General features: G+C 39.8%; 1 protein-coding gene across 1 annotated transcript; it reads right to left on the bottom strand.

Moving 5' to 3' along the window:
- Positions 1 to 35,645: 35,645 nt before the first annotated feature.
- Positions 35,646 to 67,236, bottom strand: LOC118887350 (phosphatidylcholine transfer protein-like). The gene is given in 7 exon segments (XM_036838158.1): positions 35,646 to 35,711; positions 36,929 to 36,963; positions 37,842 to 37,970; positions 37,973 to 38,012; positions 40,499 to 40,578; positions 43,054 to 43,165; positions 67,096 to 67,236. Coding segments are annotated over 7 exon segments (603 nt in total).
- Between the last annotated feature and the right edge of the window lie 4,853 nt (positions 67,237 to 72,089).

The following is a 72,089-nucleotide window of genomic DNA, read 5'->3' as shown; positions in this document are numbered from 1 at the left end:
TATTTTCTCCCAGTCCGTAGGTTGTCTTTTTGTTTTGTTTGTTATTTCCTTTGCTGTGCAAAAGCTTATAAATTTAATTAGATCCTATTTCTTTATTTTTGCTTTTATTTCTATTGCTTTGGGAGACTGACTTAAGAAAATGACTTATGTCAAAGAATGTTTTGCCTATATTCTCTTCTAGGAGTTTTATGGTGCCTTGTCTTATATTTTAGTCTTTAAGCCATTTTGAGTATATTCTTGTGTATGGTGTGAGGGTGTGTTATAAATTCATTGATTTACATGTGGCTGTCCAACTTTCCCAACACCACTTGCTGAAGAGACTGTCTTTTCCCCATTGTATATTCTTGCCTCTTTTGTCAGAAATTAATTGTCCATACATGTGTAGGTTTATTTCTGGGCTCTCTATTCTGTTCCATTGGTCTGTGTGTCTGTTTTTGTGCAAATATCATGCTGTTTTGATTACTGTAACTTTGTAGTATTATCTGAAGTTTGGGAGGGTTATGCCTCCTGCTTTCTTCTTTTTCCTCAGGATTGCTTTGGCAATCCTGGGTCTTTTATGGTTCCATATAAATTTTAGGATTATTTTTTCTAGTTCTGTGAAAAATGTCATGGGTAATTTGATAGAGATAACATTAAATCTGTAGATTGCTTTGGGTAGTATGACCATTTTAACAATATTAATTCTTCCAATCCAAGAGCATGGGATATCTTTCCATTTCTTTGAATCTTCTTCAGTTTCCTTTATTAATGTTTTGTAGCTCTTAGAATATGTCTTTAACCTCCTTAGTGAGGTTTATTCCTAAGTACTTTTTTGAAATGATTTTAAATGTATTGTTTGTTTACATTCCCTTTCTGATACTTCATTATTAGTGTAAAGAAATGCAACCAACTTCTGTATGTTAATCTTGTGTCCTGCTACCTTGCTGAATTCATTTATCATTTCTAGTAGTTTTTCTGTGAAGTCATTACAGTTTTCTGTATATAGTACCATGTCATCTGCATATAATGACATTTTTATCTCTTCCCTACCAACTTAAATACCTTTTATTTCTTTGTTTTGTCTGATTGCTGTGGGGAAGACTTCCAATACTATGTTGAGTAGAAGTGGTGTTAGTGGGCATCCTTGTCTTCTTCCAGATTTTAGCAGGAAGACTTTCAGATTTTCACCATTGAGTATTATATTAACTGTGGATTTGTTCATAGCATCTTAATTTGTAAAAGCCCCAAACTGGAAACAACCTAATATTCTTCAATGTGTGAAATGATAAAACAAATTGTGATATATACATCAATGAATTACTAAGCAATAAGCTTTTAAATGATTCAAATATGTGTATATGAGTGTGTGCATATGTCATATATAAATACATATATTACATATATATGTAATGCATGCAATATAGCATATAGCATTCAATTAGGAATGAAATAGCATGATACCTGCAATTTAAACTCAAATCATTGTTAAAAATTGTGTAAATTATAAACAGAGAAGCAAAAGTGGCAAAATATAAACAAGTGATAAATTTAGGTAGGGGTAGCAATATTTCTGTTCTATTCCTTAAATTTTCAGAACCACAGCAGAGAACCAGCTTGCTAAGGGAACCCAGCCACAGTCAGGAAGCCAGGCATTCAGGAAGTTACCATCAGAACCATATACAATGCCAGTTAAGTGGATGCCTCTCTGCCCTGTTACCTCAGTTCCCGATGCACAAATTCATCTTACTGGGAGTCACATTCAATGTGCTTCCTAAGACACAAAAAGCTCCCAGGATTATGAGACCAGATGTGTTGGGTTCAGACTCCACCTCTGTCACTGCATTTACCTGTGTGACCTCTGGCCATTTGCCTAACCTTTGTGAACCTCAGTTTCCTCATCTTAAACACTGAAATGATCCCACCTTATGGGGTTTAAATGAGGGCCATCATGACAGTAAAGCACCTAGTACAAGGTAGGCAAGCAATTATAGTATGTTCTTCTCCCCTCCTCACCCCCACCCCAGGTACCATGTGAGTGAACAAGGAGAGGAGGGATGTGCCTGGAATTAGACAGAGGTTTAGTGGTGCTCCTTTGAAGAGACAAGTCTGTGGACAGACAGAGGAAGGGGTGATATAGAACTTGGTTTCTGGCAACATGTGACCATGTGTTAGAGAATATGGATATTTAAAAAGAAGCCCATTTTTTCTGTTCCAATGAAGTTTTAAAAACAAAAGCAGAAATATTATAGACAGAGAGGTTTAAGATTTAATATGAGGCCATGCATTGTGCTCACAGTTGTAAAGAATAGACTTTTTCACCAGGTATTTAGAAGCTTGCCCAGATGTCACGTCCATTCCAGAGCCTGCAAAGTGATGATAGGCTATAAGTGATGCCACTGTCTTTGTAGCAAAAAGATGACTCTTCACCTTCCCCTGGAAACTAGGTATTAAATCATCACTAGATGACAGCAACATCCAAAAGTTACTTCTCTATGAACTTGTCAAACCACTTCATCTTTTTTTCCCTTTGCTTCTCTATGTCAAGCAAACATTTATTCAACACAAAATAGAAGCAGCCCTAGGTCTGTCCCATCTTTATTTTGCACTTGACTTGGAGGATCATAGAATTTTTAAAAGAGGGCAATGGCCACTATTCAAGCTATGGGCAAAAGGCTTCTCACTGGGCTCTCAGAGCTCAAATTAAGAGACTTTCAATCCTGTTTGGACATGAATGAAAAGATAAGTATCTAGTGCCATCTGTACTTAACGAGTCATATACTTGGCCCAACTCTTGGTTCTTTTTCTTAAATACAAAAAAAAAAAAAAAGACGCAAAAAAATTTACACATTTGCTGTGAATATAGCCAACTTTCCTAAGGTAAAAGTCATCTGGTTATCTACAGAAGCTTCTTCTTAACTTCACTTTCACTTTCTCTCCCAAATTCCTCTTTCCCATTTGCAAATTCATTTGTATGTCCAAAGTCAGGTTTTTTCAATGAACTGTTAGAGCCGAGGTGAAAAAAAAAATGTGGAAACATTAAAAAGAACTGGTGATGATTGAAATCCATACCATGCTCTAGGAACACCAAAGAATCTGGAGCTGTGGATCCCAGGATGTTCCATGAGAGAGTTTCATGGGGTCTTGAATTAGTCCTAGAGAACATCCTGGACACTCAGCTTCCAAAGTCTTGACTTCCTTCAGGGAACCGGGATAAATATGATAAATCTGTCTATTTCTATGATCAGGAACCAAGTGACCTACAGAATGTGTAACAGCTAAAAAATGTTGGCACCAAAAACTTCCCTCCTTACCATGAGGTAGCTCCAATTATAAATTACCACTGCTTGATATTTGGGCCTTAGAAACTTTATACTGATGTCTACAATACTGTCAGGTGGGCTGGGAATGGGGCAGGAGTTAGCCTGAGACAAGCACACTGAGGTGAGACAAGGGATAGATCCAAAGGTGCAAGAAGCCAAGTCATGTTCAGTGCTGCTCTGGCTGTACCTGTCTCCATATTCACTTTGGAAATGTCTGTACCAACAACTTGCATCCAGTCAATGGAGTCAGAATTAGACTGGTGGACACTGAGAGTCTAACAGGCCAGGTGGACATACTCTACAAAGTCTTGTTCAAAGCAAAAATATCCAGGTCAGGAACTGGGTCACTACAGCTAGAATCTGGACTAGTGAACTAGACAAGTAAACTGATTGGACAAAGAAGAGAGTACCAAGGCTGCAGCTCTAGTCTGTGAACTGGGTGAATGTAGGGGAAGAAGGTAGAAGAAGTGAGTGGCAACCAAGTCTTACTCATCCCTCCTGGTAACCAATCCTGCTAGTAGATCTCAGATCTAATTAGTGGCAAGCAGTGTGGGAGCCCCTCAGTCATCCGGGGTCAAGAATCTTGGGTCTGCGATAATATAATCCCAACCTGGAATGGGAGTCATGCTGCATTAGTCATCTCCATCTGCAGTAGGTGAGGGGGCTGAGGCTCTAGCTGGGGAGCATCCGCAGAACCATCTGTGAGCAGCTGGGGACTCAGAAGCAGTGAAAGCAAGGCTGGGGTTAATGCAGCATTGAAAAAGTTGGACCTATTAACATGTCCACAGTGATTATCATACAAGAGCTCTTTTGATAACTGCCTGGACTAGAATCCACTAAAAACAACATTTCCTACCACAAAGAATTCGTGTATGACATTGATATGCTGAAGTGGAAGGAGGGAGAGACTGGGAACCATTCTTTTGCCTTGAAGCAAAAATACAAGACTGCGGTCACTTCTCTCATAAGATTCTATTTTATATCTTTACTTTCAAATCTTACTTTCTCAGTGAATATAAAATTTCTGATGACGAGAAGACAAGGAGAAGGAAGGAGATAGCCATAGAGGAAGCTTTAGCTCCGTATTGATGTAAGCACTTCCCAATCTCTATTTTTTAGTTATTTGGGGGGAAAACATTTTAAAGGATGCATCTAGTTGCTTCTCCTTCTTTGAAAATTTAACTTTGGGCATAAGACATTATGTTAATGGTAAAGACAATGTATTCCATCCAGGGTAACAGTGGAAGTCAATGTTAAAATTTATCAGCGAAATAGAATAAAGGTTTTTAGTACGTGGTAAAACGTCTGACAAAGGATTAGAGCTTCTTAAAGGAGAAATAGTTAAGTTTTAACTTTCATTGACCAACTCAGCAACTGGCTTTTAAAAACTTTAGTAAGTTAATATTGTATCTCCCAAATGCCAATAGTTTTATATCCATTTGAATGCAAACTCCAGGACGACAGGGGATTTTGCCTGTTTTATTTACTGCTGTCTTTCTAATGCATAGATCATAGTGAACACTCAGTAAACACTGTGAATAAATGAGAGAAACCAATTTCAAACTATTATATCTGCCTATGGACAGCCTTACACACGTTTCAGTGTTTCAGTAAGGGCTCAGCTGTTCCCATGACATCATCCTTGCCCTCCCCTTCCTTCCACTTAACCTATCATGGAGAGTTTGGGTTTACTGACAACTAGAGGACAGCTCTCTGATCCTGAGCATCCCATTTTTTCCTGCTCCGATTCTAAAGAATCCAATGGAAAAAATCAAAGGATGAGATGAAGCCACAAAAATTCCTGGGAACACTCTAGAATCCACAGAGTAAGAGATTGGGGACAGTCATGGAAAGACAATTCCCCTTCCAGCCTCTGCTTTTGATCACAAAGAGCAGAGTAAAAGGATACATTGCTTCCCTTTAGGACTTAAATTCTGTTACTTCAGTTGATTTTCACTCTCTTTCTCAAAAACTCTGTTATCATAACTATGTTCATAGTTAATACCCCCACTGCAATTTCCATTGACAGAGGGTGCCATTGTGCCACCTCCCACAGAAGTGTGATCATGCTTGTTGCTTCTTTTGGACTTGGATCATTGCAAGTTTTTCGGTCACCTTTGTCTAAGAAAGAAGGGAGACAGTCAATGTACTGATTTTGTCAAGCTCAGTCAAACATCCTGAAATGTTTTCCAACATTGGGAATTTGACAAGATCCCAAGCACATTTGGCTCGGGTCCCCCTCTTCCCCTTCATTGCTGAGCCCAAACAAAAGATATAATCCATCTTCTTCAGAGTCATTTCCCCAAAACTCACCCAAATTTTCCTTGGTGAGAGCTATTTGAAGCCTTTGTCTTCATGAGCCTAACACCTTCCTTGTCATGTTTTATTTCTTGGAACTAGGAAGCAGACAGATCCAAAAGGAACAGAACTCAAACACAAGACATAATCTGTAAAATCAGGTGTTATGCATGGAGGGTCGAGAGTCTCACTTCCAGAATTACAGCTGTGACACATCTGAGGGGGAGTCAAGGGAGTCTCTACAACAAATGTGTCCTTAGAAGGCCAGAGAACACAGTTAACTGAGCACAGAGTCCTCTCCACCCTGTATCCAGCAGCAACTGGGACCCAACACTTCACCACAGTTCCCTGGTGGGAAAGTTAGGAAGCAGAGGTTTCACTAACTCCTGCTCTTTGGTGGTTGGTCATATTGTAAACACTGGACTTGCAGCACAAGAAGGCTCACAAGATCCACCTAAGACCTTTTAGTAAGCCCCTGACACTCAAAGTGAGACAAAAATGGGTCAGAGTCCTAACTCCTAACTATTATGGTACTTACTAGTTTTGTGACCTTGGGCAAGTTCATTAATGTCTCTGAACTTATGTTTTTTCTTTGTAAATAAATATAATAAAACTCTCCTGACATATTTATAGCGAGACTTAGGTAAGATTATAGAGCTTAGCACAGTGCCTGGCATTTGGATGGCACTCAGTTAACGACCACTATGCGTATCATTACTGTTATTTTTTATAACAACGTTATTGAGATAATTCACATACTATACAATTTATGCGCTTAACGTGTACACTTCAGTGGCTTTTGGTATATTCGCAGAGTTGTGCAACCATTACCACAATCAATTTTCGGGCATTTTATCACTCCAAAAGAAACTCCGTAGCCAATAGTAGTCACTCCCCATTACCTATTAATCCTAGGCGATCACTAATCTAATTTTTGTCTCTGTGGATTTGTCTATTCTGGACATTTCATATAAATGGATTGATGTAATATGTGGTCTTTTGTGACTGACTTCTTTCACTTGACATAATATTTTCAAGGTTCATCCATGTTGTAACATATATTAGTACTTCATCTAATTATATATATATATTATATATATATATATAATTTGAAAAACTTTTCTCCCATTCTATGGGTTGTTTTCACTTTCTTGATGATATCCTTTGAAGCAGAAAATTTACTAATTTTGATGAAGTACTATTTACCATTTTTTTTGTTGCCTGTGCTTTTGTTGTCATATTTAAGAAATCATTGTGAAAACCAGTGTTATGAAGATGTCCCGCCCCCCCATTTTCTTCTAAGTATCTTATGGCTTTAGCACTTATGTTTAGGTCTTTGATCCGTTTTGAGTTAATTTTTGTATGTGATGTGAGGTAGGAGTCCAACTTCCTTCTTTTGTACGTGGATATACAATTGTCTCAACACTGTTTGTTGAAAAGATTATAATTTCCTCACTGAAATTTTTGGCACTCTCTGTGGAAAGTCAATTGATCTTAACTGTGAAGGTTTATTTCTGACTCTCAGTTCTGATCAATTGATCTATGATTATACTCATGCCAATACTGCACTGTCCTGATTAATGTATATTTGTAGTAAGTTTTGAAATCAGAATCTCTGAATCTTCTTTTTTTTTCCTTTTTCAAGAATGTTTTTCTATATACAAGGTCCTGTAATCTGCAAATAGAGATAGTTTTACTTCTTTCTTTCCAATCTGGATGTCTTTTATTTCTTTTTCTTACCTAATTGCCCTGGTCAGAACCTCCAGTGCAATTTTTGATTAAAAATGGTAAGAGCAGACCACCTTGTCTTGTTCTAGATCTTAGGGGGAAAAAACGTTTCATCATTAAGAATGAGGTTAGCTGTTGGCTGTTCATGGATGGTCTTTAACAGGCTGAGGAAGTGCATTTCCATTCCTAGTGTGTTGTGTATTTATCATGAAAGAATTTGATTGTTATTATATAAAAATGCAGGTATTCTATTTTTTCCTTTTTTTCCTCTTCTTTCCCTTATTCCTCTCTTTCCACCCCCCCCCCTTTTTGATTTCTTTCCAGAGTCTAGGCAGGACATCAGGACTACATCAGGAAAGAGGAAGCCATGGCCTGCTGTGCATCCATCCCCTGAAGTGCCCTATGAGCAAGTATCTGCCACCCCCTCCCTCCTGTCTGCACTCCTGACAAGTGGTGACCTTGTTGTTCTGGCACAAGCTGCATCCCTCCACTTTGACTTTTCTGGCCTACTGTCTCCTGGTCCTGGGTCCTTGGCTTCCTGTCACTTTTCTTCAGGGTTCAGATCCTGTGTCTACCTCTTTCCAGGTGTCCTAGGCTGTTTTGACAGCTACTGTGTTTGGAAAGCTAAAGGCTGTTTTCCAGGTGGTAGAGTTTCCTTTTTACTCATATGCCCAGTTTGATTCCACAAATATTTTATGAAAACATTTTAATGCCAGGCATGGTGCTTTTTTGATCCTAATAATACTCACAATAACCCCACAATGTTGTTTCCAGTTTGGTCCTATTTTTCAGAAGAGAAAACAGAGGCTTCATGTGGCTAATTTGTCTGAGGTTACATACATAGTAAGTGGCAGATTTGGTTACAGATCTGTCTGTTTAGGGAAAAAGAGAGGGATATGCATAAAGTTGAAATTAGAATCTAATATAGAACTCAAGACATCGGTTGCCATGATGCAACAGCCATGAAGAGCTAGGAAATTCCTATGTCTCATTTCAAATACAAGGTTTCTATTTCTCTGACCTTTGCCAACTTATCCAGCCCCTCTTCCAAAAAACACATACCCACCAACCCAAGTCACACTGAACCATGCTAGGCTATCTCTATTGTTATGCTTTTTCATAGGCTTGTACCTCTGCCTGTCTTCTACTCAACTGCCAACTTCTAGATGCCTGGTTAAATCCTACTCTTATTTCAGACCCAACAAAGGAATCACTTCTCCTGGGAAATCTTTCTGACCCACTCCATACTGTGTTCCATCATAACCCATACCCACCTATGTCATAATGCTCACCACGTTTATGTTCTCCTCCTTCTCCCCGACAACCAATCACCAATAAATCATAAGCACCTTGAAGGCAGTTGTCATGGTTAGTTCTCCCCTGTCTCCTAGGACTCAGGATAATTCCTAACCCAATACTTCTTGAATTACTAATTTAATCTTCAGAATGAGTTCCTACTGACAGATGCTGTCTCTGGTAGGAGACATAAACTACGTCTCTACCCAAGTAGATGAAGGGCTAGAACAGTTTCGTGTTTCCTTCCACTGTGCAGAAACTGAATCCTAAAATAAAGGGCTCAAGCTTGTGAAAATATAAGCTTAGAAGAGTAAAACCTCCTTTCCACTCTGCAAAATACAACTCAGAGTCACCAGGTCAAGATGAGGCAGATCTCAGGAAAGATGACGATCCAAAGGAAGAAACCAAGGGTCTCACTTTAAATGGAGTGCAAGAGCACTCAGCCTACTTCTCAACACCCAGGGATCCAGAGTCGGTGCCAGAGACCACGTTTGGATTGAAAAGTGCAAGCTGTTCATGTCTTCAGCTATTAAACAAAAATGATCATTTTACTTCTGACTCAATGCCAGCTCAGTGAAAAGAAGTCAGCTGCAAGAGAGGAGCTTTCTGGACTCTTCATCACAACTCTGAGAACAAAGCTTTAATGCAGTCACCTTTTGTTTTTTCCTCAAAGAGAATGCTAGAGGTCAGACCCAGGAAGACAATGCTTAATAGCCCCAAAAGGCTCTTGGTATTAGTCCTCACCAATTTCCCTCCAAGCTCTGGCACATCTTGGGCTGAAGGCACAAATGTTACCTTCATTTAAGCATGAATGCCGAACCACCGGGTATTTTTTTTCTGGGCTTTCTGATAACTCTGTCTACAAAAATGTGGTTTTAAGAAAGATTACTCCTGGTCATTTATCTAACAGACCATACTGTGCTGTGTTACCTCCTTCCTTCTTGAAATTTTCACATTCTATAAGATGGGAAATTTACTCAAGCAGGGGAGTTCATCTGAGGTTGAAAATGTAAAGTGGCCAATTATCTCTCAGCCATTAGTTGCATATGATCTTTACCCCAAGTTTTGGAAATAAAGACAACATTTAGCAAACGTTCTGCTTCGAAGCTAATGTTTGGGAAAGAATAACAGCATGTTGGGAAAAAATTATATGGTCTTTAGTGCTATTGCCTTTTAACAGGTAGAGTGGTGTGCCAGCTCATGAGAGAAAGCCAGTCTTCTAAGGAATCGATTCCTGGACTTATGGCATCCCTGTTAAAGGTGAACATGTGGAGAGCACAAGGGGCCATGTCTGTGGGAGCTGACCTAGGGGAGCTATGAACCATAGGTTGTCCTTCCATTCTGGTAATATCCAGACCATTAGCACACTCTGAGTACTGGCAGTTGAGGCTTTTCATCTAAGACTATCTAGTTTCCTACACCATTAATTATATTAATCCTAACACTAGGTAATCTAATATACCCAACACAAGTAACTAATTGAACCTTACTCAAATACCTACCAGGTTCAATGTATTTTGCCAGACTCTGTGGAAGAATAGTGGGATGCCTTAACAGATCAATGATTCCATTTCCATTAAATGTCCATAGATAGAAAAATTTAGCTTAGTGGTTTCCTAGAGCAGGGAGAATGGGGGGGGGGGGGCTTGGGGAGCGCTGGCTTAAAGACTGTTGGGTTTCTCTGGGGAGTAACAAAATATTCTAAAATTAATTGTGGTGAGGGTTGCACAACTCTGTGGAAACACTAAAAGCCCTTGAACTGTACAATTTAAGTGGGCAAATTGTATGGTATATGAATTATACCTCAGTAAAGCGTCTTTGAAAACCACAAAACCTTGCCCTCACAAAGAGAGGAAACATGTTAATACTTTCAGATGGAAACAGGAAGAACTAAAGTCAGGTACCACACAGCACAGCTTCCTTCTGGCTTTGGGCTTTCCTTTCATCTGGAGCTGTCACCCTCTCTCTTGGCACATGTTTAGGCCTGGGAGGGTGGGATAGATAGACTTACAGGAGCAGGGAGAGAGCTTCTAATAACTGACTAGAAATGAAACCCACGGGAAGATGGAGAAAGGTGTCCAGGGAGCAGAAACACCAGACTTGAACCCCTGGTGGGGTCCCAAGATAAGTGCTACCTCCTGGACAGCTGGTTGAAAGTACAGTGTCTTGTTTAAAGGGAGAAAGAGGGGAGGGTGACCTTCCTTCAGCTGAGCGGCGTCTCCTCTTACTGTGGCTTCTCTATTTCAAAGAAAATTTCTCCAGAAGACCACCATCCCCACTCCTACTCAGCCTCCCAATCTCTTGGGTCAAAGGGCTCTGGAATCAGGTCTGCCCAAAAAACTAATCAACAAGAACTATACTTATCACAATTTATAAGTCTAAATAGTACCTTGTACACAAACAATACAAACCTATATTTCAGGCCCTGCAGGCTGCCATAAAAACTCTTCAGGCAAAAGAAGAAATTTTATTGCATGATTAAGAGATTATTTTTTTATGGGAGTGGATTTATTTTGTTTAAGAAAATCCATCACCATCTTCATCTTCTCCATACCCCCTCTCTGTCATCATTTTTTGTTTTTTCCCTGAATTTCCAACATTTAGTCAAAAGCAAAATTATCAGGTATACTTAATAGAAATAATTCCAAATAACTTCAAATGTGATACTACTTTAAAATTTTTAAACTGATTGAAATATGATAAATGATAAATTGTTTTCATAAGTAATATTAAACTGTCAAGCAGTGCTGTGCGTAAGCATTTTAAAGAAAAAGTTCATCAAGAGATTATTCTTCACGAGTGTGACCCTGAGTTCCAGGTTTGATGTCATCTGTACATGAGGACCTCTGCTTCTTCACTCTGGCAATGAGGACCTGCCACCGTTTTGTGCTATCCTTGTCTCTACAGTCTTTTGGTTGGAAGAAAGGCTGAGCTGAGTGCTGAGTTAAGGAGATGGTGGGTCAGGGAACCCAATATTTCCTCTCCTCTTGGAAGAGCCTGCAACTGGGTTATAGTTGTGCCAGTCTCATACTGGAGTTCTTTGGAATTTGTGGGTCAAACTAATGTGATTTGTTGTCACTCTTGCTCCTCTGATTCCCGGTTCCCTGGAAGAACCAAGGAGAAAGAGCTCCCTTTTCCAGTGTGTGCCTCCATCCACCTTCCATGACAAGGCAAGCATTGCCTTCGGGAAGCTGCCAAGATTCTGGGGTGGGACTTGAACCCTTGGCCTCCCAGACAAAGGTAATGATGCTACCAGCTGAGTGACACAGACATACTTTCTGAGTCAGTGACTAAACACAACCAAAGGAATGTGAGGCATTTCTTTCCCTCCCCTTGGCCAGCCTTGGCATGGCTGCTGGTGCAGCCAGAGATGCCCTCCCCTGGGAGTAGCTGCTGGGCCACTTCCAAGGCTGCAGAGTGCAGAGCTGCTCCTCAGCTTGTTGGTGAGTTTCTTCACCTTTGGTTTTCCTAACTTGAAAATAACTAAAATGAAAGTTCATCTTAAAAACCTGTTTTGACCCTTTTTTCCCTTCTCTTTTCTCCTTTCTAACAGCTGTCTTATTTTTAATGGGAACCATGAATACATGACATAATAGCCAAATTTACATTTCCCTGGATTTTCAGGCCTTCTGCACACTCTGGAATGGATATGAATAAGCTTACACTCTAGAATGCAGATACAGATATCAAAGACATTAATGAAAAGAAGACAGGAAAAAGTAATAGGTCTGGGTAATCCACACATTGAGTTATCTTCCGATAAGAAATGTTTTTAAGATATGGGACAACATGGAAAAACACTGACTGTAGTCTATAATCACAGTCATGTAAAAGTGGACAATATATGAGCAAAGACTATCAAGGATCATAAAGAACCAAAGCAGAATGTGAATATTTTCTTTAATTTTTTCTAATGTTGCTATGGTATTGTTTAAATTATGTCTTTTTTTAATGAAGAGGGAAAGGGAAGTGTGTAACAAATAATGCACTGACTCAAAACAGCCCTGCTCCTTTTAGGTTTGCTATATTAATAACTAGATATAAGATTAATCTTCAAGCTGACTTTCCTTTTCTTTTTCCCTTTCTCCCTTGCCAGGAATGACTCTGTTCTCAATCACTCTGCAAAGAATTTCCACTGCCTTCACCAGGGGGAGTGACAACCCCCATGGCTGCAGAGAAATGTGAGTGATTCTCTTCCAGAAGTGGTGTCATAATGCTACTAACTTAAGGGTCCTTCTCATATCTCAGTGACAGGGTTGTGGATTTTCAAATGCTTGGCAAGGCACCCACATTTCCACTCCAGTTGACTGACAATCAGATGGGATAATATGGTCTTTCTGACACAGGTAACTGGCCTGGGCATCCTGACCTCTAGGCTAGGTGAATCAGCATCTCAGTAGATCCATCATCTGCCCTGGAGTCTGTTGGCAGTTTTCCTAAGTCAGTGTTAGAACATGGAGGTAAAGGTTGAGAATTGTGACTTTGGTTGGCTGAGTTCTGTTGGCAATGTTGGCAGTCGGACCTATTTTTCAAAGGCCTGTCTCCCCCTTCCACTTGGTTCTCATCTTGAAGATCCAGGGCAGAGTTCTGAATCAAATCCAGAACTGACACATTGTATGTTTATGTATAGCTGTTATAACAAGCTATACTGACAAAATGCCTGGCTCATGTCTTGGTGCTATCATTTGTTATCTTGGACTAATGACTTAATGTCTCTGAGCATCTTTTCCCTTCTTTGTAACATGAAGGAATTACTGGTGCCTACTTCACATGGATGTTGTGAGGATGAAATGAAATGATGCTTGTAACGTGTTCCCATGGTGCCCAGCACATAGTGAGAACTCAAAAATGTTAGTAGTGATGTTTGTTATGATGAACATCATCTTTATTATATTTCCCCTCCATTCCTCACTTTAATCATCACGAAGTGAGCTAGAAGCATGTTGATATGACAGCAAGAGCAGGGAACCTGGAATCATATCCCTTCTGTTTTAGTAGCTGAACGACTTTGACAAGTACTTAGCACATCTGAATCTACTATCCCATCTGTAAAACATAGATAGTAATGCTTATCCCATTGGGTCCCTGGGAAGATCCACTGTACCAAGATGCAGAGGAATGCTTGATATATACCAAGTGCTCAGTAAATAATGGTTAAATCAGGACATAGGTTTGGGCCACCCACCCAGCTTGTCTTTTTTTAGCTTAGATTTGCAACTAAAGGAGAAGGCATCCCACCCTCCCCTGTGCTGCTTCCAGCAAAGAGCAGCCGGAGAGGGAGCCAAAGCAGGAGCCAGCTTTTTGCAGATGAGGAACAAGGACTGTGTTCACATGGCCACCATGCAGAACTTCCCAAAGAATGTGCAAATTATGCTATTCAAGCTGGAGTATCACCCAAGTGTATTTTAGAACTGCAGTGGGCACATCCCAGCTTGATTGGGGCAGTGAAGTTGTCCAGACAAGGATCTTTATTATTTTATTTAGAAGTGCGAATCATCAGACAAGCAACACTTTCCATCCAGGCACTGTATTCAGATTGCACTTAACATCTACTACTTCCTTGACACCTAAGCAAGGCAAAAGAATTTAGGAGAAATTGTTCTGGGCCTGGGGAGATATCAGGGGTTAACATCTCAGTGTTTTAATCAAGGAGACCCTGGGAGTATCACTTAAACTCTCTAGGACTCAGTTTCCTCATGCATAAAATAGGAAGATAATAGGAAATACTACATAGGTTGTTGTTATCATGACCAAATGAGATGTGTGAAAAGTGCTTGAGGAGAGCATGGCACATGTAAGACCCAAATGTGTGTTTGCTATAATGAAAATGATTATTGTACTAAGGCCTTTGGGGCTTTCAAAAGGCATCACATTCTCACCTCTACTTTAATAATTTTATATTCTTTTTGGAGAAAAGACTTTGTATATAACAAATGAAATGAAGATACAGAGCTGTTTAAAATACATGACAACTGAGCAAGTTTCCTGTAGTCTGCGTGGCTGGGAATAATTCTCTTCAGAAGAAAATAATTAGAACCAAACCTTGCAGGAAATTTAGGAACTGTAGTAAAGCATAGGAGGGAAAGAAAGGTGAATAACTTCATAAAAATGTCCAGGCTGCCCTGATGAATTCTGGCCAATTTTTTGCAACTACACACACACACACACACACACACACACACAAATCCAAGATTTTCAGTGTTTGTTTAAACCACCTGGTTTCCCCTGCTTCATGAATCCAAACTTGTTTTCATTCTCCTGACCTCTTGGCCACCAGTTCTCCTGGCATAGCTATCATTTTGTCCTAGTTGCCCCATGAGATCAACACATAGTTCTGTCTTCAAGTTTTTGATCCCAGTTTCCCTCCAGAGTATGGTTTCCTTTAGTTGACTCTTGGGGAAGCATCCTAGAAGTTTGATCCAGGTCACTAGAACCCTTTTTCAATATCACATCCACAGAGAGCCCCTACAAGTCTCATGAGCAAGATGGAGGTAAGCTGTCCTAAGCCCTCTCATGTTTTAAGGACAATGAATAGGTCTAGTTCACTCCTATGATCAAGGCAGTAGCAGGTAATAAAAGCTCATTAAAGGGGGCTCCAATAAAGATGGCAGAAAAAGAGGATGTGAAGCTCACCTCCTCCCACAAATATGTCACAAATACATCTACATGCGGAACAATTCTCACAGAATAATTACTGAACGTTAGCAGAATATCTCAGACACCAAAATTTGCAGGAAAGATCTTCACATAACTGGGTAGGACAAAAGAAAAAAAGGCAGGGGGAATTGGGATGGAACCTGTGACTCTGGGAGGGGCTGTGAAAGAGAAAATATTCCTGCACCCTGGGAAGCCCCCTCACCAGATGGGAGATCAGCCAAGATGGAAAGAGAGCTTCAAAGGCTTGGAGAAGAGTTCAGCAGATGGTTTGCGACAGGCAGAACAGAGAGGGGCCTGCACAGACTGTCCGTGCCACAGCCCAGCACTCCTCAGCCTGAGATGCATGTCTGCTGGTGCACATGGAGGCTGAGTGCTGAAACTCAGGCTTTGGAGGACAGATCTGGGGGTTGGCCGTGAGGAGACAGCTTGAAGGGGCTGGAGTGTGGTGCGACTGCAGCTGGGTGGGGGGTAGGGATGGGGGATGGTAAGCAGAAGTAGCCTGGGCCTGCCAGAGAAGTAAAGTGCCATCATTAAGGAGGGTGTGAACGGAGGGGCAGGGCCTGCCACAGTAGCCTCTTTCTCAGTGTGCTCTCAGCTGGCCCAGCATGACTTCACAATATCTGGGAGTGCCCAAGAACCAGCATGCTGCCCACATGCTGAGGTGGGGCTGAAAAATAGAGCTGATCCCCAGGGGCCATGCCACTTTGGAAGCAGGAATGAAATCTGAGCCCTCTCCCCATGGCTGTGCAATCTGGCGCTGGCTTTGTAAACTCAGTGCTTGTGGGACATCATAGTGTACTACAAGTGCTCCCATGGCTGGGATGGGTCCAGCCTTAACAGCTGTGAGCTGTGTGGGCATGCACATATAGAGGATGGGACAGAGTCTGGGCTCTTTCCATATTTCCCACAGCAGGAGAAGGTCCATGACTATTGTGGTCCTGGTACCTGACTTCAGTGGATCTGCACTGGCTGATCTGTGCTGGTAGCTTTGTGAACACAGCACCTGAGGGACACCAGAGCTGTTTGCCTGCATTACCACAATTAAGGCAGGGCCGACTGTGATGCCAACAAAAGTGTACTTTGTGAGCCCCCACAATGAGTGACAGGTCACACCACAGAGCTCACTGTCCTGTAGACAACTCTGGTGGAGGAATATTCAGTGGCTCCTCTCCCAGTGGGAGTGCTCCAATACAACCTAACTCACAACGCAGCTCAGAAACAGATCTGGGGGTTTCTACTCTAACAACTGAGGAGCAGATCCTGCCCCAGACAGGGCTGTGACAACCACAGAGCAAAGAGGAGGCCCTGCTCAATATCCAGTGCAGTCTTTGGTCACCACAACGCCAGTCACATCCCCATCAAAGGAATAATGACCAGAATAATGAGGAAAGATGTGGCAGGCATCCATACTAAAATCAGTCCTCGCACCAAAAATATTATACTCACACAGGCTAGACAGGGATGTTCCCACATAAAAATAGCCCTCCAAGTCCACAGTAGACAACTGTTTCTCCTAAACTCATGAAGTAAGAGAAATATAAGTAAAATGAAGAAGCGGAGTAACCACTTCCAATTAAAAGATCAAGAGAATTCCCCTGAAAGAACAAACAATGTAACAGACCTCTTCAGTCTAATAGACACTGAGTTCAAAAAGGAAGTAATATAAATACTGAAGGAATTAAGAAAGGCTATCGATAGAAACGCAAATGACTATAAAAAGTAACTAGAAACTATAAAGTGGAGCCAATTAAAATTAGAATACTCACTTGCCAATATGAAAACTGAGGTAAAGCCAATAAATAGCAAATTGAATAATGCAGAAGAATGAATAAGTGATCTAGAAGTTAGAATAATGGACATCACCCAATCAGAACAGCAGACAGAAGGCCAAATGGAAAGAAAATGAAAGCAATGTAAGAAACCTATGGGATAATATTAAGTGTGCCAATCTATACATAATAGAGATCCCAGAAGGAGAAGAAAGAGAAAAGGGGATAGAAAGTGTAATTGAAAAAATTATGGCTGAAAATTTACCAAACCTAAAAAAGGAAAAGACATCCAGGTACAGGATTCACAGAGAGTCCCAAACAAGAACCCAAACAGACCTACACCAAGACATATTATAATTAAAATGGCAAAAGTTAAGATAAAGAAAGGATTATAAAGGCAGCAAGAGAAAAAAAAAAGGGTTAATTACAAGGAAACCCCCATAAGGCTCTCAGCTAATTTATCTACAGAAACTTTGCAGGCCAGAAGGGAGTGGCAAGATATATTCAAATGCTTGAAAGGGAAAAACCTGCAAGCTAGGATACTTTACCTAGCAAGATTATCATTTAGATTAAAAAGAGAGATAAAGAATTTCTCAGATGAGCAAAAACTAAAAGAATAAAGCAATACTAAATCTATCCTAAAAGAAAGATTAAAGGGTCTTCTCTAAGTAGAAAAGGAACAAGAATCTATAGGAAAGAGAAAATCAAAATTGGAAAGTAAATCATGTAGATATGCCAGTACACAGATTTTTAAAACATAAAAAAAATTCCATGAAAGCAGTGATAACCACATGAATAGCAAAGTGTTAAACATGAAGATGTAAAAGAGGACATCAAAATCATAAAATATGGGGTAGGAGAGTAAGACAATGTAGGTTTTTTTTGTTTTTTTTTTTAGAATGTGTTTGAACCTATATGACCACCAGTCAAAAACAAGTAGATATAGTAAGGAGTTAATATACTTGGAAAAAGGGTAACTACAAATCAAAAACATACAATAGATTCACAAAAAACAAAAAGAAGAGAACACAGCATAATACAAAAGAGAACCATCAAACCACAAAAGGAAAAACAAAAAGAAAAAGAAAGTAACAAAGAAGAAATACAAAATCAACTGGAAAGCAAGCTTTAAAATGGCAATAAATACATATCTATCAATAATTACTTTAAATGTCAGTGGATTAAATGCTCCAATGAAAAGACATAGAGTGACAGACTGGATAATAAACCAAGAGCCTACAATATGCCTTCTACCAGAGAATCACGTTAGGGTGATGGACATCCATAGATTGAAAGCAAGGGGATGGACAAAGATATTTCATGCAAATGCAAATGACAAGAAAGTGGGGATAGCAATACTCATATCAGACAAAATAAACTTTAAAACAAAGTCCATAAAGAAAGATAAAGAAGAGCACTATATAATGAGAAAAGGATCAATACAAGAAGAGGATATTACACTTGTTAACATATATGCACCCAATATAAGAGCACCCAAATACGTAAAACAAATACTAAGAGACATAAAGGGAGACATTGGTGGGAATACAATAATAGTAAGAGACTTTAACACCACACTGACATCAACGGACAGATCTTCCAGAAAGAAAATCAATAAAGCAAAAGAGATCCTAAATGAAACAATAGAACAGTTAGGTTTAGTTGATATTTTCAGGATATTATATCCAAAAACTACAAAAAAACAAGAAAAAACAGAATACACATTTTTTTGAAGTACACATGGAACATTCTCTAAGATTGACCACATACTAGGATACAAAACAAACCTCAACAAATTTAAGAGTATAAAAATTATTTTAAGCATCTTTTCTGACCACAAGGACATGAAACTAGAAATCAACAACTGAAAGAGAAATGAGAAAAAAATGATTACATGGAGACTAAACAACATGCTGCTAAAATACCAATGGGTCAGTGATGAAATCAGAGAGGAAATTAAGAAAATACTTTGAGACAAATGATAATGAAAACACAACCATACAAAATCTATGGGATGCAAAAAAGCAGTTCTTAGAGGGAAGTTCATGGAGATACAGGCCTTCCTCAAAAAACAAGAAAAATCTCAAATAAACAACCTAACCTAACACCTAAAAGAATTAGAAAAAAAAGACAAACAAAACCTAAAGTCAGCAGAAGGAAAGAAATAATAAGGATTAGAGAGGAAATTAATAAAATAGAGATTTAAAAACAATAGAAAAAATTAATAAAACCAAGATCTTGTTCTTTGAAGGGGTAAAAAATGTTGACAAAGATCTGACCAGGCTCACCAGGAAGAAAAGAGAGAGGACCCAAATAAACAAAATAAGAAATAAGAGAAGAGAAATAACAACCAATATGGCAGAAATACCAAAACCATAATACAATACTATGGACAATTATATACCAACAAATTGGACAACCTAAAAGAAATGGACAAGTTTCTAGAAGCATACACCCCACCAAAACTGAAACAAGCATAAAGAGATAATTTGAACAGACAGATCACTAGAAGTGAAATAGGATCTGTAATTAAAAAAAAAAAATCCCTACAAACGAAAGTCCAGGACTAGATGGCTTCACTTGGGAATTCTACCAAACATACAAAGAAGAACTTATACCAATTCTTCTCAAACTCTTTCAAAAGATTGAAGATGAGGGAACACTCCCAAAGACATTCTATGAAGTCACTATCACCCTGATACCAAAACCAGACAAAGACACTATCAAAAAAGAAAATGACAGGCCAATATCTTTGATGAATATAGATGCAAAACTTCTCAACAAAATATTAGGAAACTGAATCAAACAATACATTAAAAAGTTCATACACCACGACCAAGCTGTATTCATCCCAGTGTCACAAGAATGGTCCAACATATGCAAGTCAATCAATGTGATACATACACCACATCAATAAAAGAAAACACAAAACTGACATGATCATATCTAAGTTGTAGTTCTTCACCTCATAAGGTTGTTGGAAAGATTAAATAATGTAATATATGTCAAGAAACCATCACAAAACCTAGAACCTAGGAAGCGTTATCATGATCATCATTATAAATCCATTACTCTCACCAACAATGTATGTATCATTATCACTAATATCTACTTTATTTACTATTAGCATTTTAAGACTTTGCAGTAAGATAATGGATATGAGAATGATTCTTGCCAAAAAAAAAAAAAAGTTATAAATAGCTTAAAAGTGTTGACATTTATTTTACTCTGAGTGAATTGAAAAATATATTTTTAAATGGAATAAATTGAATTTAAGGTAATTGGGCATTTCACAAATTCCTTGAAAATCATCTCTTCCGGGGTCTTAACTCCTCAGAATGCTGAAAGATGATTTCAAGTGAAAAAGCAAAGACATTTCACCAATCTCTCCAGGTCATGTTTGTCTTTATAATGTTCAGCTGTATACTTATTGCTCAGTTAATCACTGGCTTCATGCAGAAGCTTAGTTCAATCTCCTACAGTGCATTTTATCAACATGGATGGGGTAGCAGGAGGAGATTTACTATCTTATACAAGACAGGGTTCTCTTAAACTTACATATAGGGATAAAAGTCGTAAGTATCCAAGGATTTTCTCTGTGTCCAGAGGAGATGGGAAGGAAAAGAAGAGAGTCCATCTTCAACCAAAATTGTAGATACAGTTCTGATACTTATGTCAGTCCTTCCAGGTTCCAAGTGAGAAAGGAATAGAGAGACTAGGACACCCCAGAATGCTGATGACTAGTTTCTTCCTGTAGAAATCTCTGAGTTGTATTAGTTCTATGAACATGTGAGAGCTCAGCCCTTCATGAACACAGCTACTGTAAACCTAGTGGTTTCCAAGTAACAGTCATGATGATGATACTGATGATTAAAAAAAATCACCATAATCCATCAGCATGATTTTATTGCCCTAAAGCTTTGACTATTGTTCACAGCTCATTGTTGTAGACTCCATTATGGCCTAACTCCAACATCAAAGGGAATTTCTGGAAAAGAATGAAAGACTACCGTCATCAAAATCACTCTCCCCCTCATGGCTGTTCTTCACATGTTCTGATATGTCTTGTTTTCCTATACATGTATGTAAATTTAATTTTAAACACAGGGAAAAGTGTACCAAATGCCTCCTGAGTCATTAACAGAGTAACATTCATCCCTGACCTGTGTGGAAAGTAAGAATATAGAAGGTCAGTACTTCTGGGACTCAACTGGGGAATCCATGTCTCTTCCACAGACCTATTTTTTTATGATGAAGATGAAAATATTTTCATGTTCCTTAAAATATACGAAATGGAAGGGACTATTCATATTATTTATATAAATATATATTTATATTATTTATATTATTTCTACAAACAAAAACGTTGTAGCAGAATATTAACACTGCCATCCAAAACTTAGAGTATCGGGACTTCCCTGGAGGTCCAGTGGTTAAGACTTCACCTTCCAATGCAGGCAGTGCTGGTTCGATCCCTGGTCAGGGTGCTAAGATCCTGCATACCTCATGGTCAAAAAACCAAAACATAAAACAGTAGCAATATTGTAACAAATTCAGTAAAGACTTTTAAAACGGTCCACATCAAAAAAAAAAATCTTAAAAAAAAAGTGTGAAAGAGGCTGCTCTAGAGAATTTGCCCACCCATCAAAAAACAAACCAAAAAACCTCAGAGTATCTTCACAGGTTCCTGTCCATCTTCAGGTTTAGGTAGGAGCCTTGCTTTCTTAATCCCCACTGCCCTCAGTAGGTGTACAGAGATCCACTTGAGACATGAGAGAATTTTCAAGTACTAAAGGGAGTTATCTCCATAGGGTTGGGTGTTGCTTCCTACCCTATTGCAGAACAGAATAATAGATTGGGGTCCACTGTGGGCACAGGTAGAATGACGTTTCCAATTACACAATGACTGAATAAAATAGTGGCTGAATTCCAGTAATGGAGTCAGGTTTCCCAGTGGGTTGTGTCTCCAATAGACAATCTACCTTGGCAAACAGTCATGTGACCAAGAGGATGGAGTTCTTTTCCTGATCCTGTGTAGTCTCTGGGCATCAGACAGTACTCCTCAGGCAGTGGTATAGTGGTATCTATAAAATAGCTTCCCTCAAAAAAGTCCTGATTTATAACATTTGCCAATTTCTGTGGTGTGAATAATCCTACCACAGGTGATTTTAACCTACTAATGCGATGTTACTGAACTTAGTGTTGGGAAGAGATGCACACAAAAGGCTCTTGGGAGCCAGGATGAACCAGTTCCAGCATAATCCTGTGATAATATCCTTCTCCTGGTGTGCTACGTCTGCACTCACCTTAGGGGGTCCCCTCTCAGGTATGGCATCCAGGTATCCAGATGTTTGAGTTCCAGTCCCTTATTTCTTCTTTCTCACTTGCCTTTCTGAATGCAAAAGTTCTCATTGTGCTTCTATTTTCTAATAATAGGACTCAGTAGTCCATTTTAAAGAAGTTAATGGCCCTTTGAAAAAGAATCCAAGCACTTGGTTTCTTATTTATCCTTCTAGAATGAAAAGGAGAACCCCTTGCCTAGAAACACTGTAACCTGCTTGCCTTTTTTTAGAAGAGAATAAAAATGTTTTCATTCTTCCAGATGTATTACTCTCTCCAATAAGACCAAAGAGATTTCTGTAAAATCACGGAGAGAGAGAGAGAGAGAGAAACACCAAATGCATCTGGACTTATGCTGTCTCAAAAACAAAATCAAACACAGTCAAATCTGGTACCAAAAGAACACAAATTTCCTGATTGTAGAGTGCAGACCTATGTTCTTCCTGAACATGTCTGCTTGTTTTACACGTCCTGAAAGAGGTATATTAAAGTTTCCCACTATGATGCCAGGTTTGTCTATTTCTCCTTCTATTTCTGTCAATTTTTTCGTTATAAATTTTGAAGTGATATTACTGGTTTCATGAAAATTTATGATTGTACTATCTTTCTGGTGGATTGACCCCTTTGTCACTATGAAATGTTTTTTAAAAATTAAAATTAGCAATTTTGCCTTAAGGTCTATTTTGTATGATATTCCTTGCCATCTCTCTTTATCTAGGTTTTTACTTTCAACCTTTTTATATTTAAACTGTGTTTCTTGTAAGCAGTGTATTGTTAGTTTTTATTTTTCTACTCAGAAAATCTTTATGTATTAGTTTGAATATTTAATCCATGTATATTTCAAGTGATTATACACATATCTGTGAGTAACTAATTATCTATGTATTTTTTCACTTCACTCATTATTTTTCCAATTCTACCCTCTATTATCTTATTAATTATGCATTCTTTAAGAAATTCTTTAATGTGTTTCCTTTATAATAAAACATGAATACCTGATTTATTAGAGTCTAATATAAATATAACATTTTATCACTTTAAGACACTGCAAAAAAATTAAAACAGTTTACCTCCTGCTCTCTTTTGTGCTAGTTTTATAATTTATTTTAATTATACAGATATTTTAAACCCCATGTGGCATTATTATTATTGTTTTATCCAGTCAACATTCACTGAGATTTAAACACAAATTTAATCTTTCTGTTGCTATTCATTCTTTTCTGCATTTTCCTTCGTTAATCTGTTATCATTTTACCTCTATGCAAATATATCCTTTTAATATTCTATCTACTATGTGTTTGATGAACTCCCTAGGATTGTGCTTTTGAAAATGCTTGTAATATAACAAATTTATGAAGAATATTTTTCAGTGTACAAAGTTCTAGATTGGCAGGTTTTTATTTTTATTCTTATAATATTTTGAAAATGACTATCAATTATCTCTGGCTTCCATAGTTTCAGTTAAGTATTTCTTTTTTCCCTTTGACAGCTTTTAATACTTTATTTTATTTCATCAGTTAATACTGTGATGAATTAAAATGTGGTTTTATTTGTATTATTTTCCTGTGTGTAACACTTTTTGAATCTATAGCTTAATGTCCTTCAGCAATTTTAAAAGATTTTCCACCACTATCTCTTTAAATATTGCCTCTGCCTTACCATCTCTTTCCATCCTTATTGTATCACACTTACATGTATTTTAGATGTTTTCTTCTTGTTCCATATCTTTCTTAGACTATTCAGTATTTTCCATTCTTCTGTTATCTCAGTGATTCTGTATATTTTCACATTCTTTAATTCTCCTCTTACTTGTGTGTAATCTGTTGTTATGTTCCTATATTGAGTCCTTAATTTCAGTTTTATTTTTTAATTTCCATGATTTTATTTGATTTTTAAAAATATATCCTAAAAAAAAAAATCCTAGTTCTCAGCTAAAATTTTTCATCTCATCTAATATTTTGAACATACAAACCCCCATTTTTTAAAAAAAGTCTAAGTCTTATAAATACAAGATCTAAATATCATACAGACCTGCTACTCTTATCTGATTTTATTCTTGTTTTTCAGTCATTAGATCTTATATCCTTGCATAGCTGGTAAATTATTTTGAAAGATATCTTGTCAGAAAAAGATGTAGTGATAATATGAGTTTCTGGATGATATGCTTTTACTCCAGAGAGGATAAAATTTTGCTTCTATCTATAGTAGAGGTAGGTCACAATACAATTCTGGATTGATCTATTTTAAAGCTGGAATTTGTGAAGTATGATCTAGTTCCAGATTTATTTTACTGTTTGTAGATAACTCTTCAAGTGTCCTAAAAGAGTCAGGAGTAGGGTGAGCCAAATGAGGCAAGTAAAGCACATGATTTAATAAGTGGGTGCCTCCTAAAATTTTGCACAATACACACCGAATTTGCTTCATCCTAGTCCTGGCTTTGGTACGAACTGAAAATCTGTGGTATTTACCAAGCAGTTTTTCCTTGGCATGTTCTAAATTCCAGACTTAGCTTCTCAGATGCCTTAAGACTTCCTAAGCTCTGCTTAGCTTCTCAATTTCTTTGCCTTGACTTATAAATAAGCAAAAACCTCAAGAGGAAATATAAAGCTTTTTTATTTTTAATTTTTTTTTTGTGGCTGTGCCATGGGCATGAGGGATCTTAGTTCCCCAATCAGGGATGGAACCCGTACCCCCTGCAGTGGAAGCCAGGAGTCTTAACTACTGGAACACCAGGGAATTTGCAAACCTTTAATATCAGGTTCATCTACCTGTGCTTCTCCCTGGATTTTTCCCCCCTAAGTCACCACTTTCTCTGTAGTTCTCCCATGCTTTCAAGCAGATTTTTAAAAATTTAATCTACCTTTTCCAGTTATTCCCTGAAGAATGGCTGGTGGAAACAAGCTAGTCTATCATGGCCAGAAATGGAAATCCCTTCGGTTTTTCTATATGTGTGTGATAATGACAGGTTAAGAGACAATTTCACATTTTTCTCAAATTGTAAATATTATTGTGGATGTTTTAAATCATCCACATGGATCTTCATTTTCTTCTGACCATTATTTAAATGTTGGTGTTCCTCAGTTTTTCTCCTTGAGCAGTACTATACATACAAGGCATGAAATGCTGCCCATATTCTGATGAATTTCAAGTTTATAAACCCATCCCAGAACATTCATCTGGGCTTCAACCCCAGACTTCAAAGACTTCATGGAATACCTCTCTCTGGATATCTTCTGCGTTCCTAGAACTCAATATGGCCAATAATGAAATCATCATCTTCATTTCTACCTCCTTATTCTCTCAGCATATCTTTCTGCTTCTATTTCCTGTCTTAATTAATGATGGTTGTTTCCCCAGGATCTTATCTTAAACTACAAACTTTATAAAGTCATTCTCTATTCTTTTATATTAAACCTCACATGTTTCATCAAGTCCTCTATATGTAGGAGTATATATGATATATGATATAATAGCATATTCAACATATTTAGTATATATAGTATAAAATATTTAAATATGATCCCTTCACCTACAACGTACACACTGAGACTGCCCTAAGTTAGGATTTTGATTTCCACTTGGATTTTCCCAACATCTTGCTAATTCAGGGATTGCAAAAGCTTAGGTTGTGCCTGCTGCCACTCTCTCTTATTTCTCTTCTTACACTAATGACAAATGTCACTTCCTTATTATTGAATACTTTCCTGCTGAGTCCAGGTACAGTTCTGAAGTCCTTCTCAAAGCAGCATTCCATACAGACACTAGTAGACTTGATAAGCAAGTGGAGTCCCATTTGTCATAATCTTTCTATCTTTCTCATACATACAGATGGTATGTAGCTAGTATAGCTTGTGCCACCAGAGATACATCACTAAAAGAGATCTGATCATGCCACTTCCATGTTTAAAAAATCAATGAAGGTCTCCTCTTGGTTATAAAAGAAGGTAACAGCTCACTGTTTGTGTGTATAAAGCCATTTACAATCCAATTCTAATGGAAAAGTTCAGACTTACTTGCTGCTGACACAAGTATTCTACACTTTCATGGCAACACATCCCATTTCTGTAATCTGAAGGTCATTTATTATTTTTTTTAACATCTTTATTGGAGTATAATTGCTTTACAATGGTGTGTTAGTTTCTACTTTATAACAAGGTGAATCAGTTATTCATATACATATGTCCCCATTTCTCTGCCCTCTTGCATCTCCCTCCCTCTCACTCTCCCTATCCCACCCCTCTAGGTGGTCACAAAGCACCGAGCTGATCTCCCTGTGCTATGCGGCTGCTTCCCACTAGCTATCTATTTTACATTTGGTAGTGTATATATGTCCATGCCACTCTCTCACTTTTGCCCAGCTTACCCTTCCCCCTCTCCGTATCCTCAAGTCCATTCTCTAGTAGATCTGTGTCTTTATTCCCATCTTGCCCCTAGGTTCTTCATGACCACTTTTTTGTTTGTTTGTTTTAGATTCCATATATATGTGTTAGCATACGGTATTTGTTTTTTCTCTTTCTGACTTACTTCACTCTGTATGACAGACTCTAGGTCCATCCACCTCATGACAAATAACTAAATTTCGTTTCCTTTTATGGCTGAGTAATATTCCATTGTATATATGTGCCACATCTTCTTTATCCAGTCATCTGTTGATGGACATTTAGGTTGCTTCCATATCCTGGCTATTGTAAATAGACCTTCAATGAACATTTTGGTACATGACTCTTTTTGAATTATGGTTTTCTCAGGGTATATGCCCAGTAGTGGGATTGCTGGGTCGTATGGTAGTTCTATTTTTAGTTTTTTAAGGAACCTCCATACTGTTCTCCATAGTGGCTGTATCAATTTACATTCCCACCAACAGTGAAAGAGGGTTCCCTTTTCTCCACACCCTCTACAGCATTTATTGTTTGTAGATATTTTGATGATGGCCATTCTGACCAGTGAGAGATGATATCTCATTGTAGTTTTGATTTGCATTTCTCTAATGATTAATGATGTTGAGCATTCTTTCATGTGTTTGTTGGCAATCTGTATATATTTTTTGGAGAAATGTCTATTTAGGTCTTCTGTCCATTTTTGGATTGGGTTGTTTGTTTTTTTGATATTGAGCTGCATGAGCTGCTTGTAAATTTTGGAGATTAATCCTTTGTCAGTTGCTTCATTTGCAAATATTTTCTCCCATTCTGAGGGTTGTCTTTTCATCTTGTTTATGGTTTCCTTTGCTGTGCAAAAGCTTTTAAGTTTCATTAGGTCCCATTTGTTTATTTTTGTTTTTATTTCCATTTCTCTAGGAGGTGGGTCAAAAAGGAATCATTTATGTTTCTTTTGTTCATGCCATTATTTCTTCCTAAAATTATCTTCCCTATTCACTATAAGCCTGTTTAACTCTTATAGTCTTATTCCTTCCTAAATTTCTCTGAGCAGAATTAGTTGATCCTTCCTCTGGATCTCCAAAACACTTTTAAAATCTTTAATAATGAACATAGCACTTTTCATTATTATGTTTTTTAATTATTTATACATATGTCTGGAAGAGCATTCCCATTAACAACTGTGTCCTCACTCAACACAAAATGCCTAGCAGGTGCTAAATCAATATATGTTAAAAGAGTAAATTCAATGGGCAACCCTCTTTTTTCTTTAGGAACAGTGTCAACAGTGTTTGCTTATTTCTCTTTACTCATTTATTCAACAAATACATTTTTGAATATCTACTATGTGTTAGTCATTGAGCCACATACATAACAGAAATCTGCCTTTTCAAGCAAAGCATCACACTGCATCTAAAGCAACAGGAATCAATTGAGAAACTACTAAGTAATTTTTACACTAACATTTCAATCTGTTGTGCTCCCTTCCATGGGTGAAGGAACCGAAATGAAGTACTTGGCTCTCAGAGAGTTATGGCACAATTCTTGACTCAGTTTGATAAATATTGATCTTGTATAAATTACTCAGGGGAGGCAGTCGATGGTTCTCTGAACAACACACACACACAGCCTCCACTCCCTTTTATGCAAAGACATAAATCATTAATGAATAGAGCCCCACATGCTCTATGAATAAGTCTCTTGGATTCAAAGATGACTGATACTCAAGCATTTTCTCATTTGAGTGCAGACCTAAATTTAAGCAAGCAGTCAGAGTACATGAAATTACAATGCCCGTTTGTTCACTGTAAGTTGGAAGATGCATAATATGTTTTCAAGGGTAAACATGCACGCTTCCAAGTAAACACCATTAAATGCAACTGCACATTTGTGCCTTTAATAAAATTGGAAACAAAGGGGATAGTTCTTTAGAAATATTTCATGTCGTGATCATTCAATTTTAAGTTTCAGTTGCTAGTGGAAAGTGGAGGGTTAGTGTATGTATGTGTGTGGAATTGTGTAGAATTCCTTTTCTTTGACTACAGTTGAATCAAGGCTTTGGTTTCATCTGGAAAGTGTGAATAGCACAAGGAGTGGTCTGTGTGTGGTAAGGAGTCGTTAAGATTGAAAACCAACGGGCAGCAAACATTGGTTTTCAGAGTTTTTAGTGGTAAGATTACTGATAAAAGTGTTTACCCTCCAGGGACTTCACTGAAGGGACAGGAGGGAGGATAAAGAGAGAGACTGAGAAATACCTTGTAGTCACTTGGCAGGAGCTGGAATTTGACATTCGAACTCACACAAAGGGTCAAAACGGTAAAAACTTCTTGGGAAAAATAAAGGAATGTGACATTTTCTTTTGGTACCTTGATTCATGTGACTTTTCCCACCTTGAATGTTTTTTGCCTGGTTAATGGCACTGTGGGCCCTCCCACTCCCAGTGGAAACTGGGGGACAGTGAGCCTCAGGAGTAGCTCCCACACCTCCTCTAAGGAAGCAGAAAGTTGAATTGGAATCTCAGTTGCAACGGTGAGCACCAAATGAGGAAATACCAAACATCCAAGAAAAGTCTGTAGCATAAAAAAGAGACAATAAATTCAATAAACAGACCTTATACCCAAAGAAATAGAGTTAATATTAGTACAATAATTAGAACCAGTTTTGTGGAACAGAATAGATATGTTCTTTATTATTTCTGAAAGTAAAGGAAATGTCAATAGATGAAAGTAATAGGAAGTTAGATTTCAGTACAGTGTGAAGTAAGAAATTTTCAAATAATTATGATCATCCATCCTGGGACTTCAAGCGAGCACATACAAGCTCTAGCCTTGACAAAATGTTTGTATTTTAACTAAATACTCAGTTAAAGGCATAGAAAGGTGCATTATCAAAACAGAGCAATTTAACAACAATAAAAAGGAAAAAAAATAATTAGCCAAGAGACTAAAATTAAACAGCCCAGACACCAGGGAACAGGAAGAAATAACCCATGGTCACTGGACCTGGTATATAGTAGCCCTAAAATAAGTATTTGTCAAATAGATCTAAGCACCATCAGGGCGAATATATATTCATCTTATTTACCAGCAAAATGACAGACATCGTTTCCATTCAATTTTCATTCTAGTAGGGAAGCTAGCTAATAAATAAATACATAATATATATGTGAGTAGTGATAATTTCCGTAAGGAATAATGCAGATGGGGGTAAGGGGATAGAGAATAATGTGTGATCACTTTTGTTGATTTGCTTGGTTTTGGAGGTGAAACGGGAGACATTTGAGCAGAGACCTGAGTAAAGTGAGGTAGAGGATTAGTCACCTAACGCTGTACCAAATTACGCCAGAACTTATTGGCTAAAAATAACATTTCTTATCTCAGGATTTCAGTGTGTCTGGGGCCTGGGTGTGGTTGAGCTGGTTCCAGTGTTATTTTTTTAATTAATTAATTATTAAAAAAAAAATTTTGGCAGCACCACACAGCATGTGGCATCTTAGTTCCCTAACCAAGGATCGAACCCATGCCCCCTGCAGTGGAAGCACAGCGTCCTAACCATTGGACAGCCAGCGAAGTCCCAGATGTGATTTTAGACATGTTCCAATATTGCTGGGAACTTAGAGTTTTCTGAGCTGTGACAGATTCAGGATGCCACCAGCCATTCTCAAGGCAGTTTCTGCTGGCAGGTGGAAGCTGCAACCTTATGGCTTCAAGATCTCCCCTTGTAACTATTAAATTTTAGACAATAAAATTGCTTTAGGTCAGCAGAAAAAAGGAGATATATGTGTAGTGGCCAATAGCTCCTGTTATGTATAATACCACATCAGAAGTTTAGACCTACTTAGATAAAATTAGACAACTGGATACCTGGCTAAAGGTCTCCTTGAAGTGATAGGTCCAGCCTGGGTTTCAGGCTTATTCTCTTGAATTCATACGGTAATGAGATCTATTTTGTCCATTAACGTTCAGGTTGTCACTCCTCCTACTTCTAATTGGGCCTGTTGCACCAAAATGGCAGATCAAGGGATTGAGATCCTGATCATACAAGATCCCAGGACCTGGAAGTAAAGAGTATTTTCAATTTGGTGTCCATTCTCCAAACTGAGGCAGGATTATGCCCCGTTTCAGCAGGAAGTAGCCACAGCAGTTAACCTGTTGTTCCCTGAAAGATTTGAGGAAGGTTGAAACAGGAGTGGGGCTTGAAACCAAGTCCCACTAAAACTGAGCTCCTCTGCCAAGTTTATGATTAACCTCTCTAACTAAACCATTATTCCTTTTCTTGACCAACACCTGTTCTCCTCAAGATTGAGGAGTGTCAAAGAAAAGTCTGGTTCCTTTTGCTCCTGGGGGTCTTCAAGGGCTTCCTTCAGTTCCTTTTTCTGACACCAGAACTGTTAAAAGATAAACTGAGACATATTAAAAATCAATTTGAATCATTCAGCATACAACCTATCAGGTAGAAAGGAGCTTCAGGGAGCTGTACAAAATGAGAGAGCTTTATAGGCAGAAGGGAGCAAGAACAGGAAGCTATATTTTAAAAAAGCAGGTTGGTTATTGCAAGGTTACTTTCCTTTAGAAGAGAACAGGGGTCTATCAGGAAGATTAACTAGTGCTGATCAGACAATTCCTGATTGACTGGTTTGAGATTCCATTTCTGGGAGAGCTGAAACTGTATGTAAGTCTTTCTTTGGATGTGGGGCTTAGCATAAGTGACTCCATTTGGGGCCTGTGGTCTTATTTTTAAGAGCAGTTAGCCACAGACTCTTAAAATATTACATATTTTCCCTATATAAGGTGGTGATTTCGTTCTCTCATTATAAACTGTGCACATATTCCATGTCCTCTGTAGTCTGCTAATTCCTAAGGGAAAAATTTGTTCACTTTTATGAACTCCACTGCCTAGCAATGAGCCTGGTACATCATGTAGAGAACTTGCAAAGTCACTCACATAACATGCTGCCTAGTTGTTGTTCCATTATTATATCTTATGAAATGGAGCATATATCATATGTATCCAAGCAGACATACACAAAAATACATATAAATAGATTAGCAATATAAATAATTTTATGAAGCCCTCTTATTTTGCTGGTTCTAAACTCTGAGGACCTCAAAAAACAATGTGCTTCTGTGTTCTCAAGAAAAAAAAAAAATATATATATATATATATTCTTCCTTGTAGTTGGGGAGGAGTGTAGAAACATAAACCTTGGGGAGGCAGATCTGCTTACATTTTGTATGCCCTTCCTTTCTCTCTGCCACTTCTGGCTCCTTCAGTGGCTCTGCTCTGACAGGGTGCATAATGCAGTCACACTGAAGGGCATGTTGACAACAGTGTCGGCCAGGAGCATCAGAGGCTGTGTCCATGGGTGTTCTCTGCTCCCCTTTATCTCTGGTCAAACTTCAGAGGCTGATGCTCTACTTTGGAAACTAGGTTTGGGTGTGGGCGACTTAGCGTGCTGCCTCAGAGTGAGGAGGATTCAAAGTGACAAAGCTTAGAGCACCTTGGAGAGCACCCCCATGCCATGTTGGAGGGATGTTAGAGATGGTGAAGAACCATGGGGGAAATGAGCTGCTGTTAGGAATGAATACGTCTTACCAGGTCACTGTTCAGCCTAAAATCTTTCAAAGCTTACTGGTGTTCTGGGTATGAAGTTCAAAGTCCTTGCCATAGCTCTCAGGGTCTCCCACGGCCTCACTGCCTCCTTCAGACACATGTGAGATGACTTCCTTCATTTTCATTGCTCAGATCTACTGGCCTTTGGTAGTTCTTCAGATGTGATTGGTTCTCCTGCCTGAGGGGTTTTGTGGAAATGGTTTCTTCCATATGGAAGTTTTCTTCTCCAACCTTCATCCAGCCAAATCCAACGTGCACTCCCCTGATCCATCAGATTTGGTTAGTGCCCCCAGGTTTAGATTCTAGCCCCCTCTACTTGCTCTTTCTCACAACTTTTCAACAGCTTGGCCACTGTGCATTCTTCACTGGATAAGCTCCATGAGGGCGAACACCAAGTCTGTCTCACTCATCCCAGGAACTGCCATGCCTGTCCCCTTGCCAGATGGACACCAGACCACTGAGAAATATCTGTGAAGTGAACACACATCTTAAAACTTTTAAAGAGAATTCTCTGAGCCAACTGGGTGGTGCTACCAGAAACATGAGAACCAAATGGACTCTTCCTGCTTTCTCTCTCTTTCAAACCCAGCTGGGAAGCAGGAGGATTGAAGGGCAGGCAGTAGAGGTGGGGATTCTGGGTGAGGAATCTCAGCCAGGGACCCAGGCCAGGACCCTCATTGTGAAATAGGAACATTTTCAAGGAAGTGGCCCTCTGCTGGAATTCCTCAGTTCCAAGGTTGTCATTAACTTTGAACTGTTATGCAGCGTGAATAATTTGCCTGTGGAAAAAATTTAGCACTAACAGTAGTGCTGCTTTCATCATGAAAATCCTGAAATCCTGACTAATCACAGTGGAACTCAGTCCAGACTGTGCCATTTCTGTAACATTAAAGTATAACCCATAGCCACAACAGCAAAGCCACCCCTTAACAAATAAAGGACCTAGTGCTGTCATGGAAAGGCCAGTGGGAACCTGAGGAATCTTGAACCCCTAAAATGACTTGGGGAAATAATTTCAATTGAATTAAGTTATTAAACATTAAAGTAATATTTAATGTAATGAATTCAAACCTCTATATTTGGATGGGTTGAGCCTTCTGGGTGTGTGTCATTTGGTCAATCTTCTACAAATCATTAAAGGTACTCATTTAGTTACCATTTGAGTGCCTAAGATACATTCCCTTAGGGGGCAGTAATAAAAGTGAAAGAAGGGTTTCTATCCACAAAGATCTTATTGTCTATTCAGAGAGACAGACATGGGGAAATAAGTGAAACAAAGTGCTAGAATAATGATAATATATTTATACCTTTCAAATTCCAATGATACTTTCAGCCCCTGTGGAGAGGCAGACCTTGAAGAATTCAGCACAACCTCCAAAGTAACAGTTTTATGTTTTTTGGGCCTCTGGCATTTACTATTGACTCATGGGTTCTCAGTTTCCCAGGTAATCTCATATACCAATGCTGTGTAGGACTATTTTCTCCAAATTAGCAAGCATGAATGTGAAAGGGTCTTAACTCTACTAATTATAGCAAGCTACGTGACTTTGTAAACTGCCTTAGCTAAAAACTCAGAATTCTTAGTATTCTCAGTGTTCTTAGCAGATTATCAAACAGTGTTTAAAGGTATGGTTTGCATGACATTATTTTATGTTGGTTCTTTGCTCAAAGACTGTAATCCTAGTGCTTGTGTTTCAATGACTCTATACATAAAATGTCAACATGACCTTTATTACATGAGACATTTAGATTTAGTTTACCTAAAATTCCAGCTATATTACTGATAGCGATATTTTAATGATAAATTTATGAAGTATTCACTTTTTTGCATAATTCTATACATGTGATCACAATGACTGGGGCAGGGATTGCCACACGGTTTCGAGGGAACCATGGGATAGTCTGGGATCAACTAGAAAGAAATGCTGTCTTTTTTTTGACTTGGCATGAACTGGGAAATATGCAAGCCTACTTTTTTCTTTTAGCAGCCATCCTGCAATCAAACACAGCCTAATATCAACGATAACTTGAAGAAGAACAGAGCTGATTCCTAATGTCAGTTTAAGCACCTGTACCATTCTCTACCTGAGACTACTCTACCCCTGGCCTTGCATGTAAGTGAGCCTGAGATTCCTTTTTGTGTTCAAGTCCATGAGTAAGACCTTGAGATTCCACTGTCTAGGGCTGCGTCCCAGCTCTGCCTCTCACCAAACTTGGCCACCTCAGGTGCTGGTGGGAGTAAAGCAGCCACAGGAGAGCACAGGCATCAACATGTCAGCTGAGCTGACTACTGGTGAATAATTTTCCTCCTTGAATCATTTTTTAGAGTAAGAATAGCCAGGAATGATTGGCAATAATTTGAACATGGAGAACCTAGAACAAGCCGATGATGACTGCCAGACCCCATGTAGACAAAGATTCTAACAGGAGAGAACTAAACAAACAAACAAACAAAAAACATGCATACCTGTTACTGAAGTAAAACTCAGTTATTATCTTTTGAATAAAAAGTAATATTTTATTTGCTTCTGGTAATTACCAGAGCTGTCTTGATGCCTCAGTGTCCAGTAAAATGCAGAACTAGTGAGGTACGGACAGCCTTCCCCAGGGGCATATGGGAAAGAGAGAGACCCAGACATGGGTGATGAGAAAAAAATGTTATTACACTGTGTGCTTGGTCAGGCCTGCAATGTTTTTCAAAATAGTTTCATATCAAAACAACTCATGATCCTCCACAAGTAGGAATGGGGAGAGACAGTGGATTATCATCTCAAATCAGGCAAATCAAGTCAGCAAAGCATAAGGCAAATGGACATGAGTCTTCCAGTCTGGGTGCACTGAGAGTCAGCTCTGAAGGCAAAGCAACTTCAGCAGGAAATCACCCTCTTGGGTTGCAAGAACTCACATGTGGGAAGGAGCCAGCTTGCTGGGATCAGTCAGTCTTAGGTGGTGTTGTCAGTCCTCCACACATGACCCCCCTAGAATGGCACAATGAAATGACTTTGTTCCCTACTCAGGACTCCCTTTTTAAAAAATAAACAAGCAAAGGTTTCCCTAATTTGAGCCACACCCAACAGTGGAAGAAGGCAGCGGGTCCTGGGGTGGGAAGAGTGGGAAAGGAAGGCAGGAGTCAGGCAAACATGCTTGGGGATAAGGTGATGGAGAGCATGCAGGCCTCTGAGGACTGAAAAGGGAAAGGCAGGCTGAGCATCAGTAGTTGTGGCACTTCCAGGGACATCATTCCATGGACACAGAACTCCCAATTCTCTCTCTTAGGATCTCCTGGGATAGTTATGACAGGTATTCACCATGTTTTTCAAGTAGGTAGGAACTCCTTTCTGCAAAGGAAAGGAGACTGTCACTTCTTCTGCAAAGGAAAGGAGACTGTCACTTCTATGTCCTCACAGCGATTACTCCTGATTCTTTGGGATGTGGCAAAGGTAAGGGAAGATGGCTTTGGGAATAATACATATGACAATAGGGCCCCTGACAAGATTTCAACAGAATGTTGCTACAGATAGTGACAAAAGGTAAGATGCAGGGCACAGGTAAGGCTGGATGGTAGGGGCCACTGTTATAAGACCTTGTTGTATATTTTAGCTTTTGCTAATAAAAAACTAAGATTTTTTAAGACACCATTTTTGGAAAAGAAAAAAAATTAAAAACAGAAAATGATATTGGCTTGGGCTGTGGGATTCTTCCAAAGAAATGAGAGAAAGGACTTGCTTTACAGATTTAGAAAATGGTAAGGATTGGGGGCAAGAGGCAGGATATGCCATCCTTCAGTCAGTGTTGAACATTGCCCAAGACTTTCCCCAAACATTGTTCTATTTACTCCTTCTCTACAGGGTGAGAATATCCATCTCCGTTTTTAAAAGGGAAAAAATTGATGGCTTCCCTAGATAACCCAGTTAGAAGCAGGGCCAGGATTCAATATATGATGTTTGACTCAAAGCCTATGTGCTTTTTTACTCTCCAAGGGAACTGGTGAGCCTTCCAGCCAGGAAGTAGGACCTTACAAAGCAGACGGAATGGTTGCCATGATTCCAGGTCCTAGGCAGTCCCTAGTGATCTGGGTACCACTGTGGTTCCCTCTCCTTACAGAAAAAAAGAAAGAAAAACTGTAAAAAACCCTGGAGCCTTCTGCAGGCTCGGACATGTCTGATTGTTTCCCGAGCCAGGTTGGCCTGTCTAACTCCTCCATAAGCAGATACAGGGTCCACAGGCACCATTGTTCCTACAAGGAGCAGGCTATTGTCCAGAGGTTCCAGAGAGTGATCCTGGTAGAGTCTTGGGGCAAAGCAAGGAGGGGCTGGCATTCCTCCTAAAGATTCTTTGTCTTTTGTCCCAGCCTCCATTCTGGGTGTTGGCAACCCCAGTCCTAACCATAGTCACTCAACAGAGTTGCTTCATAAAAGAACATCATGAGGCCTGAGACAGCGCGTCTCTTCAGGCTGACAGCCCCACAGGCTAAGTCAACATTGGTCAAACACACTTCCCCTCCTGCCTCCTGGGATCTCGCCTTGGCAGTCCATTTAAAGAGTCAGTTCGGAACTGGGCAATCCAGGTTATCAAGGTAATACATGAAAATTAGAGAGGGGAAAGAAGGACAATTCAGAAGGAGGAAAAATATTAGAAAGATACAGTACAAACACTGCAAACCTTCCATCTTTATATCCAGGCCCAGAAAGTAAGGAGGGAGGTAACACGGAATTCAAATGGACTCGCCCCTCTGCCTTGCCTTACGGGAGACTTACATATAAACATTTTGGAAAACAGCCAAGGAATATTCTACTGCTATTTATTAAATGCCTGACAAGTATTAGACACTTGGATGTATCTCTCATTTAATTATTTCTCTCATTAATCATCTCAATCCTAAGGAGTTGATAAAATTGTACTCCAGTTTATAAATGATAAAATGGAGACTCAGAAGAGTGGGGTGACATGCCCAAGGTGGCAGATCTAACACACGTCACAACTAAGTTCAGATTTTGCTGCAGCCTTAAGGCCACACTGATTCCAGTCCAGCTGGTGGCCGCTGGACCCCTCCCAGGCTCTCTCCTGAGGCTGGAACTCAAGGCAGGCAGGTTCTGAGTCCCTGGGTTTTTGCTGAGCAGGAGCTGCCTCCTCAGAGATGGTCCCACCAGCCCTCCTGCCCCGCCTTGGCCGGTGTGTGCATGGACAGGACCAGCCTGAAGTGAGTCTCTAAACCTTCTGGTTCACTTGGATGTTCTGATTTCATCTGAATAATGCAATCGGTAAAGAATGAAATGATCAGATTTAAACATCCACCTTGCATTGTAGCCAAGCTTCTGGGGTGAATTGAGTCTCCCTTGTTTTTTTGCACCGATGCCCAGTCCCTGACCTCAGGGAATAAAGCACCCTACACTTTATGTGCCTTGCAGTCAGCCTGGCCTTCACATGGGTGGCCCTGGCTGGTGCGCCAACACGTGCCCTCTTTTTACCTTTGCTCCCCCTCTTGCCATCGCTCTGGATCGCCAGCCTCTGTTTGAACTGCCTCACCTGGATCATGCCCAACTTCTCTGGAAACTGCGGCATGGAGGTGCTCTGGGCCAGGATCACATGGATCTTCTACCCTTAAAGTCCAGCTCCTGCCACTGATGCACATAGAGGTACTACACCGCCAGTCAAGGCATGACATTGAGGCCCATCTCAGATGGGCAGAAGGAAAGCCCGCAAGCCAGAAGAAAAGGGAAATGATTCTGTTCCTCCACTTGGCATTTGCTCCCTTGCACTGTTACTTCACTTCCTGCCCTGTCTGCCTACTTGCTCTGCAAAACCGTGGCTCCTCCCACCTGGTGTTCTCATTTGAGAGCATATGTTACCCACCTGTGAATGGTTCCTTGCTGCTTTAATTATGTGGGGAACCCATTTCTCCTTTCTCCAAGATGGTAATGAGATTTCAGAGGATTGGTAACTTAACAGCTGTGTGATCCTGGGTAAGTTACTCAAGTCTTCTGAGACTCAGTCCTTATGCAGGGAAGGGGGGTCACACTGCCCCAATGGGGCCATTTCTCTCTGTCCTCCCCCTAAGCCCAAATCACTGACCTCTATGCACAGAGGATGGTCAGACAAGGTTACTTACACCTGGAGATCATAGGAAGACACATGAATACCTGAATATTTAGTAGGCAGATGTCCTCGCTTGTTCTGGGTCACCATGAATAACAAAGCCATTTCATCTCAATAAATACTCACAGAATGACCACTATGTCTATGGTGCTGTTATAGGGAAGATAATTCGATCCTGAGAAACAACAGGAGTCACCACTTACTGAGCCCTTACCATGTACATACATCATGTGCTTAACATGCAGCATCAGTATTGATCCTGAAAAAGTCCCTGTGAATCCTCCATAAGTATCTCCATCTTACAGATGACAAAACTGAGACTCAGAGAAGTAAAGAAACTTACCAAAGATCCCATAGCCCAGCTGAAGTGATGTAACCTGAATTTGAACTCAGATCAGGCTCCAAAACCTGGTGAGACTTTCATGGTTGTACAGGGCTCAACTCTTTAATGTGTTCATTAAACTTTTCAATGGCAGAATTTTAGATTTCACAATAGAAGGAATTAAAGCCTAAAATAATCAAAAAACTCACTCTAAGTTTAACACAGTTACACTTACTACAATAGCCGCAACCACAGCCCCAGGCCAGCTCGGAGTCTCTACAGCACCCACGGTGGACTGCCCCTCCCCCAGGAGCTGCAGATAGTCTATTGTGTATATATGTGACATATGTGCATATACAAAGACTAAGAATCTCATTATGGAATTGTGTGGCATTGGAAAGCCAATGAAATAGGCTTCAAGCAGCCCCAAGTGTCCACTGAGAACACCCCCCGGAGTGTCCCTGTGAGGTCAGAGACTGGGGTTGCCCTGGTCCAGATCACCTTCTCTGGTCACAGCTGGACCCGGGTCCAGGCTTGCCTCTGCCACCCACTAGTGGTGAGAAACCGATGAGAACCTGAGCAGGGCTCTGAACTTCCCTTTGCCTCAGTTTCCTTCTTTGACCAATGGGGATGATGGTTCCTACCCTGCATAGTTGTTGGAAAGAGGAGAGAAAACCACATAAAATCTACCACAATCTTGAATTACCTACCACCTGTATCTAGCAGTCTGTGGGAACTTGGCTAAAAATAATCCCTTATGGAGTCTGTAATCTAGCTGGGCCAGGGTAGACACATACACACAAAACACACAGAAACAATACCCACAAACCACCCCGATGCCCCCTCTCTTTCTAAAGAACAATTATTTAGGAACATACAGACTTACAGAATGTTAGAGCTAGAAAAGATTCCAGTGATCATCCAGTTCAGTGGTTTCCAAGATTTTCTTTCTTAATTCTACAGACTCTTTGTTAAAAGGATACTTTATGGAAATTCAGTGTGTAGAACACTCAGCTACTAAGATTGAAGAGAACAGTGGAGTGGACATCTCACCTGCCCCTGCCTATATTCTACCCCATCTGCCCACCCAGCAAATGCCCATCAAACCCTCCCAGGCTGGCCCTAAGGGGTCTTCATAGAGCCTTGGAGTGTCAGTTAAAACTCCCCACATCCATTCAACTGCTTCATATCGTAATCAAGGAAACTGAGGGGAAGAAACATACACACGGTGTCCAGATCCAATATTTGAGGAGGAGGGAAGGTGGAGGGAGCTGGAAATGTGGGGCCTGAGTCCCAGCCCCCAGTCTGCTGCTAACCACCTGAGTGTGTGCTTCTGTCACGTTGCCCCTCTGGGTCCCTACTTCCTCCATTATAGATTGAGAGAGTGGATTGAATACTCTTTATGAAAAGTTGTTTTCAGGTCCCCAATTCTGTGTCCCAACAATTTCAATCCCTAGAAAACTTCTCAGGAAGGTATTATCTGCCTTCCCATGACCACAATTACAGATGCTGCATGTGGCCAGGCCTGGAAATCACACTCTGAGGTCTCTGAAAGCCACACAAGAAGCAACAGCTGTTAGCAGATGCCTCTGCAAGAGTCAAAGACGATATTGTCCACACCTGCTGGACATACCACCATTGGGTGATGGCCACAGGGCACAGAAACACTTCGAAAGCTGAGTAATGGTGCCTCTCTGGAAAGGATACATCTCTGTTGAACTTGGGAGGAGGGCTCTCCACTTCCCAGTGGACCACTGTCTCTCCGCTGCATTCTCTTTCATAAAGTTCTAAGGAGAACAAAAGAAGTTACTGCCTCTGGAAACCTATTTGGCTTCAATTAACAAGAAGCTTTGATATGATGATCTCATAGGGAATGATAAACCACTGACTTATAAGGCACAGAATTCTAGAAAAAGACAGATCCATTACCACTGAAAACTTGTTGCCCAGGGACAGTGTCTAGCAGATATAAAAACACAGTAAAAATAAAAGAACCCAACAAAAGTTGTTCATCATATAGCATAAACAGCACTCAAAAAAATGCAGTGAAATAAAATTACCCATTAAAAAATAAATTTTCAGGTTTAAAAATCAGAGAAACCACCAGATGTCACTAGAGTACCAATAGTTTTACTGTTGTGTCCTTATGCCCCTCTTTAGACTTCTCTATATATTACAGGTGTCCTGAGACTGAGCCACCCAGCTTAGTGCATTCAGTTGGGAAACAAAAGTTCCAGAGAAGGCAGTGTCCTTCCTAAACAGCTAGAAAGTGGCTTAACCGTGCTAACCCTAAGTTTCTTGCCTTTCTCCCATGTTACATTATATCACAGCTATAGGGACCAAATCTCCGTAATATCCACCATCCTACTGAATGCAAATAGCATCAGCTCTCAAGGGAGATAGCAAAGAAATTCTAAGAAGTGCACAGCCTCTGCCCCCCAAGCTGTGTGGGAAGCTTCTAACTAACCATTTAGGGAAGGAGCCAAGCTAAGGCTGCTGAAGGAACCAAGAGAGTCCCTTGAGGAGATGCTGACTGTGGAAATGTGTTAATTAATTTAGCTTTTGAAAAAAAAATCTATTAGAAGCAGACCATGGGGTAAAGAGCTTGCCAGCCCATTGGTACAAGAGGCTGAAGATGCCCTTGAAAGGAAGGGAAGGAGTGGACATCTGTTGCTTTTTCCTGCTCAGCTTTGACTCTCCCCTTCTTGGACCAGCATCTCATTCTTCAAGGCATCACCCTTCGCCTCCTTCTCCACAATGTGGTTTATGCAGGACTGACTCAGCATTAATTTCAGGGCTGGGAAATTGAGCCAGACATGGCCACAGTGATTAGTTTAGGGAAAGCACATGTAGACACTCTTGGCTTGGCACTCTAGCAAGTTTAGCCCAAAAAGTGGTTTAGTAAAGGCTCTCAGGTAGCTTGCAGAAGATCTAGGAGGACCAGAGTTAGGTTAGAATGTCAGGATTAGAAACTTTGGCTTCCAGAGAAGCCAAACTACTGCTGTCTCTGGACCATACTCCATAGTGTGGACTGCTGATGCCAAGTACCACACATCAGAGGCTCTGCCAATGTCTGTAGCACACCACAACTGAACCTGGCTACTACGGAGATGGACAGAGAATGTCTGGCTTCTCCCTTGAATAGGTGGCATCACAATTCCCTCTAGATAGGAAGGGTATTTGAAAACACTAAGTGACCCAAAACCATGATAAACGTCCCCAGGAAGTAAATATATGATCCATGTTGAGGCTACTAAAGCCAACCTTGGGACTCTGGCTGCATCAGTAGGAAAGGTCCTGTTCCTCTGGGTTTATGTACATGGTTAGAATGTAAGCCTGCATCCTCTGATGGCATCTCTGCCATGACACAAGAATCTGCCTGAGAATGAGGTCAACACAGAAGAAAACAGAGTCAAGCTGGAAATGAAGTATTGGATGCAGCTGTCCTGGAAGCCAGACACCCATGGATTTTCAATGTCATGAACCAAAAACACTTTTTCCTTTTCTTACACTGGCATTTGTTAGTGCTTAGTTACTTGCAACCAAGAGTCCCGACAACAGCAAGGGTCTGTCAGGGTTTCTGTATCCCTGGGCTAGCTGCTGCGTACCTATTCCACTCTGACTGGGATGGCAGAGGCCACTCCCCACTCTAAGTGGCAGGAAGATCCCCTATCTAATGCCTCTCATAACTCTCCATCACTTCTAGGGAAAATCTAAGAAGTGTAGCTGGGTGGCTAGCCTAGGTCCTTGGGGCTCTGGACCCTCCTCCCACTCTAGTTCCAGATTCTGCTACCCCAGTAACGCAACAACACCAAACTGATCACAGTTTTTTAACGTTTCATGTTGTTTCATGCCTTCCTCACTTTAGTCATACTGTTCCCTGGGTCTGGAATGTCCTTATACCACTCACCCCCTCACCCTCTCACCTTCCCACATGTGTCAAGTCTCTAAAATTTTGATTCAACTTCTAAAAAAAGTTTGTACACCACGTCCTCCAAGAAGACTTCCATGGCCACCCAGGTGCATGAGATGACAATGAACTTACAGTAAGAGCAAAGTAGCCCTCAGAGCAAACTGGAGAGTAAATCTAAGAGTATGCAAGGAGCAAGTCACATTTCAGCCCAGCACTCCAGATATTTAAGCCAAAATTTAAAGTGAAATGTAACACTGTAGAAATTAAACCTATTGCTTTCTATTGGTTAGAGTAAATACTAATAGATTCTACTCTATAACTGATTTTTAAAATTGTAGGTTTCACTCACCTTTAACAAATTCGTCCCACTCTTTTCTATAGTTGAAGTCCATATAGACATCTGCAAGTAGATCCGGTGGGAAATCATCCAGAACACCAAAGGCCTTATAATGTCCAGTTGGCTGTAAAACCAGAGCAGGCAGAAACAATCTGTTGATTCCCAAGTTGAGATTACACAGCATATGAAGAAACAGCTGTTCATGCAACACCACTATTGAGCACCTCCTCTGTGGTTTTGGTGACACAATGGTGAAAAAACAGATGAGACTACTGCTCTCATGGGTCTTATATTTGACCTTAGGCTTTGGTGGTGGTGACAGCTTTAAATACTATCCAGGTAATTTAAGTAGGATAAAACAGGGTTATGTGATAAATGGTGCCTGGGTTTGGAGGGCAGGGGTTCAATACTGTCAGGTGATCAGGAATGGCCTCTAGGAAGGATAATATGTATCAGAACAGTTTGGCCTAAATATTAGAAGGATCCAGACATGGGAAGATGAGGAAAGCCCATTCCTTTTTGGGAGGGGGCCCTAAGGTTGATGGATGGCCTTACTCACAGAAAAGAAAGTCAGGGAGTCCAGAGAACTGTGTTGGGGGAGAGTGGTAGGAGCTGAGGTCAGAGAGGTAGTAGAGGCCATGCACAGAGGGCTTTGTAAACTGGGATAAAGATGTAAAAATTTTATTCTAACTGCTATGGAAAACCAATGAATGACTTTAAACAGGAGAATGACTTTTTAAAAGGTGATTCTTGCTGCTTGATAGAAAATAGATCATAAGGGAGCAAGGAGATGGGTTAGAAGACCAGTGCAATGGTGCAGATAAGAGATGATGGTGATTGGACAGGGAGGTAACAACAATGATGGGGAGAAGTCAGTGAATTAGGGACACATTTTAGAAGTAATGTCAAAAGGAATGCTGACAGACTGGCATGGAGAGAGAGAAAGCAAAGAATTGAGGATAACTCTTGGAACCTTTCCTGAGCAACCAGGTAGATGGGAGATCCGTTTGTGGGATGTGGGGTAACCAAGAGTCCTACCTCGGGCAAGTTGAGTCTCAGGTGTTTACTAAACATCCATGTGGGGGTGTCATCTAGGCAGCTAGCATTCAGGGTTCAGACTACTGTTTTAGATACACAAGGGGCGTAATGAAACCCAACACATCGTTTTACCAATTCCAAGACAGAATTTTTCACCAGCTGCTTCTTTTTTCTGTAAACAACTTGTATATAAAAGAATGAAAGGAGGAAGAAACACCAGCTTCAAATCATACTAGTCTCTTTTACTCAGAAAAAGATCATTTCTAGATTCCTAAGTACAAGAGATTTTCCCTGTTTTCATGTTAAGTCATATTCTGTGAGGGTTCTGGGCTGCGGATGGTGACACTATACACTTCGCTCTCCATACAATGGCAGCTAACAATTCCTGACCCTCACCTTGCTTAAAGGCTCTACTGTTAAGACTAAACCAACGGCTCTTAGATTAATTTCAGTGCAAGAGCAAACAAAACAAACAAAAGTGAAGCTTTTAGTTGTGCTCATACTGCCACATGCTAATAGAATCTTATTGGCTAGACATGGGGAATCTTTCTAGAGATCCAGAGGCTTCAAGGGTCTCCTGACTCAGGTGGCATAACCCAGGGATAAGCATATCCCAGTTTAGGAATCTCAGATGTATATGAAAGTACCTGGCAGGAAACGGAAGGTAAAATTGAAACTGAATTCATAAGGATGTTTCAGCTCTAAAAGTATGTGGCTTTATACCAAGGGTTTCCAACCAGCAAATGACAAGCTGGTAGGTCTGACCCCCTTACGTGCTGTACCATGGATGCACCATAGGAAAGGCAGGACTCAAGAGAAACAACTCCCTCCATTCCTGTCTCCTCCCCTCAAGCTCACAGATGGGGAGAGAGTGAGGGATTGTACACATGACACATCTACACCCACACATATTTTAATGCCTTAAGAGAGAGACAATTAGCTTCTGTTCAGGAATAGTGGGTCCGCATTTTCTACACATACTGAGAAAAAGGGATAATTATGTATAAAGATAATGATATCCCTAAATTCACATGAGTTACCTTTGGTTATCTGGATGAATTAAGACAGTTGTCTGGACCTGATTCCCTTCCCTCCTGAATGTAATTTCAGCCCTTAGTGACCTCAGTCCTGTAATATTGCAGAAAAGAAAAACAGCACTCTATCTCTTCAATTATAGTGTTTATCTGCATTTACATCACTAACTACAAGACAGCCTCGATGAATCACATCTCTCTAATCCTGTAAATGCACCTCGAGTGGGCACTGAATTTTCTTTGCTTCTCACAGAAGAGGTCATTTCAATTTCTCAGGGGCCAGGAAGCCTCCCCAATCTATGATTGTGGAAGCTGTCCAACTCCCACACTCTGTGGCAAGTAACAGGCTCAGATGGTATGAAAAGTAAGCATTTTTCACTGAGGAGAATCACTCCGAATGGCAGGTGTCAAAGATACAGGTGCCACTGGGCTGTGTGTACCAAGACTGTATGAAGAAAGACAGCTGACTAAATCTGATTTAATATTTGAGGTCTCTCGAAAATCAGATGGCAGGTTTAATCCTGAAGGACTACAGAGAGCTAGGTAAGATAATACTGATAGCTAATGCTTATGGAGTGCTTACTAAATACCAGGCCCTGGGCAGAGTGCTTTACAGGGGTCATCCCACTTAATCTACCCAATGGTAATATGAGATATGGACCATCGGTAAACTCACTTTGGGGAATGAAGGATTTGGACATTCTGGATGTTTAGATATAACACCAAACCAATACCTGCGTGAACTGGGGACTGAACTGGGCCACATGGAGGACAGTTCTTGCTTGGCCTTCCAACCTGCCTTTAATATCAAAATCACCACCTAAGGGAAGGAGGAGAGTTCTAGCAGGCTCTCCAGTGGGAGACACAAGCTCACCACTCCCTGACACTATTTTGGGAGGCTATTTTACCCTTCATGGAAACTATGCAAATGAATATATTTTTGAAAGAAAGGGAGAATCCCTGTAAATACCAGTGTTTGAATTTTAGACTGGGACTTCTAATGCTTTTTTCTTCTTTTCTTTCTTTCTTTTTTTTTTTTTTTAACATCTTTATTGGAGTATAATTGCTTTAAAATGGTGTGTTAGTTTCTGCTTTATAACAAAGTGAATCAGCTATACATATACATATGTCCCCATATCTCCTCCCTCTTGCATCTCCCTCCCACCCTCCCTATCCCACCCCTCTAGGTGGTCACAAAGCACCAAGCTGATCTCCCTGTGCTATACGGTTGCTTCCCACTAGCTATCTAGTTTACATTTCGTAGTGTATATATGTCCATGCCACTCTCTCACTTTGTCGCAGCTTACCCTTCCCACTCCCCGTGTCCTCAAGTCCATTCTCTAGTAGGTCTGCATCTTTATTCCCATCTTGCCCCTAGGTTCTTCATGACTACTTTTTGTTTTTAGTTTTTTAGATTCCATATATATGTGTTAGCATACAGTATTTGTTTTTCTCTTTCTGACTTATTTCACTCTGTATGACAGATTCTAGGTCCATCCACCTCACTACAAATAACTCAATTTTGTTTCTTTTTATGGCTGAGTAATATTCCATTGTATATATGTGCCACATCTTCTTTATCCATTCATCTGTCGATGGACACTTAGGTTGCTTCCATGTCCTGGCTATTGTAAATAGAGCTGCAATGAACATTTTGGTACATGACTCTTTGAATTATGGTTTTCTCAGGGTATATGTCCAGTAGTGGGATTGCTGGGTCGTATGGTAGTTCTATTTTTAGTTTTCAAGGAACATCCATACTGTTCTCCATAGTGGCTGTATCAATTTACATTCCCACCAACAGTGCAAGAGGGTTCCCTTTTCTCCACACCCTCTTCAGCATTTATTGTTTGTAGATTTTTTGATGATGGCCATTCTGACCGGTAAGAGATGATATCTCATTGTAGTTTTGATTTGCATTTCTCTAATGATGAATGATGTTGAGCATTCTTTCATGTGTTTCTTGGCAATCTGTATATCTTCTCTGGAGAAATGTCTTTTTAGGTCTGCCCATTTTTGGATTGGGTTGTTTGTTTTTTTGTTATTGAGCTGCATGAGCTGTTTGTATATTTTGGAGATTAATCCTTTGTCAGTTGCTTCATATGCAAATATTTTCTCCCATTCTGAGGGTTGTCTTCATCTTGTTTATGGTTTCCTTTGCTGTGCAAAAGCTTTTAAGTTTTCATTAGGTCCCATTTGTTTATTTTTGTTTTTATTTCCATTTCTCTAGGAGCTGGGTCAAAAAGGATCTTGCTGTAATCTATGTCATAGAGTGTTCTGCCTATGTTTTCCTCTAAGAGTTTGATAGTGTCTGGCCTTACATTTAGGTCTTTAAACCATTTTGAGTTTATTTTTGTGTATGGTGTTAGGGAGTGTTCTAATTTCATTCTTTTACATGTAGCAGTCCAGTTTTCCCAGCACCACTTATTGAAGAGGCTGTCTTTTCTCCACTGTATATTCCTGCCTCCTTTATCAAAGATAAGCTGAACATATGTACGTGGGTTAATCTCTGGGCTTTCTATCCTGATCCATTGACCTACATTTCTGTTTCTGTGGCAGTACCACAGTATCTTCATTACTGTAGCTTTGTAATATAGTCTGAAGTCAGGGAGCCTGATTCCTCCAGCTCCGTTTTCCTCTCTCAAGATTGCTTTGGCTATTCGGTGTCTTTTGTGTTTCCATACAAATAGTGAAATTTTTTGTTCTACTTCTGTGAAAAATGCCAGTGGTAGTTTGATAGGGATTGCACTGAATCTGTAGGTTGCTTTGGGTAGTAGAGTCATTTTCACACTGTTGATTCTTCCAATACAAGGACATGGTATATCTCTCCATCTATTTGTATCATCTTTAATTTCTTTCATGAGTGTCTTATACTTTTATGCATACAGGTCTTTTGTCTCCTAAGGTAGGTTTATTCCTGGATATTTTATTCTTTTTGTTGCAATGGTAACTGGGAGTGATTTCTTAATTTCATTTCAGATTTTTCATCATTAGTGTATGGGAATGCAAGAGATTTCTGTGCCTTAATTTTGTATCCTGCTACTTTACCAAATTCATTGATTACCTCTAGTAGTTTTCTGGTAGCATCTTTAGGATTCTCTATGTATAGTTTCATGTCATCTGCAAACAGTGACAGCTTTACCTCCTCTTTTCCAATTTGGATTCCGTTTATTTCTTTTTCTACTGTGATTGCTGTGGCTAAACCTCCAAAACTATGTTGAATAATAGTGGTGAGAATGGGCAACCTTGTCTTGTTCCTGATCTTAGCGGAAATGGTTTCAGTTTTTCACCATTGAGGACGAGTGTGGGTTTGTCATATACAGCCTTTATAATGTTGTGGAAAGTTCCCTCTATGCCCACTTTCTGGAGGGTTTTTACCATAAATTGGTGTTGAATATTGTCGAAAGCTTTTTCTGCATCTATTGAGATTGTCATATGGTTTTTCTCCTTCAATTTGTTAACATGGTGTGCACATTGCTTGATTTGCATATATTGAAGAATCCTTGCATTCCTGGAATAAACCCCACTTGATCATGGTGTATGGTCCTTTTAATGTGCTGTTGGATTATGTTTGCTTGTATTTTGTTGAGGATTTTTGCATCTATGTTCAGCAGTGATATTGGCCTGTAGTTTTCTTTCTTTGTGACATCTTAGTCTGGTTTTGGTATCAGGTGATGGTGGCCTCATAGAATGAGTTTGGGAGTGTTCCTCCCCCTGTTATATTTTGGAAGAGTTTGAGAAGGATAGGTGTTAGCTGTTCTCTAAATGTTTGATAGAATTCGCCTGTGAAGCCAGCTAGTCCTGGGCTTTTGTTTGTTGGAAGATTTTTAATCACAGTTTCAATTTCAGTGTTTGTGATTGGTCTGTTCATATGTTCTATTTCTTCCTGGTTCAGTCTCGGAAGGTTGTGCATTTCTAAGAATTTGTCCATTTCTTCCAGGTTGTCCATTTTATCGGCATATAGATGCTTGCAGTAATCTCTCATGATCCTTTGTATTTCTGCAGTGTCAGTTGTTACTTCTCCTTTTTCATTTCTAATTCTATTGATTTGAGTCTTCTCCCTTTTTTTCTTGATGCATTTGGCTAATGGTTGATCAATTTTGTTTATCTTCTCATAGAACCAGCTTTTAGCTTTATTGATCTTTGCTATCATTTCCTTCATTTCTTTTTCATTTATTTCTGATCTGATCTTTATGATTTCTTTCCTTCTGCTAACTTTGGGATTTTTTGTTCTTTCTCTAATTGCTTTAGGTGGAAGGTTAGGTTTTTTATTTGAGATGTTTCTTGTTTCTTAAGGTAAGATTGTATTGCTATAAACTTCCCTCTTAGAACTGCTTTTGCTGCATCCCACAAGTTTTGGGTCATCGTGTTTTCATTGTCATTTGTTTCTAGGTATTTTTTGATTTCCTCTTTGATTTCTGCAGTGATCTCTTGCTTATTAAGTAGTGTATTGTTTAGCCTCCATGTGTTTGTATTTTTTACAGATTTTTTCCTGTAATTGATATCTAGTCTCATAGCATTGTGGTTGGAAAAGATACTTGATACAATTTCAATTTTCTTAAATGTACCAAGGCTTGATTTGTGACCCAAGATATGACCTATCCTGGAGAATGTTCCATGAGCACTTGAGAAGAAGTTGTATTCTGTTGTTTTTGGGTGGAATGTCCTATAAATATCAATTAAGTCCATCTTGTTTAATGTATCATTTAAAGTGCTGTTTCCTTATTTATTTTCATTTTGGATGATCTGTCCATTGGCGAAAGTGGGGTGTTAAAGTACCCTACTATGATTGTGTTACTGTCGATTTCCCCTTTTATGGCTGTTTGTTAGTATTTGCCTTATGTATTGAGGTGCTCCTATGTTGGGTGCATAAATATTTACAATTGTTATATCTTCTTCTTGGATTGATCTATTCTCATTATGTAGTGTCCTTCTTTGTCTCTTGTAATAGTCTCTGTTGTAAAGTCTATTTTGTCTGATATGAGAATTGCTGCTCCAGCTTTCTTTTGATTTCCATTTGCATGGAATATCTGTTTCCATCCCCTCACTTTCAGTCTGTATGTGTCCCTAGGTCTGAAGTGGGTGTGTTGTAGACAGCATATATATGGGTCTTGTTTTTGTATCCATTCAGCCAGTCTGTCTTTTGGTTGGAACATTTAATCCATTTACATTTAAGGTAATTATCGATATGTATGTTCCTATTACCATTTTCTTCATTGTTTGGTGTCTGTTATTGTAGGTCTTTTCCTTCTCTTGTGTTTCCTGCCTAGAGAAGCTCCTTTAGCATTTGTTGTAAAGCTGGTTTGGTGGTGCTGAATTCTCTTAGCTTTTGCTTGTCTGTAAAATTTTAATTTCTCCATCAAATCTGAATGAAATACTTGCTGCCTAGAGTAATCTTGGTTGTAGATTTTTCTCCTTCCTCACTTTAAATATATCCTGCCACTCCCCTCTGGCTTGCAGAATTTCTGCTGAAAGATCAGATGTTAACCTTATGGGGATTCCCTTGTGAGTTATTTATATTTTTTCCCTTGCTGCTTTTAATATTTTTTCTTTGTATTTAATTTTTGATAGTTTGATTAATATGTGTCTTGGCGTGTTTCTCCTTGGATTTATCCTGTATGGGACTCTCTGTGCCTCCTCGACTTGATTAACTATTTCCTTTCCCATATTAGGGAAATTTTCAACTATAATCTCTTCAAATATTTTCTCAGTCCCTTTCTTTTTCTCTTCTTCTTCTGGGACCCCTATAATTTGAATGTTGGTGTGTTTAATGTTGTCCCAGAGGTCTCTGAGACTGTCCTCAATTCGTTTCATTCCTTTTTCTTTATTCTGCTCTGCAGTAGTCCTTTCCACTATTTTATCTTCCAGGTCACTTATCCGTTCTTCTGCCTCAGTTATTCTGCTACTGATTCCTTCTAGAGAAGTTTTAATTTCATTTTTTGTGTTGTTCATCATTGTTTGCTTGCTCTTTATTTCTTCTAGGTCCTTGTTAAAAGTTTCTTGTTTTTTCTCCATTCTATTTCCAAGATTTTGGGTCATCTTTACTATCATTATTCTGTATTCTTTTCCAGGTAGACTGCCTATTTCCTCTTCATTTGTTTGGTCTCGTTGGTTTTTTTACCTTGCTCCTTCATCTTCTGTGTGCTTCTCTGTCTTCTCATTTTTTTTAACTTAACTTAACTTAATCCCAAACTGTGTTTGTGGTCTCCCTTTCAGAGGCTGCAGGTTTGTAGTTCCTGTTGTTTTTGGTGTCTGCCCCCAGTGGCTAAGGTTGGTTCAGTGGGTTGTGTAGGCTTCCTCTTGGAGGGGACTAGTGCCTGTGTTCTTGTGGATAAGGCTAGATCTTGTCTTTCTGGTGGATAGGTCCATGTCTGGTGGTGTGTTTTGGGGTGTCTGTGGCCTTATTTTGATTTTAGGCACCCTCTCTGCTAACGGATGAGGTTGTGTTCCCTTCTTGCTAGTTGTTTGGCATAGGGTGTCCAGCACTGTAGCTTGCTGGTCGTTGAGTGGAGCTGGGTCTTGGCATTGAGATGGACACCTCTGGGAGATTTTCACCATTTGATATTATATGGAGCTGAACTAGTGTCCTGAACTTGGCTCTCCCACCTCAGAGGCACAGCCCTGATGCCTGGCTGGAGCCCCAAGAGCCTGTCATCCACACAGCTCAGAATAAAAGGGAGAAAAGAAAGAAAGAAGAAGATAAAATAAAATAAAGTAAAATAAAATAAAGTTATTAAAATAAAAAATAATTATTAAAAAAAATTTTTAAGTAAATACCAAAAAAAAAAAGAAGAGAGCAACCAAACCAAAAAACAAATCCACTAATGATGACAAGTGCTAAAACTATACTAAAAAAAAACAAAAAACAAAAACGGACAGACAGAACCCTAGGACAAATGGTAAAAGCAAAGCTCTACAGACAAAATCACACACAGAAGAATACACATACACACTCACAAAAAGAGAAAAAGGGGAAAATATATTTATATCATTGCTCCCGAAGTCCACCTCCTCAATTTGGGATGATTCGTTGTCTTTCAGGCATTCCACAGATGCAGGGTATATCAAGTTGATCGTGTAGCTTTAATCCACTGCTCCTGAGGCTGCTCTGAGAAATTTCCCTTTCTCTTCTTTGTTCACACGGCTCCTGGTGTTCAGCTTTGGATTTGGACCCGCCTCTGCATGTAGGTTGCCTGAGGGTGTCTGTTCTTCACTCAGACAGGACAGGGTTAAAGGAGCAGCTGCTTTTGGGGCTCTGGCTCACTCAGGCCGGGGGGAGGGAGGGGTACGGAGTGCGGGCCGAGCCTGCAGCGGCAGATGCTAGCATGACATTGCACCAGCCTGAGGAGTGCCCTGCGTTCTCCCAGGGAAGTTGTCCCTGGATCACGGGACCCTAGCAGTGGCGGGCTGCAAAAGCTCCCAGGAGGGGAGGTGTGGATAGTGACCTGTGCTTGCACACAGGCTTCTTGGTGGCTGCAGCAGCAGCCTTAGCGTCTCATGCCCGTCTCTGGGGTACGCGCTGATAGCCGCGGCTCGTGCCCATCTCTGGAGCTCCTTTAATCAGAGTTCTTAATCCCCTCTCCTTGTGCACCAGGAAACAAAGAGCCAAGAAAAAGTCACTTGCCTCTTCGGCAGCTCCAGACTTTTTCCTGGCCTCCCTCCCGGCTAGCTGTGGCACACTAGTCCCCTTCAGGCTGTGTTCACACTGCCAACACAGTCCTCTCCCTGGGATCCGACTGAAGCCCGAGCCTCAGCTCCCAACCCCCACCCGTCATGGCGGGTGAGCAGACAAGCCTCTCAGGCTTGTGAGTGCTGGTCAGCACCGATCCTCTGTGCAGGAATCTCTCCGCTTTGCCCTCCGCACCCCTGTTGCTGTGCTCTCTGTGGTTCCGAAGCTTCCCCCCTCCACCACCCGCAGTCTCCGACTGCAAAGGGCCTTCCTAGTGTGTGGAAACCTTTCCTCCTTTACAGCTCCCTCCCACTAGTGCAGGTCCTGTCCCTATTCTTTTGTCTCTGTTTTTTCTTTTTTTTTTTCCCTACCCAGGTATGTGGGGATTTTCTTGCCTTTTGGGGGGTCTGAGGTCTTCTGCCAGCATTCAGTAGGTGTTCTGTAGGAGTTGTTCCACATGTAGATGTATTTCTGATGTATTTGTGGGGAGGAAGTTGATCTCCACGTCTTACTCTTCCACCATCTTGAAGCTCCGCCCCTTTTAATGTGGTTTTAAGACACAAAAAATTTTACAGATGTACATAGCTACCTTATCTTTCCTTTTAGTTTAGGAAACACACCATTCCATAGCTACCTTTGGATTTTCTGAATATACCCTAGTAAGAAGAAAACTCCAGAATATTGGTTCATGTACCCATTCAAGCAGACTTTCAGGACCTATTGTGTGCATGCATTTTGGTAAGCCCTTGTGGTGCCTGAAGAATAAGACAAAGTTCATGCCTTCCATAAGCTTTAAGACAATAAAATAGGCATTTTTTATGCTATGAAGATCTGAGTTCCTGCCCTATACCATTTTTTTCCTCCCTGAAAAGCTTCTTTATCATTTCTTCCAGAGCAGGTCTGCTGCTGATGAATTCCCTCAGTTTTTATTTGTCTGAAAAAGTTTTTATTTCTTCTTCATTTTTGAAGAAGACATCTTTGGATATAGAATTCTAGGTCAGTGGTTTATTCTTTCAAAACATTATGTATTTCACTCCACCCTCTTTTTGCAGGGTGGTTTCTGATGCGATGTCTGCTGTAATTCTCATCTGTATTCCTCTGTAGGTAAAGTGCTCCCCCATCCTTCCTGCTACAGCTTCTTTCAAGATTTTTTTTTCTCTTTGGTTTTCTGAGTTTGAATATGATTTATTTAAGATTTTTTTGGTATTTATCTTGTATGCGTGTTCAAAGTTGGCAGATTTACTTTGAAGGGTGGTCTGGGCTAAAATGGTACACCCCTATGTGATTCAAATTAAAATATAAAGCCTCATCCGCCAGAGGGCAGAGAGCAGAAGCAAGAAGAACTACAATCCTGCAGCCTGTGGAACAAAAACCACATTCACAGAAAGATAGACAAGATGAAAAGGCAGAGGGCTATGTACCAGATGAAGGAACAAGATAAAACCCTAGAGGAGCCACTAAATGAAGTGGAGATAGGCAACCTTCCAGAAAAAGAATTCAGAATAATGAAAGTGAAGGTGATCCAGGACCTCGGAGAAAGAATGCAGGCAAAGATCGAGAAGATGCAAGAAATGATTAACAAAGACCTAGAAGAATTAAATAACAAACAAACAGAGATGAACAATACAATAACTGAAATGAAAACTACACTAGAAGGAATCAATAGCAGAATAACTGAGGCAGAAGAATGGATAAGTGACCTGGAAGACAGAATGGTGGAATTCACTGCTGTGGAACAGATTAAAGAATAAAGAATGAAAAGAAATGAAGACAGCCTAAGAGACCTCTGGGACAACATTACACAACAACATTCGCATTATAGGGGTCTCAGAAGGAGAAGAGAGAGAGAAAGGACCACAGTCAATATTTGAATAGATTATAGTCGAAAACTTCCCTAACATGGGAAAGTAAATAGCCACCCAAGTCCAGGAAGTGCAACAAATCCCATACAGGATAAACCCAAGGCGAAATGCTCCGAGAGACATAGTAATCAAATTGGCAAAAATTAAAGACAAACAAAAATTAGTGAAAGCAGCAAGGGAAAAACGACAAATAACATACAAGGGAACTCCCATAAGGTTAACAGCTGATTTCTCAGCAGAAACTCTACAAGCCAGAAGGGAGTGGCATAATATACTTAAAGTGATGAAAGGAAACAACCTACAATCAAGATTACTCTACCCAGCAGGATCTCGTGCAAATTTGATGGAGAAATCAAAAGCTTTATGGACAAGCAAAAGCTAAGAGAACAAAGCTCTACAACAAATGCTAAAGGAACTTCTCTAAGTGGGAAACACAAGAGAAGAAAAGGACCTACAAAAACAAACCCAAAACAATTAAGAAAATGATCATAGGAACATACATATCGATAATTACCTTAAACGTGAATGGATTAAATGGTCCAACCAAAAGAAACAGGCTTGCTGAATCGATACAAAAACAAGACCCATATATATGCTGTCTACAAGAGACCCACTTCAGACCTAGGGACACATACAGACTGAAAGTGAGGGGATGGCAAAAGATACTCCATGCAAATGGAAATCAAAAGAAAGCTGGAGTAGCAATACTCATATCAGATAAAATAGACTTTAAAATAAAGAATGTTGGGCTTCCCTGGTGTCGCAGTGGTTGAGAATCTGCCTGCCAATGCAGGGGACACGGGTGTGAGCCCTGGTCTGGGAAGATCCCACATGCCGCGGAGCAACTGGGCCCGTGAGCCACAACTACTGAGCCTGCACATCTGGAGCCTGTGCTCCGCAACAAGAGAGGCCGCAACAGTGAGAGGCCCACGCACCGTGATGAAGAGTGGCCCCTGCTCGCCGCAACTAGAGAAAGCCCTCGAACAGAAACGAAGATGCAACACAGCCAAAAAATAATAATAATAATAAATAAATAAATAAATAAAATTTATTTTAAAAAATAAAGAATGTTACAAGAGACAAGGAAGGACACTACATAGTGATCAAGGGATCAATCCAAGAAGAACATATAACAATTATAAATATATATACAGCCAACATAGGAGCACCTCAATACATAAGGCAACTGCTAACAGCGATAAAAGAGGAAATCGACAGTAACACAATAATACTGGGGGACTTTAACCCCTCACTTACACCAATGGACAGATCATCCAAAATGAAAATAAATAAGGAAACAGAATCTTTAAATGACGCAATAGACCAGATAGATTTAATTTATATTTATAGGACACTCCATCCAAAAACAGCAGATTACACTTTCTTCGCAAGTGCACACGGAACATTCTCCAGGATAGATCACATCTTCGATCACAAATCAAGCCTCAGTAAATTTAAGAAAGTTGAAATCATATCAAGCATCTCTTCTGACCAAAACGCTATGAGATGAGAAATCAATTAAAGGGAAAAAAACGTAAAACACACTAACACATAGAGGCTAAACAATACGTTACTAAATAACCAAAAATAACTGAAAAATCAAAGAGGAAATCAAAAAATATTTAGAGGCAAATACAATGAAAACACGATGATCCAAAACCTATGGGACGCATCAAAAGCAGTTCTAAGAGGGAAGTTTATAGCTATAAAAGCATACCACTAGAAACAAGAAAAATCTCAAATAAACAATCTAACCTTACACCTAAAGGAACTTGAGAAACAAGAACACACAAAGCCCAAAGTTAGCAGAAGGAAAGAAATCATAAAGTTCAGAGCAGAAATAAATGAAATAGGAACAAAGAAAACAATAGCAAAGATCAATAAAACTAAAAGCTGGTTCTTTGAGAAGATAAACAAAATTGACAAACCATTAGCCAGACTCATCAAGAAAAAGAGGGAGAGGACTCAAATCAATAAAATTAGAAATGAAAAAGGAAAAGTTACAAGAGACACCACAGAAATACAAAGCATCCTAAGAGACTACTACTAGCAATCTTATGCCAATAAAATGGACAACCTGGAAGAAATGGACAAATTTTTAGAAAGGTATAACCAAGACTGAACCAGGAAGAAATAGAAAATATGAACAGACCAATCACAAGTAATGAATTTGAAACTGTGATTAAAAATCTTCCAACAAACCAAAGTCCAGGACCAGATGGCTTCACAGGTGAATTCTATCAAACATTTAGAGAAGAGCTAACACCCATGCTTCTCAAACTCTTCCAAAAAATTGTGGAGGAAGGAACACTCTCAAACTCATTCTATGAGGCCCCCATCACCCTGATACCAAAACCAGACAAAGATACTACAAAAAAAGAAAATTACAGACCAATATCACTGCTGAACATAGATGCAAAAATCCTCAACAAAATACTAGCAAACAGAATCCAACAATACATTAAAAGGATCATACACCATGATCAAGTGGGATTTATCTCAGGGAAGCAAGGATTCTTCAATATATGCAAATCAATCAATGTGATAAACCATATTAACAAATTGAAAAATAAAAACCATATGATCATCTCAATAGAAGCAGAAAAATCATTTGACAAAATTCAACACCCATTTATGATAAAAACTCTCCAGAAAGTGGGCATAGAGGGAACTTACCTCAACATAATAAAGGCCATATACAAGAATCCCACAGCAAACATCATTCTCAATGGTGAAAAACTGAAAGCATTTCCTCTAATATCAGGAACAAGACAAGGATGTCCACTCTCACCAATATTATTCAACATAATTTTGGAAGTCCTAGCTATGGCAATCAGAGAAGAAAAAGAAATAAAAGGAATACAAATTGGAAAAGAAGAAGTAAAGCTGTCACTGTTTGCAGATGACACGATACTATACATAGAGAATCCTAAAGATGCCACCAGAAAAATACCAGAGCTAGTCAATGAATTTTGTAAAGTTGCAGGATACAAAATTGATGCACAGAAATCTCTTGCATTCCTATACACTAAAGATGAAAAATCTGAAAGAGAAATTAAGGAAACACTTCCATTTACCATTGCAACAAAAAGAATAAAACACCTAGGAATAAATCTACGTAGGGAGACTAAAGACCTGTATGCAGAAAACTATAAGACACTGATGAAATAAATTAAAGATGATACCAACAGATGGAGAGATATACCATGTTCTTGGATTGGAAGATTCAATATTGTGAAAATGACTATACTACCCATAGAAATCTACAGATTCAATGCAATCCCTATCAAATTACCAATGGCATTTTTCATGGAACTAGAACAGAAAAAATCTTAAAATTTGTATGGAGACACAAAAGACCCCGAATAGCCAAAGCAGTATTGAGGGAAAGAAACGGAGCTAGAGGAATCACACTCCCTGACTTCAGACTATAGTACAAAGCTACAGTAATCAACACCATACGGTACTGGCACAAGAACAGAAACATAGATCAATAGAACAAGATAGAAACCCAGAGATAAACCCATGCACCTATGGTCAACTAATCTATGACAAAGGAGGCAAGGATATACAATGGAGAAAAGACAGTCTCTTCAATAAGTGGTGCTGGGAAAACCGGACAGCTACATGTAAAAGAATGAAATTAGAACACTCCCCAACACCATATACAAAAATTAGCTCAAAATAGATTACAGCCCTAAATGTAAGACTGTACACTATAAAACTCTTAGAGGAAAACATAGGAAGAATATTCTTTGACATAAATCACAGCAAGATCTTTTTTGATCCACCTCCTAGTGTAATGGAAATAAAAACAAAAATAAACAAATGGGACCTAATGAAACTTAAAAGCTTTTGCACAGCAAAGGAAACCATAAACAAGATGAAAAGACAACCCTCAGAATGGGAGAAAATATTTGCAAACAAATCAACGGACAAAGGATTAATCTCCAAAATATATAAATAGCTTATGCAGCTCAATATTATAAAAACAAACAACCCAATCCAAAAATGGGCAGAAGATCTAAATAGACATTTCTCCAAAGAAGACATACAGATGGCCAAGAAGCACATGAAAAGCTGCTCAACATCACTAATTATTAGAGAAATGCAAATCAAAACTACAATGAGGTATCACCTCACACCAGTTAGAATGGGCATCATCAGAAAATCTACAAACAACAAATGCTGCAGCGGGTGTGGAGAAAAGGGTACCCTCTAGCACTGTTGGTGGGAATGTAAATTGATACAGCCTCTATGGAGAACAGTATGGACGTTCCTTAAAAAACTGAAAATAGAATTACCATATGATCCAGCATTCTCACTACTGGGCAGATACACAGAGAAAACCATAACTCAAAAAGACACATGCACCTCAATGTTCATTGCAGCAATATTTACAATAGCCAGGTCATGGAATCAACCTAAATGCCCATTGACTGACGAATGGATAAAGAAGATGTACATATATACAATGGATTATTACTCAGCCATAAAAAGGAAAGAAATTGGATCATTTGTTGAGGCGTGGATGAATCTAGAGACTGTCATACAGAGTGAAGTAAGTCAGCAAGAGAAAAACAAATATCATATATTAACGCATATATGTGGAACCTAGAAAAATGGTGCAGATGAACTGGATTGCAGGGCAGAAAGTGAGACACAGATGTAGAGAACAAACGTATGGACACCAAGGGGGAAAGCCACGGGGGGATGGGGGTGGTGGTGTACTGAATTGGACGATTGGGATTGACATGTATACATAGATGAGTATAAAATTGATGACTAATAACAACCTGCTGTATAAAAAAATAAATTAAATTAAATTAAAAACTTTTTAAAAATTAAAAAAATAGAGGCTCATTAAGCTTGTCAACACCTTTTTAGAATGTTAACTATTTTATTCTTTAGAAATCTAGGCGTTATTAAATCAGAGTCCTTTATAGGAAAGCAAAAAACAAAAACAACAAAACAAAAAAATATATATATTTGGGGTTTATAACACAAAGTGTCCTCTCTTACATGTGGAATTGCAATACAACTCTGTAATAATTCAAAGCTTTCCTGGGTCGTATGTTTTGGAATTGGTGGTGGCAGTGGTACAAATCAGGATCTCCAAATATGTTTCTGTAAAGATCCAAATAAAAAATATTTTAGGTTTTACAGGCTAAAATGTAAAATGGAGGCTATTATACAACCACTTATACAACCACTTTAAAAATTTAAAAACCATTCTTAGCTTGTAGACTGTGAAAAATAGCCAGCATGACAGATTCAGCAACCCCAGGTCTAATGTACAGTTTTGATACCTAATTGCTCTGTCACTTTAGAATTTATGAACCTAAGACCCTAGCTGAGTCTCTGCTTCCCAATCTACAAGCTGGAGATAATTCCTGTCCTGCCAAATTTGTACAGGGATCCAATGAGAGGTTACATTTTGAAGCACCTTGTAAATTGAATAGTGTTTGGTTGTGAGCTATAGCAAGGGTGATCTATGTCCCAATATACCCACCACAGGCCTGGTTTACACTTGTCCTGGTGAAACACTTTACAACACCTCTTTCACTCAAAAATGTTCTGATTGGAATGATAAATTATATGGTCACCCTAATGCTATATGCACTCTGAGGGCTTATTATTTATCTAATGATATGTTGGGAGAAGTCAGTGACAATTTGGAGGCTATATCATAGACTTTGAACTCTGCTGTCACATCACTGGCTTCAAGTCCAATTTCTGCTGCAACTAATGACTTCAAGTCAAGTTCTTTATTTGTGTGACTTTGGGTGAGTTTCATGAACGGTTTTTTTGTGGGTTTTTTTGACATCTTTATTGAGGTATCATTTAAGTACCATAAAATTCATTCATTTTAAGTGTACAATTCAATTATTTTTAGTAAATTTATGGAGTCATGCTACCTTTGCCACAGGCTAATTTTAGAACATTTGTGTTACCCAAAGAAGAATAAGAAGGAGGAGGAGGAGGAAGGGCGGGGGGGGGGGGGGGGGGGTGGAGAAAAAGAAGAGGAAGGAGAAGGGGAGAGAGAAGAAGAAAAGAAGTCAAATGCCAACTCTCAACCCAGACCCACTGAATCAGAAACTGGGAGTTGGGTCTTATTATGAATTTTAACAGGCCCTGCAGGTGATTCTGGTGCACCAGCATTTCAAACATACACAAAAGTAGAGAGGAGAGAATAATCAGTCTCTATGTGAAAGGGGAGCCTTTCAAAAGGACCACCCAAGCCTCACCCCAGCTCAATTCAATATGGGGCTCTAGGGTAGAGCTCAGTGATGTCCTTAGAGCTCCCCAGGCAATTCTAATGTGCTTGAGTTTTGAGAAACACTCTCTAGTACATTTCTCTTCCAGATATTTGCCCAACAGTATCTACCATTTCACTTCTATCTCCACTCAAATGTTACCTCTGAGCAGAGGAGCTTTCCAGATTCCCTTTATCTAAAATGCATCACATCACCTCTGGATACCCTCCTGCCATACCATCTCTTTATCCCTTTATCCCACTTTACTTTCTTTGTAGCATTTTTCAGCTGCCATTTCATTATATACTACAGGTTATTCTCATCAGTGAATATGGTTCATTGTTCAAGAAGCTCATTCATTGAAGCAGCAGCTCCAACTTCCTGCTCTTTGCTTATGCCCAGTGCCTGCCAGGGCAGTACCACATGGGAGGCATTCAATTAATATCTCCTGAATAAACGAATGATAGTGGGGCAGAGCAGAGATTTCAACCCAAGACTATCCAAAACCAATGCTCTTCCCAGGATACCATGTGGGATAGCACATAGCAGCTTTGCAATAGCTTTGCTTAGCTTCCAGAAAAAGAATGTAGTTCTGAATTGAAGCAAGTTATATACTTGGTACTGAGTTCATTGAAGTTGACTGGTTCATGTCTAGTTACTAGTTATGAGGTCTTGTGTGGCTCATTTAACAACTCTGGGTCTTATTGCCATCAGTAAAATAGGAAAATAAACCATCTCTGCCTATATTCCAAATTTGTTCAGAGGGATAACTGAAAACTTACATGCAACAGCATTTTGTATACTAAAGCACCATGTAAAGATAAGTTAGCATTACAACATGGGGGGAAAAAAAGAAGGTGAGAACAGGAAACAGAGTAGGCAAAGAAAGTAGAAAAAAAAAAGTGAAAAGAAAGGATGATGGTAATTGGACAGAATGATTTCAAAGAGACTTTTTAAGTCTAAAATTCCTTGATTTTGCCATGGCAATCAGAGAAGAAAAAGAAATAAAAGGAAACCAAACTGGAAAAGAAGAAATAAAACTGTCACTGTTTGCAGATGGCATGATACTATACATAGAAAATCCTAAAGATGCCACCAGAAAACTACTAGAGCTAATCAATGAATTTATTAAAGTCACAGATACAAAATTAATACACAGAAATCCCTTGCATTCCTATACACTAGCAATGAAAGATCAGAAAGAGAAATTAAGGAAACAATCCCATTTACCATTGCAGCAAAAAGAATAAAATACCTAGGAATAAACCTACCTAAGGAGGCAAAAGACCTGTACAAAGAAAACTATAAATTCTGATGAAAGAAATCAAAGAAGGGGCTTCCCTGGTGGCACAGTGGTTAAGAATCCATCTGCCAATGCAGGGGACATGGGTTCAAGCCCTGGTCCAGGAAGATCCCACATGCTGTGGAGCAACTAAGCCCGTGCGACACAACAACTGAGCCTGCTCTCTAGAGCCCATGAGCCACAACTACTGAAGCCCACGTGCCTACAGCCCATGGTCCACAACAAGAGAAGCCACTGCAATGAGAAGCTCGCACACCACAACCAAGATTAGCCCCCGCTTGCTGCAACTAGAGAAAGCCAGCACACAGCAACGAAGACCCAACACAGCCAAAAATAAATAAATAAATAAATAAATTTATTTATTTAAAAAAAAAAGAAATCAAAGAAGACACAAACAGATGGATCAATATACCGTGTTCCTGGATTGGAAGAATCAATATTGTGAAAATGACTATACTACCCCAAGCAATCTACAGATTCAATGCAATCTGTATCAAATTACCAATGGCATTTTTCACAGAACTAGAACAAAAATTTTTACAATTTGTATGGAAACACAAAAGACCCTGAATAGCCAAAGCAATCTTGAGAAAGAAAAACGGAGCTGGAGGAATCAGGCTCCTTGACTTCAGACTATATTACAAAGCTACAGTAATCAAGAGAGTATGGTACTGGCATAAAAACAGAAATATAGATCAATGGAACAGGATAGAAAGCCTAGAGATAAACCCATGCACCTATGGACACCTAATCTATGACAAAGGAGGCAAGAATATACAATGGAGAAAAGACAGCCTCTTCAATAAGTGGTGCTGGGAAAACTGAACAGCTATATGTAAAAGAATGAAATTAGAACATTCTTTAACACCATACACAAAAATAAACTCAAAATGGATTATATACCTAGATGTAAGGCCAGACACTATAAAACTCTTAGAGGAAAACATAGGCAGAACACTCTTTGACATAAATCGCAGCAAGATCTTTTTTGACCCACCTCCTAGAGTAATGAAAATAAAAACAAAATTAAACAAATGGGACCTAATGAAACTTAAAAGCTTTTGCACAACAAAGGAAACCATAAACAAGACAAAAAGACAACCTTCAGAATGGGAGACTATATTTGCAAATGAAGCAACTGACAAAGGATTAATCTCCAAAATATACAAACAGCTCATGCAGCTCAATAACAAAAAAAAAAAAACCAAACAACCCAGTTAAAAAATGGGCAGAAGACCTAAATAGACATTTCTCCAAAGAAGATATACAGATGGCCAACAAACACATGAAAAGATGCTCAACATCACTAATTATTAGAGAAATGTAAATGAAAACTACAGTGAGGTATCACCTCACATGGGTGAGAATGGCCATCATTAAAAAATCTACAAACAATAAATGCTAGAGGGGGTGTGGATAAAAGGGAACCCTCATGCACTGTTGGTGGGAATGTAAATTGATATAGCCACTATGGAGAATAGTATGGAGGTTCCTTAGAAAACTAAAAATAGAACTACCATATGACCCAGCAATCCTATTACTGGGCATATAACCAGAGAAAGCCACAGTTCAGAAAGACACATGCACCCCAATGTTCATTGCAACACTACTTACAATCCAGGGCATGGAAGCAACCTAACAATCCATCAGCAGAGGAATGGATAAAGAAGATGTGGTACATATATAGAATGAAATATTACTCAGCCATAAAAAGGAAAGAAATCAGGTCATTTGTAGAGACGTGGATGGGCCTAGAGACTGTCACACAGAGTGAAGTAAGTCAGAAAGAGAAAAACAAATATCCTATATTAACGCATATATGTGAAATCTAGAAAAACTGTATAGATGATCTTATCTACAAAGCAGAAGTAGAGACACAGATGTAGAGAACAAATGTATGGATACCAATGGGGAAGGGGGTGGGTGGGAGGAATTGGGAGATTGGGATTGACATATATACACTCTTGATACTATGTATAAAATAGATAACTAACAACAACCTACTGTATAACACAGGGAGCTCTACTTGATGTTCTGTAGTGACCTAAATGGGAAGGAAATCCAAGAAAAGGGGACATATGTATACGTATAGCTGATTCACTTTGCTGTACAGTAGAAACTAACACAACATTGGAAAGCAACTATACTCCAATAAAAATTAATTAAAAATAATAAAATTCTGTGATTTAATAGAAAAAGAGAAAGGGAAAAAAGTATCAAAATGTGTATATCAAAAGTAGCCATTTGTCCAAGAACAAGATTCAGAAATATTTGGTTCTACTAAAAAGAAGCCACAATCTTTTTTATTTTAAAATAAAATTTATTTGTTACATTGCAAACTCTTTCAAGTGCCTCTACAATTATTTCAGTCTTTTCAAAACGTGTGATAGTAAGGAAAAGATTGCAATGAGAAACCTGACCTGGAGATTGCCAGAGGGGCCAGGTTTTTCTGGTCTGACCTCCAGTCAGGGACCTGGGGACCCAAGGCCACATGCACATGCATAGGTAAAATGAGCAGGGAAGTGGGTGGAGGAGAAAGAAGAGGTGCATAATGGCAACAACATACATGGTGGATGAAACCATACTGGCCCATAAGACAGAAAAGGGCAAAGGGCTTTAAGGGAGATAAGTGCAGGTCTAGGCAGTGTGGGACAAGCTGAATTCACTTTTGATGCAGAGTGGTATTCAAATGACAAGATTTATTAACTGGAGATGAGAGGAAATTTTCTTCCAGGAGAAAATTAAAGGATGGGAGTCAACCTGGAAAGAAAATGAGGCTCTAGCAAAATGACTCTGGCAGCAAATAATGCTCAATATGCTAGAATCCAGTAAAGGTTCTAGGAAAGGGCTTGTACCCTGACCCAGCAGGGCCTCTTGACATTTAATACAGTTGGAGATCAAAGTGGGCAGTGGCCCTTCGTCCTAGCTACTGAGGCTCAAGGGCAACACCTATGGTAATCGTATGGCCTCCAACTTATGAACGTTCTCTGTAAAGACTTGTAGCTTATATCAAAGTACCATGACTGCCCTCATGCCCAGAACAGGTGGAAATAAGACATATCTTATAATAAGGTTGGTAGCAATACAAACTATTCTGAATACCGCTCACATCCTCCCCAAAGGAGGAAGGTGGGCCCTGCTACATAACAATACACAATGGAGACAATATACAAAACAAAGCCAGTCACTTGGTCTCAGCTCAGGCAGTGGACGTTGTGGATAAAAGGCACAAAAGCAAAAGAGCAAAAAGCCTGTGGGGGGAGGTGGGGGGAGCGATTGGTGTGACTGGAGAACAGGAGGGGTATGGATGAGTCATGGGAGGTAAAGCTGGACCAGCCTAGTTCCGCATGCATAGCCCACGTACCAGCACTTGCCCTCTTTCAAAGAGTCAATGCAGGAGCGTATTTGTGGCACAGGTCTGGACCTAGACAGCTGAGTTCCAATCCCAGTTTGAGTCTTCAGCAATCAACTTAACCTTTCTACATACCCATTTCCAAAATGGTAAAAAGGTGATAATCATAGTACCTTACATATGCACACATAGGACCTTACAACATGATACATAGTACCTTACAATATAGGGCTGATGGGAGGATTGATTAAGTCAGCGCATGCAAAGGACTTAGACAGTGCCCGGAGCCTAAGAAAGCATACAATGCATGTTAGCTATTACAGTAGTTATTATTATTATTAACTCTGCAATCAACAGTGCCACTGGAAAGGGTGTGATAAGATCACAACCTTTCTTTCAGGTTCTTGACTGGGCTGTAAATGTATAGGATGGAAGGGATCAGAGAGGTGGAAGGCCAAGAAGCTAGTTAAGAAGTCACAGCAATTCTAGGTGAGAGGTGCCACCCAACGTGGCAAAGGGAAAGGGAAAAAAAGGAAGGTAAACAGGCCAGACATCAGATACATCTGAGTGTAAAATGACACTTGGCAAATGCCTGGGCATGGTTGATGCGGAAAATGAATGGTGAGAAGATAAAAGGATGTTGTCTGAAAATATGTCTCTTTCTGCACCAAGGTAGCTGCTGAAATGACACTTGGAAATTAATTCTGCCTGCCCTACACTGAACTTCCTGCTCATCCTGTTGTACCCAGTGACCTAGTACTCACAGACATTCAGAGCTCCTCCCTTCTCGAACACTCTATAATCTTCTGATCCTCTGCCAGGAAACCTCAACTTCACTTACCTTGTCTAAAGGTAACTTTTATGCTACTTGCCATACAGCTACCAGCACACAGAGCAACTGATGACTGGCCATCATTCCACCTGGCTCCAAAGGCCTCCAGGCAGGCCCCCAACTCCATTCCTCCTACCCTTTTAGTTAATCTTTCTCCCGGAAAGCTTCAGACAAAAGTTATTAAGTCCAATGTACAAGGAAGCGGGGAGCATCCAAACGAAGCAAGTCAGTAAAATGACTAGAGATGACAGTAGGTCCCTTCTCAGCAACACTCCTCTCCCCACACGTATCACCCTGCACATCCACTCTCTGAAAAGTCCAGTCTCTTTCCTACCTATTCAATCTTAAAATACTCCCCACCCCACAGACACCACTGGCATCCACCCGGGAGCGGGGTTCCACGTCCCTTGCAGGCAAGTGCATGGAGCTAAGAATCAGCAGACCCACCTTTTAACTCTTTCAGTAAGTTGTAACAAACGACTTGCCCTGTCGGGCCTCAGACCTGAGACTAAATTCTGATGACCTCCCCACTCCCTGAGGCCCGAAAAGGGTAAAGCCAGCTGGAGGCACCCCCAGCTCTCACTCCTCCGAGCTGCAGAAGACCCGCGGGATCCGGACCGGGCTGCAGCCCTCCACTCCCCGCGGGCAGGGCCCCTTCCCCTCCCGCACGCTGCTGCCTGACGCGGTTTTAGCCCACCAACCACTACTTGGTTCAGCTGCCAATAGATGCCGACGCCCATGCTCTTCACCAGCAGCTCCCAGCCGGCCCCGCCTACCCCGGGCTGCTGGAGCTCCGCGCAGAGATTCCTGAACTGCTCCTCGGAGAAGCAGCAGGCAGCAGAGGCCATCCTTCCATTGCCACAGCAACTGTGCCTGCAGGGGAGGCCGGGGACAGGCTTGGTTTGTGTTAGGGGTGTGGGCGAGAGGGTGGTCCGGCGTGATTGACAGGAACCCAAAAAGAGACAGGGTAGAAGGCGGGACTTAACGGGGAGAAGGAGCTAGTGTGAGGAGGCAGCGAGGGGTGGGTCTAGAGAAGCGGACTGGGCTGAGCAAGAGATGAGTGAGGACGGAAAAGAAGTAAAACCAGAGGAACACGGGGCTTGATCTGGGGAAGGATGGAGGGGCTAGAAATGGGGAGGCTTCTAGAAAGAAGGGAAAAGGAAGACACCAATGTCATCTCAAAAGCATCTCTTCCCCAACACCATTCTCTCCAAACCTGCTTGCATGTCTCTCCTTTACCTTCTCTGAAGAAGGTTAGGGAAGGTCTCTGAGTGGTTTGGAAGAAGTGGGAGGTGAGATGGGCAGAGGAGAAATGCTTGAAAATCTCAAGGGTCAGATGCTAAAACAATATTCCATTCTTTCTATTATGCACTTTAAGACACCATTCTGAGAAGAGGTCCGTGGGATTCCCCAGAAGGCCAAAGGGGTCCATGGCACAAAAAGGATTAAGAAATCTAATCTATAATTGTAATTTGCCACCTGGAGGGTGAAAGATGATCTAAAAAGGTATCATGGTGTTCATCCAGGATTTCTGCAGCTTGCATAATTTAGATCTTTTGCACCTCAAAGATTTTTCTTTCCTTCAAGTCCCTTGGCTGTTACTATATTTCTTACCAACAGACTGTACTTAGGTTTGAGTAAAATAGACAGTTTAAACATCAATCAGTGTAACATCACATGGTGCCAGTAAACTCTGGCAACCCATGTTTTCAAACATGTAAAATGGTGTAAGGATTGTGCAGAACTTTAAAATTGAAGAGGTGACTACAGAAAATAAACATAGAAAGTGTTTGCACAGGGCCTATCAAAGTAAATGTTCATTAAAATGTCCAGTTGTTTTACATTTCTATACTGAAATGTTTCTCCTTTTGTACTTGAAAGAAAGCCTTGAAGTTGATGGCAAACTCTGCATTTATGCCAGTTTCCAAGAAGAGAAAATGATCAGACTTGGCAGCATAGATAAGTTACTGCTGTATTCAATTCAAGGCTGGTTCTGTTCTGTTTTATGAGGATGGGAGGAGGGATGGGGTAGTTCCCTACACTAAATACACAAGGGATTAGAGACTACAGTTTTATAATGCCTTTTAGCTTCTCTCTTATTTATAAAAATGTATTTAAAATTCAATTGCTTAAAAAAGCAATTTCATCAAAAACCATCGGCTATGAAGTATTTTCAAATATTGTAAAGGAATCCCATTTTAAAGGTGAGCTTTGATGAAGCTGCACCTTTATCACTTTACAGCAGTTGATTAATGAAGACACGCATGAGAGTATAAATGGCATTGTGAAAGATATAAGATATAAGGCAGGAAGTTTATATTGTATTTATTACACGTGTTTAAAAGTATACTAAACTCAGAAGGTAAATGTGTATATATTTAGGTATGTTGAGATTCACAACCATGTTTATTTTATTACAGCTAATGAAGGAAAGAATCATATTAGGAAATAATTTTTATTTTGTGGCAAAAGTCTAGAAAAGGGCTGGAAAGGGGTCTAGAAAGACCTGTTCTTCAGGACTTGTCTATTATAATAGGCCAGCCTATTTCCTTTGTGAAAAACTCTCTAGAGGAACTTGCAGCAACATGGCAAGTGGTGAATAGAGGAATAATACATTTGGAGCTTCCTAAAATTCCAATAGACAAAAGGTCTATGGGCTTGGGTTGGAGTTCTAATACTCACACATGGACTAAAGATGTGGTGCTGGGCCATAGCTGGTGGGAAGCTGGACCAGGGACTTCTTCATGGAGCCTGGATCCCCTAAGAGTTGCCCCTTCCATTCCAATGAAACCAGAAAATCCCCAGCCTGTAGACCATGGAGCCCTCAAGGAACCTCATGCTTTTCCTGAAGCCTTAGGTAGAAAGAAACAAAAAGGTAACTGGAAGAAACCACACCCCAAGCCTATGCCAGAGATGGAATTTAAATTTACATTACCTGCAACTGAATGGGAGACATAAGGAGATAAATTAACACAGAGGACCATTGAAATGCCTGGGACCCTGCCAGAATCAAAACCAGTGACACTTTCACAGCTAGGACACATGTAATTATCCAAGAGAAAACAACACCAACAAGAAGGTGCATGTACAAAAAAGTGAGTTACAGAGACCTGAGGGAACAACTTTCCACGTCAGAGTTAGCAGATGTGCAAACAGGACCATCAGAACCAAAGAATCACAGATAACAGACCAATATGAGAGTAATTATTCAACATGTATTTATGATAATATAAGAGGTAAAAGAAAGTCTAGAAAATAGAAAACCAAGAAAAAGATAAATGAATTTGAAAAAGAACCAAAAGAACAAAACCACCTTGTACAAATGAAAGCTGTAAGTGACTAAAATTAGAAAGTTAAAAGAGGAGGTAAAATAGTTGTCCTGCTACAGTTCAAGAAGAAAATAAGAAGGTGGCTGTGAGAAAATTCTTCAGAGTTATAAAGAAATGGAAAACATGAAAGACTAATTAAGAGACATGAAGGATACATTGAAAAGGTAAAACATTTCTGACTGGAGTTCCAAAGAAAAGAACAGAGAGGTTAGGAGGCAAGGTGGATGGGTAGGAGGAAATAGATAAATGCACGTATGGAAACAAAGTGGAACTAAAATTCTAAACAGGAAAAAAACAAAAACAGTTAAACAGGGCAAAGTTACAGTTTTGTGTAGAATGTAGTTAAGATATATTGATTAATTTAGTCTCTTGTGCATGTTAAAATTTAATGGAATGAATTCTCAGAATGCAGTAATAGAACAAACAAACCAATAAAAATGGACAAAAGATTTAAACAGAAATTTCACCAAAGAATATATACTGGTGGTAAATAAAAACATGAAAGATACTCAGTATCCTTAGTCACTAAGGTAACATAAATTAAAATCACAATGGGATATGATATGCTCTGAAATTGGTAAAAATTAAATTGATTGACCAAAGTAAGTTTTGGCAAGGATGTGGAGGAATTAGAACTCTCATGCACTGCTGGTCGGAATGCAAGTGGTACAAACATTTTGGGAAACTGTTTGACGATTTCTTAAAAAGTTAAACATACACCTACAATACAATCTAGCCATTCCATTCCTAGGTATTTACCCAAGAGATAAAAAAATAGCACTGTATGCACAAATGTTTATAGCATCTTACTTTGTAATAGCTAAAAACTGGAAACAACTTAATATCCTTCAATAAGTGAACTGATAAAACAAATTGTGTTATATCCATCAATGAAGTACTGCTCAGCAATAAAGTTTTAAATGATTAAAATGTGTGTATATAAGTGTTGTGCATATGCATGAGTCATATATATGTACATATATGTGTAATGCATGCAATATAGCATAAATCATTCAATTTAGGGGTGAAGTAACATGATGCCTGCAATTTACACTCGAATTGTTCAGTTAAAAATTGTGTAAATTATAGAGAAGCAAAAGTGGCAAAATGTAAACAACTGATAAATCTAAGTAAGGGTAGCAATATTTTCTGTTCTATTCCTTCAACTTTCAGAACCACGGCAGAGAACTGGCTTGCTAAGGGAACCCAGCTACAATCAGGAAGTTGCCACCATCACCATATACCATGCCTGTTAAATGGATGTCTCCCTGTCCACTTACCTCAGTTCCTGATGCACAAATGCATCTTATTGGGAGCCCAAATCCTGTCTGGACTCTAGTGCAAAGCCATTTGGGAAATACAAGTGTTTAGGTAGTAAACTAGACAACTGTTGGGGAAGACATTGAATAAGACAATCCATTACATGCACCACAGGCAGGCCTGGTACACAGCATTTCCTGAAGTTATTTAAGGCCACAGAACCATTTTTCGTAAGAAGTATCTTGAAAGAAAATGTTCCAGGGAACATGCTTTTGGAAATTCTGACCCAGTTCAGCTTTCTCATTGATGAGGAAGGAAACTGATGCCCAGAGAGATGGCTGTTTGGCTGATACCACCCAGTGAATTAGCAGTGGTCCTTCCCAGTATTGTTTTGCTATGCTTACCAAGCCACAAAAAGCTCCCCAGACTGAGACCAGACATGCTAGGTTCAAACACCACCTCTGCCCCTGCAGTTAACTGTGTGACTTCTGGCCAGTTGCCTAAACTTTTTGAACCTCAATTTCCTTATCTTTCACAATGAGATGACCTCACCTTATGAGGTTAAAGTGAAAGTCACCATGACAGTTAAGCACCTCGTACAAGGTAGGCAAACAATCATAGTATTTCCCTTCTTCCCTCCTCACCCCCATCCCAGGTACCATGTGAGTACAACAGAGGGAGGAGGAATGTGCCTGGAATTAGAAATTTAATGATGCTTCTGGGAAGAGACAAGGCTGTGGAAAGACACAGGGAGGGGTGATATAGAACTTGATCTCTGGTGACACGTGAAATGTGTTAGGGAAGGTGGAGTCGTATTTAAAGAAGCCGGGTTTTTGTTCCAATGACGGTTTAAAAACAAAAGCAGAAATATAATAGACAGAGGTTTAAGATTTAATATAAGGCCATGCAGTGTTCTCAGAGTTGTAAAGAGTAGACTTTTTCACCAACTACCTTCCTCTGGTTTTAGTAGCTTGCCCAGATGTCATTTCCATTCCAGAGCCTGTGAAGCTTTGATAGACTGTAAGGCGATGCCACTGTCTTTGTAGCCAAAAGATGACTCTTCACCTTCCCCTGGAAACCAGGTGTTAAATCAGCACTAGATGACAGTAACA

This window comes from Balaenoptera musculus, chromosome 20, assembly GCF_009873245.2.
Source record: "Balaenoptera musculus isolate JJ_BM4_2016_0621 chromosome 20, mBalMus1.pri.v3, whole genome shotgun sequence".
Lineage (NCBI taxonomy): Eukaryota > Metazoa > Chordata > Mammalia > Artiodactyla > Balaenopteridae > Balaenoptera > Balaenoptera musculus.
This window is presented reverse-complemented; position numbering and strand designations above follow the sequence as displayed.